Source organism: Jaculus jaculus, chromosome 7 (genome assembly GCF_020740685.1).
Source record: "Jaculus jaculus isolate mJacJac1 chromosome 7, mJacJac1.mat.Y.cur, whole genome shotgun sequence".
NCBI classification, from domain to species: Eukaryota; Metazoa; Chordata; class Mammalia; order Rodentia; family Dipodidae; genus Jaculus; species Jaculus jaculus.
This window is the reverse complement of record NC_059108.1, coordinates 63,445,089-63,517,177: the sequence shown is the minus strand read 5'-3', so window position 1 is coordinate 63,517,177 and position 72,089 is coordinate 63,445,089. Positions and strand designations below refer to the sequence as shown.

The 72,089-nt window shown below is 39.9% G+C and overlaps 2 non-coding genes and 1 pseudogene across 2 annotated transcripts; 1 reads left to right on the top strand and 2 right to left on the bottom strand.

Annotated features, from left to right (window-relative positions):
• Positions 1-10,540: 10,540 nt before the first annotated feature.
• On the bottom strand, positions 10,541-10,647 carry LOC123462518. Its single transcript, XR_006638332.1, has one exon. It is a non-coding gene; the product is annotated as a U6 spliceosomal RNA (small nuclear RNA).
• A 14,746-nt stretch (positions 10,648-25,393) lies between these two features.
• LOC101604191 lies at positions 25,394-41,101 on the top strand (annotated as a pseudogene).
• LOC123462673 lies at positions 28,957-29,120 on the bottom strand. The gene has a single exon (XR_006638454.1). It is a non-coding gene; the product is annotated as a U1 spliceosomal RNA (small nuclear RNA).
• Positions 41,102-72,089: the final 30,988 nt, after the last annotated feature.

The following is a 72,089-nucleotide window of genomic DNA, read 5'->3' as shown; positions in this document are numbered from 1 at the left end:
CATCTGGGTTGATTCCAGCTTTTAGCTATTACGAATTGAGCTGCTACAAACATGGTTGAGCAAATCTCTCTGGCTTTTGGTTTGAAGGTTTTAGGGTACATGCCCAGTAATGGTATAACTGGGTCTGTTGGTATTTCTATAGTCAGCTTTTTCAGGAGTCTCCACATTGCTTTCCAAAGTGGTTGTACCATCCTGCATTCCCACCAACAGTGAATGAGTGTCCCTGCTTCTCCACATCCACGCCAGCATTTATTTTCATTTGACCTTTTGATGTTGGCTATCCTTATTGGGGTAAGGTAGAATCTCATAGTTGTTTTAATTTGCATTTCTCTGATGATTAGGGATGATGAACATTTTCTTAAGTGTGTGTTTGCCATTTGTATCTCTTCCTCTCTGAATTGCCTGTTTAACTCTGTGCCCCATTTTGTGAGTGGGGTATTTGTCTTCTTATTGTTTAGACTTTTGTGTTCTTTGTAAATTCTAGAAATAAGGCCTATATCAGTTGGATAACCTGCAAATTTTTTCTCCCATTCTGTGGGTACTCTATTGGCTTTGCTTATTATATGCTTGTCTATAAAGAAACTCTTCAGCTTCATATGATCCCAATGGTTGAGTGACTGTTTAAGAACTTGAGCCACTGGGGTTTTATTCAGGAAGTCGTTTTCCATTCCTATATCATGGAAAGTACTTCCTAAATTTTCTTCCAGTAGTTTTCGAGTTTCTGGCCTTATGTTGAGGTCTTTGATCCATTTGGATTTGAGTGTTGTGCATGGTGAAATGTGTGGATCAAGTTTTAGTTTCCTGCATGTGGTTATCCAGTTTGTCCAGCACCATTTGTTGAAGATGCTATCTTTTTTCCAGTCTATATTGTTTGGGCCCTTGTCGAATATCAAGTAGCTATAGTTGCTTGGCCCAAAATCCGGGTCCTCAAGTCTATTCCATTGGTCTATACTCCTGTTTTTATGCCAGTACCATGCTGTTTTTATTACTATGGCTTTGTAGTATAACTTTATTTCGGGTATGGTGATGCCACCAGAGGTATTTCTTTTGCTGAGGATATGTTTGGATATGCGAGGCCTTCTGCCTTCCCATATGAAATTTGAGATCATTTTTTCTATGTCTGTGAAGAACACTGTAGGGATTTTAATTGGAATTGCATTAAATCTATATATTGCCTTTGGTAGGATTGTCATCTTCATAATGTTAATTCTGCCTATCCAGGAGCATTGGTGGTCTTTCCATCGTTTCACGTCCTCTTCAATTTCTTTTTTGAGAGTTTTTATATTTTCGTTGTATAGATCTTTTACTTCCTTGGTTAACGTTATTCCAAGGTATTTTATTTTTTTTTTGTTGCTATTGAAATTTGGGAGTATGTCCTTTATTTCTTTTTCTGTGTCTTTGTCATTTGCATACAGAAATGCTTCTGATTTTTTGCATTGATTTTGTACCCTGCTACTTTGTTATAGGAGTTAATCACCTTCAGGAGTTTTGGGATGGAGTCTCTCGGGTCTCTTACATATACAATGATGTCATCAGTGAATAGAGCTAACTTAACTTCTTCCATTCCAAATTGTATCCCTTTTATTTCCTTCTCCTGCCTTATTGCTTGGGCTAGGACTTCCAGAACTATATTGAAAAGCAGAGGTGAGTGAGGACATCCCTGTCTTGTTCCTGATCTCAATGGGAATTCCTCCAGTCTCTCTCCATTAAGTATTATTTGGGCCTTTGGAGCTTTGTATATTGCCTTTATTATATTAAGATGTGACCCGGCCATGCCGATTCTCTCCACTGTTTTGATCATGAAGTGATGTTGTATCTTGTCCAAGGCCTTTTCTGCATCTATTGAAATGATCATGTGATTTTTATGTTTAAGCTTGTTTATGTGGTGTATTACATTGACAGATTTTCGTATGTTGAACCACCCTTGTGTTCCTGGGATAAATCCCACTTGGTCAAGGTGGATAATGCTTTGGATGTGTTGTTGGATTCGGTTTGTGAGAATTTTGTTGAGGATCTTTGCGTCTATGTTCATTAGGGAAATAGGCCGATAGTTTTCTTTTCTTGTGGCATCTCTCCCTGGTTTTGGGATTAGGGTGATACTAGCTTCATAGAATTAGTTGGGTAGTTTTCCCTGTTCTTCCATTGTGTGGCACAGTTTTAGGAAGATTCGTTTGAGTTCTTCCATGAAGGTTTGATAACATTCGGCTGGGAATCCATCTGGTCCTGGACTCTTCTTTTTTGGGAGGTTTTTTATTACTTTTTCAATTTCCATGAGCGTGATGGGTTCATTGAGGTGGTTGATCTGCTCTGAGTTTAGCTTTGGTAGATGATATGCATCCAGGAATTTATCCATCTCCTCCACATTTTACAGGTTTGTGGAGTAGAGGTTTTTGAAATAAGTCCTGATGATTCTGCCGATTTCACTGATGTCTATTGTGATCTCTCCTTTTTCATTTTGAATTTTGTTAATTTGGACTCTCTCCTTTTTTTGCTTGATCAAATTGGCCAGAGGTTTGTCAATCTTGTTTATTTTTTCAAAGAACCAGCTCTTTGTTTTGTCAATTGCCTTAATTGTTTCCTTGGTTTCCAATTCATTAATTTCTGCTCTGATTTTAATTCTTTCTTTCCTTCTGGAGCTCTTGGGGTTGGATTTTTCTTGTTTTTCCAATGCCTTTAGGTGGATGGTTAGGCTATTGATTTGCGATCTTTCTGTCTTTTTTATGAAGGCATTGAGTGCTATGAATTTTCCCCTGAGGACTGCCTTCAATGTGTCCCACAAGTTTTGGTATGATGTGTTCTCTTTGTCATTCAATTCCAGGAATTTTGCAATTTCCTTTTTTATATCATCCACTATCCATTTATTGTTTAAGAGTGTGCTATTCAGTTTCCAGTTGCCATTGGGGCTCTTGTTGGCTTTTTTGTTGTTGATTTCTAGGAATATAGCATTATGATCTGATATCATGCAGGGAATTATGTCGATTTTCCTAAATATTTGGAGGCTATCTTTGTGACTCAGTATATGGTCTATTTTAGAGAATGTTCCATGGGCTGCTGAGAAGAATGTGTAGTCTGTGGATTTGGGATGGAAAGTTCTGTAGATGTCTGTTAGGTCTAAGCTGCCTGCCTTTGAGCTTGAAAGGGGACTGAGGTAGCAAGCCCTGAAGGTGCCTAGATTCTGGCTGGGTACACTGGGGTCTGTAAACAGTCTGTGCTCTTCCGCCTCAGGGGAGTGGGGGATGGGTGGCGATGTACAGGTAGGGGATGGCACCTGCGCTGTCGCTAGTGACTCAGTGTGGACTTATGTGGCTCTTGCTGTGGGACTGGGCCCGCTGCACGTGCAATTGTAGTGCAGAGGCAGATGACGTGGGTACGGAATCAGGACACAGCAGAAGCTGACCAGCGGCAAGTGATGTGAGCACAGCAGCAGGGGATCTGGCAGCCACCTATTCACGGCAGGGGTGGCCCCCACAGGCCTGCGAACCGAGCACCACATGGCTGGTCTTCTCGCAGGATCAGAGAACAAGGGCGAGGTAGGAGGTCTCAGCTTCAGTGTAGCAGGCTGGCAGGTGTGACTGGTGGGTGCCTGATCAGAGCACAGCCATGCGGGATGTGGGGAGGGTGCATGGGCGGGTGGGCGGAAGGGGGCGCGGGGTGCGATGGTGTGTATGGAGCAAGTGGGGCATGTGGAGGGGGTTGTCGGGGTGCACTGGGACACTGGGCAATCAGGGTGGGGTGTGCGGGAGGCAGCAGGGCTCAGGGGGCGCGGGGTGCGGTGCCCTGGAGGGGCGGGGGGCGTGGGGCACTAGATCAGTCAGGGGGCGAGAGGTGCGCTGTTGGTGCGGGGGGTTCACATGCAGGGGGGGGTGTGCTGGGCGCAGGGGGGTGCGGGGCACCCGGGGGGGGCGCGGGGGGGGCGCAGGGCACGTGGGGGGTCACGGGGTGCTCAGGGGGGCGCGGGGGAGCGTGCGGGAGGTGCAGGGGTCTAGGGGTGCAGGGCACGTGGGGGGTGCGCGGGTTGCGCGGGGGGCACAGGGTGCGCGTGGGGGGAGGGGGCACAGGGCACACCGGGGTGTGGGATGCCAAGGGACGCTGCGGGGTGCTCTGGACGCACGGGGGGGGCGGGGCTTGCGGGGGGGGGTCGCGGGGGTCGCGTGGGGTGTGCGGTACATGGAGGGGGGGCGGGGTACGCTGAGGCACACCGGGATGCAGGATGCATGGGGTGGGGCACAGGGGGTGCGGGGCATGCCTGGGCACGCAGCGGCGGGGGGACGAGGGGCGTGTGGTGTGGGGGCGCGGGGGGGCAGGGAGCACTTCAGAGTGCACGGGGCTCAGGGTGCGGATGCTCCGGGGCGCGTGGGGGTGGGGGCGCAGGGCACGCAGGGAGTGGGGGCGGCTAGGAGCGCGGGGCGCTCAGGTGGGCGCGGGGGGCGCAGGACGCTGCGGGACGCCGCGGGGTGCTCTGGACTTGCGGGGGGGATGGGGGCGGGTTGCGTGGGGGAGGGGGTCAAGGGGTTGCGGGTCGTGCAGGGGGCGTGGAGCACGCTGAGGTAAGATGGAGCGTGGGATGCTGCGGGACGCCACGGGGCACTCTGGATGCGTGGCGGGGGTGGGGCGCACGGGGGGGGGCTCGAGGAGCGCAGGGGTGGGGCGCGGGGCTCTCGGGGCACACGGGGGGCACCGGGCACACCTGGGCGCCCAGGCGCTGGATGCTGCGGGGCGCTTGGAGCGCGCCTGCCGTGTGTGGGTAAGGAGCGTTGGGCGCGCGGGTGGGGGAGGCAGGGGCGGGGCGCGCAGGGGGGCTCGAAGTGCGTGGGGGTGGGGCATGGGGGTCTTGGGGGGCGGGGGGTGCGGGGCACGCCTGGGCGCCCAGGTGCGGGTTGCTTTTGGCGTGCCTGCTGTGTGTGGATAGGGAGCGTGGGGTGTGCGGGGGGTGGGGCGGGCGGTGGGGCGGGCGTTGGGGGTCTTGAGGCGCGCAGGGGTGGGGCGCGGTGGTCTGGGTTGCTCCAGGGGCGCTGGGGCGCAGGGTAGGCCTGGGCGCCCGGGGCATGGGAAGCCTTGGTTCGCTCGGGCTGCGCCTCCGCGTGTGGATAGGGAGCATGGGGCGCGCTGGGGGTAGTGGCGCGCTGGGGGGATCGGGGGCGTGTGCAGGCGTGTGGCGCGGGGGTTGTGGGGCGCGTGGAGCCGGAGTGGCGCGTGGGGCTTGGTGCGCATGGGGCACCGGGCCGCTGGGTCGCCGTGCCGTGCCCGATGCGGCGATTCACGGCGGGCGGGGTTGCGGGGCGTGGGTCGCGGGGGTGTGTGCTTCCCTCTTTTACCCCAATCTGTGCCCTCCCTCTTCAAAAAGTTCCTAATTTCCCTTGAATACTTGCCTTTTTTTCCCCTTGTTGTTTGTAGTGCAGCTAGGTGGTCGCCATCTTGACCGGAAGTCCCTCCCTTCTTTTTATCCTCCCTAAGTCCCTTGCACCCTCTGTGTTCTGTCCCCTGATTTGCCTGCCAAGTAACCCTTCCTTTCCTTCCTCCACATTACAACTTTCTCCTAGCTTCATTAGAGTTAAATGTCAATACACCTGATGCTTACTATCACTTACACACAACTCAACTTAGGAACAGCATGTGAGAGAAAACATGTAGCATTTCTGTCTGAGCTTGTGTGATCTCACTTGGTATGTCTTTTTCCCAAGTGCATACAATTTTCCTGAAATTTCATTTTTCCTTACCACTAAGTACAATTGCATTGTGTATATGTACTGCATATCTGTTGATGGGAAGCTGGGCTGATTCCAATTTTTATACATTGTGAATAGAACAGCAACAAACATGGCTGAGTAGCAAAGACTTCAGGATATATGCCCAGGAGTGGTATAGCTTGATCAAGTGGTAGGTCTATTTTCAGCTTTTTCATGAGTCTCCATACAGATTTCCATAGTGGTTGTACAAATTTTGAATACCAAAAGCAGTTTATGAGGGTTCCTTTTTCTCCACATCTCTGCCAGAATTTGTCATTTGAGATTTTGATAGCATTCTGATTGAAGTGAGATGGAATGAAAAATTATTCTAATTTGCATTTGCCTGCTGGCTGAACAACTTTTTGTCTTTATCAAACATTTGAGAATTTTCTGTTCAATTCCATGTCCAAATTTCTGAACGGATTGCTTGATTTTTGTATTTTTTTATTAGCTATGGACATACTTAGTATGGAAACATCACATGTTGGTGCCATCATTTTCCTCATCCCTGCACCTTTTCTGAAGAGGCCCTCTTCATTGGGGTCACAAGTTATCCTTGTGGGGACTGGAGATTATGCATTGTGGGAGCAGCAGTCAGTTATTGTGGAGAGGCAATGCCTCTGGGCATAATGTTCCAACTTGTGGCTCTAACAATCTTTCCACTCCTCTTCTGCAAAATTCCCTGAGCCATGCTGGGTGTGTTTTAAGTCTACTTCAGTGATGGACTCTTAGGAGTCTCTGGATCTCTGCTTTGGTAGGTGTTGAGTGTCCTCAGTGTCTATCTCCTGATTATCAGGTTCACCACAAAAGCGGCGCTCTTGCTCATCTCCCCAGTTCCTTTGTGAGTTCAGCTGGGGCTAGGCTAAAGTGTGACCGGTAGTTTATCTCCTTGGGTCCCACTCCCGTCTGAAGAAAAGAAACAGATTCTCCAATGGAGAGTGAAGTCAGCATAGGTTAAATGGAATAAGCATTATTAATTTAGAGAAAAATTGATGGATAGTCCCACATTTATCCCAAGATTAGTGGGAGTTTCATATTGGAGAGCAAAATCATTGTCTGAATATGATTCTGACTTCTCAGTTCCAGATATGGGTTCCTTTCCACTGAGTAGATCTCTTAGCTAATCAGAAAGCTTTTGGTAACCCATTGAGGCTGTGTGCCACTATTACAATTGTGTGTGCATCACGTCAGGGTGTTTGCTTCTGAGTAGCTTAGACCCAGGGTTTCTCTGAAAGTTATTGGCCACTTTCCCCCAGTTTCTCATGTAGTGTCTTCCAGCACTAGATGGACTAACTGTCTGGGGTCTGGCTGTCTTCTGGATTCCAGCCAGGTACCTCCATGTTCCATACTGAAAACTTATGGTGTCTTCAGCAGTGGGGTCTTATAATTAACCTTAGGTTGGTAATCAAGTGCTTTGACAGAAGCCTGTCTTGTTTTGGGAACCTTCTAGGACCCTCTGATAAATAGCTCATTGGTGGTGGTAAGTGCAGTCTGGTACTGGAAGTTATAGGCCAAAGCCAAAGGGGGGGGAAAAAAAAAGAAAAGTTTAAGATTAGGCTTCACCTACCATCTTCAGGGCCCTTCTTTTCAGGTATTCCCCCCATACTCCTGCTGAGGGTTCAGTATTTTAGTCTCTCTTCAAGGATAAATGTTTCTATGGTACCAGTTCATTCTGGGTGCAGTGTTGTGTTTTTCCCCTCCCACCCTCCTCTCCCCTCAAAGTTTTCCCTCCCTATTGTCTAGACCTCAAGTTGCTTATCCAGGTATGTCAGCAAATTGGGCTGATCCAGGTTAGGAACTGCATATGAGTGAGACCATGCAACAATTGTATTTCTGTGATTGTATGCATTTGCTGAATATCATCTGCTTCAAGTCTGACCATTTTTCTACAAATTTCACTGTGTCATTTTTTTCTTACTGCTGAGTAAGAATTCCATTGTGTAGATGTATCACAGCTTGGTTAGCCATTCATTCAGTGATGGGCACCTGGGTTGAATGCAGTTCTTAGTGATTATGGATTGAGCAGCTATAACTATGGTTGAACAAATATCTCTGTCCTGAAGTATGGGGTATTTAGAGTAATGCCCAGTAAGGAAATAACTGGGTCTATTGGTAGCTTTATATTCATCCTTTTCAGGAATCTCCATGTTGATTTCCATAGTGGTTATACCAGTTTACAGTACCACTGACAGTGAATGAGGGCTCATATTTCTCCACATCCTCACCAATATTTGTGGGCATTTAATTTTTTAAAATTTATTTGTTCTTTTATTGACAACTACCATAATTGAAAAATATCCCATGGTAATTCTCTCTCTCTCCCCATTTTCCCCTTTAAAATTCCACTCTCCATCATATCCCCTCCTTCTCTCAAGCAGTCTCTTTTTTATTTTGACGTCATGATCTTTTCCTTCTATTATGATGGTCTTATGTAGATAGTGTCAGGCACTGTGAGGTCATGGATATGCAGGCCATTTTGTATCTGGAGGAGCTCATTTTAAGGAGTCCTACCCTTCCTTTGGCTCCTACATTCTTTCCACCACCTCTTCCTCAATAGACCCTGAACCTTGGAAGGTGTGATAGAGATATTTCAGTGTTGAGCACTCCTCCTCTATCACTTCTTCTCAGCACCATAGTACCTTCCTTCCGAGTCATCCCAAGGTCACTGACATCTGAAAAGAGAAGCTTCTCTAGCCAAAAGTGAGAGTAGCATTAAGGGTATGAACATTAAGCGAAGTTTTTACTGGGCAGTTTGGTGAGTATAGTATATACATTTAGCTAGACACCAGCAGATGTTACATCTCTAGGGCCCATGACTACCCCTGTTGAGGTTTTCCATATCAGGGATGTATTCCCTCCTATGGACCAGGCCTCCAGTCCACTTAGAGGGCAGTTGGTTTTTCCCATAATAGACGTGCCACTATTGCACCCTTTGGCTCATTTCACTTGGCTGGCCAAATATAAGGCTTGGAGTGTCCTCTGTTGATTATCTTCACTGGTGATTTTTCTCTTTCCCATTGAACTGCATGCAGTGTGGCTTTTTCCAGATTTTTGTCAGCTGGTCTACATGAAGGAGGTTTTCAGCTCAGCTCTAGCATGATTTCTCAGTGACCTTGCAGCCCAAGTATGTGGAGTCTTCAGCAATAGGGTCTTACTATCCATTTCTGGTGGGAAACCAAGGGCTTTGGTAATGGCCTGTAATGTTTGAGGGATATCAGGGTTCTCCCTGGCCAACAACTCACTGGAAGGTATCCCATCCCTGGCACTAAAAATTTCTTGTCTCAATCTATGGTTTCTGAGTATTCTATTATCCAAAATAGTAGGTATCCATGTGACTTACTTATATCCTCTTAGATTTTGATTAGCCCTTCTTCGACCATTACTTTACTCAATCTCTTCCCCTGACCTCACTTAGGCCTTTTCACCTCCATTTATCTCTTCTTCTACTTACATATATACAATACCATCCTATTAAGACCCCCACCCCTTGTATTCCCTTTATATCTCCTTTCTATGTTACTTGCCTTTGCTACTGAGTTTTATTCCTGCTCACATAGAAGTCCAATAATTTGTATAATACGAGAGAGAACATGTGATGCTTGGCTTTCTGGGCCTGGGTTACTTCACTAAGTATAATACTTTCCAGATCCTTCCATCTTCCTGCAAATTTCATATCTTCGATTTTCTTTACCACTGAGTAAATGTGCCACATTTTCATTATCCACTCATCAGTTGAAGGACATCTAGGCTGGTTCCATTTCCTAGCTACTGTGAATAGAGCAGCAAAAACATGGTTGAGCCAGTATCTCTAAGGCAGTGATCGAGTCCTTAGGATATATGCCTAGAAGTGGTATAGCTGGGTTATATGGTAGATCTACTTTTAGCTGTCTTAGGACCCTCCACACTGATTACCACAATTCCCACCAACAGTGTCGAAGTGTTCCTCTTTTTCTGCATCCTCACCAGCATTTATGGTCATTTATTTTCATGATGGTAGCCAATCTGACAGGAGTGAGAGTGCAATGTAGTTTTAATCTGCATTTCTCTGATGACTAGGGAACCTTTTTAAAAAAAAAGTTTATAAGCCATCTGCATTTCTTCTTTTGAGAATTCTCTATATAGTTCCATAGCCCCCCTTTTTTAATTGGGTTGTTTGATTTCTTATTATTTAATTTTGTGAATTCTTTGTATATTCTAAATATTAATTCTCTATCAGATGTAAACCTGGAAAAGATTTTCTCCCCTTCTATAGGTTTCTTCTTTGCTCTATTCACAGTGTCCTTTGCCATACAAAAGCTTGGTAATTTCATGAGGTCCCAGCGGTTGATCTGTGGTTTTATTTCCTGAGTAATTGGGCTTATATTCAGAAAGTCTTTGCCAATACCAATATATTGAAGGGTTTCCCCTACTTTTTCCTCTAGCAGTTTTAGAGTTTCAGGTCTGATATTAAGATATTTGATCCATTTGGACTTAATTCTTGTGCATGTAGAACGATAAGGATCTATTTTAATCCTTTTATAGATACATACCCAGTTTTCCCAGCACCATTTGCTGAAGAGACTATCTCTTCTCCAATAAGTATTTTCAGCATTTTTGTTGAATATCAGGTGACTGTAGCTACCTGGACTTCCATCTGGATCCTTTATTATGTTCCATTAATCTAAATGTTTGTTTTGGGGCCAATACCATGCTGTTTTTGTTACTACGGCTCTGTAACATTCGTTAAAATCAGGTATGGTGATACCACCAGCCTTATTTTTGTTGCTCAGAATTGTTTTAGATATACGAGAGTTTTTTGGTTTTTTTTTTTTTTGAAAAATATGGAACATTTCGCCAAGTTGCATGTCATCCTTGTGTTAAGGCCATGCTAAATCTTTCTGTATCATTCCCATTTTAGTGTATGTGCTGCTGAAGTGAGCACGACATTTGATTATTTTAAATGATTGCCTTCCTTACTGGAGTAATGTGAAATCTAGTAGTTGTTTTCTTTTCTTTTCTTTTCTTTTCTTTTCTTTTCTTTTCTTTTCTTTTTTTTTCTTTTCTTTTCTTTTCTTTTCTTTTCTTTTCTTTTCTTTTTAATTTGAGAGTGACAGACAGAGAGAGAAAGAGGCAGAGAGAGAGAGAGAGAGAGAGAGAGATTGAGAATGGGTGCGGCAGGGCTTCCAGCCACTGCAGACGAACTCCAGATGCGTGCGCCCCCTTGTGCATCTGGCTAACGTGGGTCCTGGGAAACCAAGCCTTGAACCAGGGTCTTTAGGCTTCACAGGCAAGCGCTTAACCAATAAGCCATCTCTCCAGCCCTAGTAGTTGTTTTAATTTGCATTTCCCTGATGGTTAGGGATGTTGAACTTTCTCTAAAGTGTGTGTTTGCCACTTGTATTTCATCCTCTGAGAACTTCTTATCCTCTTGCCCAGTTTTTTGAGTGGGTTGTTTAATTTTTTTTATTGTTTAGGTTTTTGAGTCCATTGTATATTCTAGATATTGTGACACTGTCAGTAGTTTAGATAGCAAAAATTTTCTCTCATTCTGTGGGTAATCTATTGGCTCTGCTGATGGTATGTTTGTCTGTGTAAAACCTTTTCAGCTTAATGAGATCCCATTGGCTGGGTGATTGTTTAAGTTCCTGAGCTACTGGGGTTTTGTTCAGGAAGTCCACCCTACTCTTATATTGTGGAGAGTACTATTTTTTTTCTTTCTGTAGAAGAAGAGTTACAGATCTTATAGTGGGGTCTTTAGTCCATTTTTATTTTATTTTTGTATACAGTGAGTTGTGTGCATCTAGTTTAATTTTTCTACATTTAGTTATTCAGTTTGTTCAGCACCACTTGTTGAAGATGCTGTCTTTTCTCCAGTCTACATCATTGGAGCATTTGTCAAAGATTAAGTAGCTGTAGTTACTTGACCTAAAGTCTGGGTTTTCAGTTCTGCTCCATTTACCTATATTCCTATTTTTATTCCAGTACCATTCTGTTTTTGTTTGTATGGCTTTGTAATATAGCTTTAGCTTGGTTATGCCTCCAGAAATGTTTCTTTTGCTGAAGATATGGTTGGATATTTGAGGCCTGCTATCATTTCATATGAATTTTGAGAACATTTTTTTCTATTTCTGTGAAAAATGATGCTGAATTGTTATTTTTATTGCATTATATATTGCTTTTGGTAGAATTGCCATTTTCATAATATCAATTCCACCTATACAGGAGCATGGAAGGTCTTTCCATCTTCTCAAGTCCTCCTTAATTTCTTTCTTGAGTGTTTTTGTGTTTTCATTACATAGGTCTTTCACATCATTGGTTACTGTTATTCCAGGGTATTTATTTATTTTTGTTGCTATTAAAAATGGTACTGTGTCACTAAGTTCTTTCTTTGTATATTTGTCCTTTGCATATAGAAAGGCTTCTGATTTTTGTGTGTTAATTTTGTACCCTACCCCTTTACTTAAGGAATCAATCATCTTTAGAAGTTTTGAGATAGACTCTTTTGGGTCACTTATATATTGGATCATGTCATTTGCATATAAGGTAATCTTGACTTCTTCCTTTTCAATTTGCATCCTTTTTATTTATTTCTTACTTGTGTCTTATTGCTTGGACTAGGACTTCTAGTGATATGTTGATTAGTAGTGGTCAGAGTGGGCACCTTTGTTTTGTTCCTGATTGCAATGGAAATTCCTTAGGACTTTCCCCATTAAATATTATTTGGGCTATAGGTGCTTTATATATAGCTTTTATTATGTTAAGATATAAACCATGCATGCCTATTCTTTCCAATGTTTTGATCATGAAGTGATGTATTTTTTGGAAGGTATCTTCTGCATCTATTGAAATAATCATGTGTTTTTTGTTTATTTAAAATATGTCTTTAAAAAAATTGTACTAAGTGTATACAGTCAAGTTGGTACCATTGCTAGCCTCTTCCCTGTCCTCCCCCCTCCACAGGCACCCTCCTTGTTGGGGTATGTATTATGCATTGTGGGATTAGCTTTCAGTTTTTAGTAGGAGGAAATGTCTCTGCTTATCATGACCCAACATGTGGCTCTGACATTCTTTCCACTCCCTCTTCTGCAAATTTCCCTCAGCCATATTGGGTTCATTTGAGGTCTGCTTCAATGATGAGATCTTGGGAGCCTCTGTGTCTCTGGATATCTGGTTTGGAAGGGGTTGATTGTTCTCTGTGTCTATCTCCTTCACCATTGTGCTGGTTCCTGGTTTTCCAAGAAAACAACATTCTTGCATATTTCCCCAATCATTCTGCTGGGGTCCTTTTGGGGTATGATGGGGTGGTACTTTCCTTTGGATCTTCATCTATTTGAGAAAGAGAAGCAGATTCTCCAATGGAGAGTAAAGTTAGCACCAAATAAATGTGATAACCATTATTTTTTAGAGAGAGTTTAATAGGTGTAGGCTCACATGTAGCCCATGATTGGTGGGAGCTTGATAATGGAGAGTAGGCTCAGTTTTGGATATGTTTCTGACTTGTTTCCCAGGTCCATCTATGGGTTCTGTTCCACTGAGCAGATCAGTTAGCCAAATCTAGAGCAGTTGGTTTCCCACCATGGCTGTGCGCCACCATTGCACTTGTGTGAGTATCATGTCAAGTTGTTTGCTGCTAAGTAGATTAGACCATGCATTGATTGGACAGATATTGGTCATTTTCCCCCAGTCACTCATGTAGCACCTTCCAACACTAGATGCACGATCTGGGGACTGACTCTCTTCCAGCCATGTCACTCCATGTTACATGCCAACAGCCTATGGTGTCTTTAGCAGTAGGATCTTAGCACTAACCTATGATGGGTCATCAAGCCCTCTGACAAAAATATGTCTTCTTTTGGGAAACCTTGTAGATATTTCTGATCAAAAGCTTATTGTGGATGATATTCATCTGCTGGTACTGGGAGCTACAGGTCAGTACTCACGAAGAGAAAGAAGAAAAAGAGAAGTTATATAAAAGAGATAGAGAGATGAGAGGGAAGAGGGATGGACAGAGAGATAGAGAGAAACAGGAAGACATAAAGGTCAGTTTTCATTGTACCCTCTCCAGGGCCTTGTGAATCAAGTGTTCCCTTTAAGGGCCTGGTGAAGGATCAACCATTTGGTCTGTCTTTTAGGATATAGAGTTTACCAGTATCATTGCCATTTGGGCCCAGTTCTTTGTCCCCCACCCTCTCCCTTGCCCTTCTTTCCCTTCCCACCCTCCCTATTGTCTGGTTCTCAAGATGTTTTCTAGGTATGTAGGCAACTTAGGTAGATTCAGGTTAGGACCTGTAGATGAGTGAGATTATCTTTCTGTGATTGGGTGAGTTCACTGAGAATGATCTGTTCCAGGCTCAACCATTCTTCTGCAAATTTCATTGTGTCGTTTTTCCTTACTGCTATGTAGAATTCCATTGTGTAGATATGTCACATCTTAGTTATCCTTTAACCTAATGAATGATATCTGGGTTGATTCCTGATCTTAGCTATTACAAATTGAGCAGCTATAAACATGGTTGAGCAAATCTCTCTGAAGTGAGGCATGGAGCTTTTAGGGTACATGCCCAGTAGGGAAATAACTGGGTATGTTGGTAACTCTACAGTCAGGTTTTTTTTTTTTTAATTATTTATTTATTTGAGAGCGACAGACACAGAGAGAAAGACAGATAGAGGGAGAGAGAGAGAATGGGCGCGCCAGGGCTTCCAGCCTCTGTAAACGAACTCCAGATGCATGCGCCCCCTTGTGCATCTGGCTAACGTGGGACCTGGGGAACTGAGCCTCGAACCGGGGTCCTTAGGCTTCACAGGCAAGCGCTTAACCGCTAAGCCATCTCTCCAGCCCTACAGTCAGGTTTTTTAGGAGTCTCCACATTGCTTTCCAAAGTGGTTATACCATCTTACATTCCCACCAACAGTGGATGAAGGTTCCTATTTCTCCACATCCTCATCAGCATTTCTTTTCATTTGACTCATTTTTTTTTCTTTTTTCTTTTCTTTTTTTTTTTTTTTTTGAGGTAGGGTTTCACTCTGGCTCAGGCTCACATGGAATTAACTATGCAGTCTCAGGGTGGCCTGGAACTAAAGGTCCTCCTACCTTTGCCTCTTGAGTGCTGGGATTAAAGGAGTGCACCACCATGCCTGGCTTTCATTTGACTTTTTGATGTTTGCTATCCATACTGGGGTAAAGTGGAATCTCATAGTTGTTTTATTTTGCATTTCTCTGATGATTAGGGATGATGGAAATTTCCTAGGTGTGTGTTTGCCATTTGTATTTCTTCCTCTGTGAACTGCCTGTCATGTTCCTTTCCCCATTTTGTGAGTGGGTTCTTTGACTTTTTATTGTTTAGGTTTCTGAGTTATTTGTAAATTCTAGAGATTAGGCCTCTGTCAGTTGGATATTCACTGATGTTTCCTCCCATTTTGTGGGTAATATATTGGCTCTGCTTATTGTATGTTTGTCTGTGAAGAAACATTTCAGCTTCATTGGTGAGTTATTGTTTAAGACCTTATGCTACTGGGGTTTTGTTCAGAAAGCCTTTTCCCATTCCTATATCATGGAATGTTCCTCTTATATTTTCTATCATTAGTAGCTGAGTTTCTGGTGTTATATTGAGGTCTTTGACCCAGTTGGACTTGGTTGTTGTGCATGGTGAGATGTGTGGATCAAGTTTCAATTTCTTGCATAAAGTTACCCAGTTTGTCCAGCATCATTTGTTGAAGATGCTATCTTTTCTCCAGCCTGTACTGTTAGGGCCTTTGTCAAATATGAAGTAGCTCTAGTTACTTGACACAAAGTCCATGTCCTTGATTCTATTCCATTGGTCTATACTCCTGTTTTTATGCCAGTACCATGCTGTTTTTATTATGCTTTGTAATATAGCTTTAGATCAGGTATAGTGATGCCTCCAGGGGAGTTTCTTTTGCTGAGGATGTGCTTGGATATATGAGACCTTCTACTTTTCCATATGAATTTTGAGATCACTTTTCTATCTCTGTGAAGAACAATGTTGGAAGTTTGATTAGAATTGTATTATATTTGTATATTGCCTTAGGAAAGATTGCCATTTTCACAATGTTAATTCTGCCTATCTAGGAGCGTGGGAGGCCTTTCCATTTTATGAAGTCCTCTTCAATTTCTTTTTTGAGTGTTTTTATGTTTTCATTGTATAGGTCTTCCTTGGTTAATGTTATTCCAAGGTTTTTTTTTTTTTTGTCATTGCTATTGAAAATGGCACAATATCACTTATTTCTTTCTCTGTATCTTTGTCATTTGCATATAGAAAGGCTACTGAGTTTTGTGCATTGATTGTGTATCCTGTTACTTTGCTTAAGGAGTTTATCCTTTTTTTGAGTTTGGAGATGGAGGCTCTTGCATCTCATATATATATAGAATCATGTCATCTGCAAATACGGCTAACTTACCTTCTTTTTGCCCAAATTGTATCCCTTTTATTTCTTTTTCCTGTTTTATTTCTTGAACTAGGACTTTCAATACTATATTGAAGAGCAGAGGTGAGAGTGGATGCCCTGTCTTGTTCCTGATCTCAACAGGACTTCCTTCAGTCTCTGTCCATTAAGTATTATTTGGGCTTTAGTAGCTTTGTATATAGCCTTTATTGTGTTAAGATATAAACAAACCATGCCAATTCTTTCCAATGTTTTAATCATGAAGTGATGTTGTACTTTGTCAAAGACCTTTTTTGCATCTATCAAAATGATCATGTGGTTTTTGTGTTGAACCTTGTTTATGTGGTGCATTATATTGATTTCTGTATGTTGAACCAACCCCTGCAATCCCACAATAAATCCCACTTGATTAAGGTGGATAGTGGATTTGATGTGTTGTTGGATTTGGTTTGTGAGGATTTTGTTCAGGCTCTTTGTGTCCAGGTTCATAAGGGAAATATGCCTGTAGTTTTCTTTTCTTGGGGCCTCCCTGCCTGGTTTTTGAATTAGGGTAATACTAGTGTCATAGAAGGAGTTGGAGAGCTTTCCCTGCTCTCCAATTTTGTGGCCTAGATTGATAAAGATTGGTTTCAGTTCTTCCATGAAGGTTTGATAGAATTTAGCTGAGAAGACATCTGATCGTGGACTCTTCTTTTGGGGAGGTTGTTTATTACCTTTTTAATCTTGATGGGTGTGATAGGTTTGTTTAGGAGATTAATTTGCTCTGAGTTTAGTTTTGGTAGGTGGTATGTATCTAGGAATTCATCTATTTCTTCCAGCTTATTTAATTTTGTGTAATAGAGGTTTTGGAAATATGTCTTGATGATTCCTACAATTTCATTTATATCTGCTGTGATCTCTCCTTTTTTCATTTCTAATTTTGTTAATTTGAAGCATTTCCTTTTTTGTGTGATTAAATTGGCTGGGAGTTTGTCAATTTTGTTTATTTTTTCAAAGAATTGACTCTTTGTTTCATCAACTTTCTTAGTTTCCAATTCATTAATTTCTGCTCTGATCTAAATTATTTCTTTCCACGTGGAGCCTTTTGGTTTGGATTCTTCTTGGTTTTTTAGTGCCTTTAGGTGGATGGTTAGGTTATTGAGTTGGGATCGCTCTGTCTATGTTATGAAGGCATTTAGTGATATGAATTTTCACCTGAGGACTGCCTTTATTGTGTCCCATAAGTTTTGGTACAATGAGTTCTCATTGTCATTCATGTCTAGAAATTTTGCAATTTCATTTTTTATTTTGCCTACTACCCATTTATTGTGTATAGTGTACTGTTCAGTTTCCAGGAGTTCATGGGATTCTTGGTTGGTGTTTTCTTGTTAATTTTTAGCAATATGTCATTGTGATCTGATAAAACATAGGGGATTATGTTAATCTTCCTAAATATATAGAGGCAGGCTTTCTGACCCAGTATATGATCTATTTTAGGGAAGGTTTCATGGGCTGCTGAAAACAATATGTAGTCTGTGGATTTGGGGTGGAATGTTCTATAGATGTCTGTTAGATCTAAATGTTCTGTGTTTTTGTTGAGCTTTCCCACTTCCGTGTTGAGTTTCTGTTTGGATGATCTATCTATTGTTATAATGGTGTATTGACATGCCCAACTATGATGGTGTTGGTAGTTATTTCTGTTTTATTGTCAAGTAGGTTTTGCTTTATGAATTGTGGTGCACCTGCATTTGATGCATAAAGATGATGATTGTGATATCCTCTTGATGGATTGTTCCCTTGATTAGTAGGAAGTGGCCTTATTTGTCTTTTTTAATTATTTTTGGTTTGCAGTCTATTTTATCCAATATTAGTATAGCTAAGTCTACTTGTTTTTAATTCCCATTTACTTGACTTATCATTTTCCACCTTTTCACCCTGAGGAGGTATTTGTCTTTAGTGGTGATGTGGGTTTCTTGAAGACAACAGATTGAAGGATCTAATTTTCTGATCCACCCTGTTAGCTTGTGTCTCTTGATGGGTGAATTAAGGGCATTGATATTTAGGGTAATGACTGTGAGGTTTGATTTGTTCCTTATGTTGATTTATGAGGTTTGGTATTTTTTTCATGGACTTTGAAGTTTTTTGTGTTTTCTCTGAGGTTGGTTATTGTGATTTGCTTCTTGTAGGTACTTGACGTTGATTATTTGATTCTTCTGTGTGGAGAGTTTCCTGTAGGTTTGGTTTTGTGTTCATAGTGTTGTAAATCTGAGTTTTGTCATGGAAAGTTTTTCTTTCACAATCTATTATGAGGGATACTTTTGCTGGGTAGAGTAGTTTGGGTTGGAAGCCATCAGTTCTTAGAGTTGACAGTGTTTCATTCCAGGCCCTTCTGGATTTCTGGGTTTCCATTGAGAAGTCTGGAGTAATTCTGATGGGGTTATCTTTAAATGTGACATGTTGTTTTTCCCTAGCTGCTTTTAGGACTTTCTCTTTGCTATCAATGCTTAGAGTCTTAATGACAATATGTCTTGGAGAGTTTTTCTTTTGGTCTAATTTGTTTGGAGTTCTATTAGCTTTTTGTATCTTGATGGGCCTTTCTTTTGAGAGAGTGGGAAATTTTTCTTCAATAAATTGCTATATAAGTGCTCTGTGCCTTTGGTCTGAATTTCTTTCCCTTCTGGTATTCCCATGATCCAAATACTAGGATGTTTAAGGGTATCCCACATTTCCCTCATGGTCTGTTCATAGAAATACTTGAACTTATTGAAACTTTTGCACTCTCAAACTGTTTTTTCTGTTTTGTCTTCTAGATCTGAGTTTCTATCCTCCACATGGCTGAGTTTTATTTTTTATTAATTAGTTTTGTATTCAGCAAACACAGTTTATTTGGTACCATTATTAGGCTCATCCATGACCTACCCCCTCCCCCTGGCCTCTCCTTGTTGAGGTATATGGGTCATGCATTCTGGAGTTAGCCCACAGTTATGGGTAGGATAAATGTCTCTGCATATCAGGACCCAACATGTGGCTCTGACATTCTTTCCACCCCCTCTTCCACAAAATTTCCCTGAGTCATCTGAGTTTATTCTTTTTTAAAAAAATTTTATTTATTTGTTTAAGAGCAACAGACCCACAGAGAAAGAGGCAGAGAGAGAGAGAAAGAGAGAGAAAGAGAGAGAAAGAGAGAGAATGGGCACACCAGGGCCTCCCTGGAACTACTGGCCCTGCCACTGCAAACAAACTCCAGATGTGTGTGTCCCCTTGTGCATCTGGCTAATGTGGGTCCTGGGGAATTGAGCCTTGAACCAGGGTCCTTAGGCTTCACAGGTAAGTGCTTAACTGCTTATCCATCTCTCCAGCCCCTGAGTTTATTCTTGAGAGCTTCTAAAGAGTTTTGGACTTATTCAATTAGTTTTGTATTTTCTACTACTTTCCTATGTGTGGTTTCTATCCCTCTGTCAAATTCCCTTTTCATATCATTTTCTGATTTTCTTTTCTTTCTTTCTTTCTTTTTGTTTTGTTTTGTTTGTTTTTCAAGGTAGGTTCTTGTTCTGGCTCAGGCTGACCTGGAGTTCACTATGTAGTCTCAAGGTGGCCTCGAACTCTCAGTGATCCTTCAACCTCTGCCTCCTGAGTGCTGGGATTAAAGGCATGTGCCACCATGCCTGGTTATTTTCTAATTTTCTTGATGCTTCTTGGTATTCATCCTTCCACTTTTTTACGTCTTCATTTAGCATAGCCAGCTAGTGTTTTAAGTCCTTTTTTTTTTTTTTTTTCACTCTCCTTCATATCCTCTATCTGTCTTTGGACCCTTTCTCCTTTCCTATCTATTAGGTCTTGTGTAGTGATGTCAGTATCCACATGATTATCAGTCCTTTCTTGCTATTCTCCAAGATCTGCCAGTAGCTTTGTCAGTGTTGCATTGCTCATAACTTCATTGGAGGTTTTGATCCTAATGTCTCTTCTATGTTTTGATTAGAGATACCCCTTGTAGGACTGCATGATCTTATTGGATTTACTTGCATTTGATTTTTTATGTTATTTCTTTGCCTTGTGGTCTGCTCATCACCATGTGGAGGCAGGGAGAATGGGAGTATGCTCACTATTGGTGGGGTAATTGGTGACACTTCATTGGAGTGGGGACGGGTGTGGGGGCAGGGTAGAGCAGATCCAAAGTCTTATTGGGGCAGGTTGCAGGTGGGTAGCATAGTGTGGAGCAGAGAGTGTTCAAAATCACGCTTGGGCAGGGTGAGGTGAAGCACAGCACAGAGGTCTGAAGTCACACTTGGGCAGGGCAGAGAGGAAAGGAAAGGGTCTGATGTCTTTGGGGGGAAGAGCAGAGCACAGAAGGTCTGAAGTCATGGAGGCATGGGGCATATCAGAGAGTGCCTGAAGTTGGGGGGGCAGGGCAGAGTAGAGAGGGCCCAAAGTTATGCAGGGGTGTGGAAGGGCGTGCTGAGGGTCAGAAGTCACATGGGGGTGGGAGTGGAGCAGAGTAGAGAGGGTCCAAGAATCCACAGGCGGGCAGGCAGGGGTATCTGGGTAAACTGGGCAATCGTCTGTGTCGGCAGCATAGGTGGAACTACTGGTCTGGGTCCCCTTGCTTGCAGTTAGTGAAGGAGTATACTGACCCTGGGACTTTGGCTAGGATGGCTGCTTCATGGAATGGGGAACTGGTGGGTTACCCGAGAGCAGGGGAATCAGCCAATTCCCCCTTTTGCTCCTCCAGACCCTCCCACTGGCGATCTATTAGAGATGGCTCTCCCCTAAAAGACCAAATGACCACTTAATGGCTTGCCTTTCCTTCCCCAGAAGTTGCTGCAAGATTAGGCAGACGCCATCTTGACTGGAAATCCTGATAATGTGTTTTTCGTGGTTAAGTTTATCATTGTGGTGTATTACATTGGCTATTTTCCATATTTTGAACCACCCTGCATTCCTGGTTTGAAGCTTAGTTGATCAAGGTGGATACTGCTTTTGCTGTGTTGTTTAATTCAGTTTATGGGGATTTTATTCCGGATCTTTGTGTCCCAGTTCATCAGGGACATAGTCCTGTAGTTTTATTTTCTTGTTGAAGCTCTCTCTGGTTTTGGCATTAGGGTGCTGCCATTTTCATAAAAGAAGTTGGGTAGTAGTCCCTGTTCTATGATTACATATAGCAGTTTGAGAAAAATTGGTTTTAATTCTTCCATGAAGATTTGATAGATTTTGGCTCAGAAGCCATCTGGTCCTCAACTCTTCTTTTGGGGGAGGTTTTTTTTTTTTACTAATATTTCAATCTCTATGGGTGTGATAGGTTAGTTTTGGAGATTAATCGGCTCTTAGTTTAGTTTTGGTAGGTAGTATGTATCTAGGAATTCATCTATTTCTTCCAGCTTATTCAATTTTGTGGAGTATAGGTTTAGAAAGTATGTCTTGATAATTCCTCCAATTTCATTTATATCTGCTATGATCTCCCCCTTTTTCATTTCTAATTTTGATAACTTGAAGCATCTCTTTTATCTGCTTGATCAAGTTGTCTAGGGGTTTATAATTCTTGTTTATTTTTCCCAGAACCAGCTCTTTGTTTCACCAATGTTCTTAATTGTTTTCTTAGTTTCCAATTCACTAATTTCTTCTGTGATCTTGATTATTTCTTTCCTTCTGGAGCTTTTTGGGTTGGATTCTTCTTGTTTTTTTCCAATGCCTTTAGATGGATAGTTAGTTTATTTATTTGGGATCTCTCTGTTTTTGTTATTAATGCATTTAGTGCCATGTATTTTCCCCCAAGGACTGCCTTCATTGTGTCCTAGAAGTTTTGGTAAGTTGTGTTCTCATTGTCATTCATTTTCATTGTGGAACTAGGCTAGCTTTTTGGGGCTCCTTTCATTCAATGTTTTGTGTTATTCCTTTCACACTGTGGTCTGCCCATCACAGTGTGGGAATCTTATTTAATTCAGGAGGAGGCTGTTGTTTACCTTTGAAGTCTTTTCAGCGATTGTTCCCTTTTATGTTTGACTAGATTAGGCTTTTGATGACATGGGGCCCTGGCTGCTTAGGTGGGAGGAGTCAACATGGTTCTGGAGCTTTGGGGTTGGATTCTTTTCATTTTTTCAATGCCATTAGGTGGATGATTAAATTACTAGTTTCGGATCTTCTGTCTTTGCTATGAATTCATGTAGTGCTATGCATTTTTCCCTATGGACTGCCTTCATTTTTGCCCATAAGTTTTGGTAAATTGTGTTTTCATTGTCATTCAATTCCAGTAATTTTACAATTTCCCTTTTGATTTCTTCCACAACCCATTTATTGTTTAAAAGTGTTGTTCAGTCTCTAGGACCTGATGGAGTTCCTAGAGTGTCTGTTGTTAATTTGCCTTACAGAATTGTGCTGTGATATCATGGAGGAAATTATGTCAATTTTACTGAATATATGGAGGCAGGCTTTAAGACCCAATATATGATCTATTTTGGAGAATATTCCATGGACTGTTGACAGGAATGTATAATCTGAAGCTTTTGGGTAGAATGTTTTATTGATGTCCATTATGTCTATCTAATTGTTCTGTGGTGTTGTTCAGCTTTCTTACTTCTCTGGTCATTTTCTGTTTGAATTAACTGTCTATTGATGATAGTGGAGTGTTGAAGACCCTTACTATGGTGGTGTTGATGTTTCTTTTTTGTTGTCAAGTAGGTTTTGTTTTATAAATTGTTGTGCACCTATGCTTGGTGCATATAGATTGTTGATTGTGATACCCTTTTGTGGGATTGTTCCCTTGATGAGTAAGAAGTGTCCTTCTTTATCCTTTTTGATTACATTTGGTTTTAAGTCTATTTTAACCAATGTTAGTATAGCAATACCTGCTTGTTTCTTGTTTCTGTTTGCTTGGAATGTCATTTTCCATCCTTTCACCCTGAAGAGGTGTCTGTCTTTAGTGGTGAGTTGTGTTTCTTGAAGACAGCAAATTGAAGAGTCAATTTTCTCTGATCCACCTTGTTAACTTGTATCTTTTGGGGTGAATTAAAGCCATTAATGATTATGGCAATAACTGTGAGGTATGACTTAATCCTTGCCGTGTTGGGGTGCTTTGTAGGGTTTGGTGTTTTCTTGGACTTTGTAATTTTGGGCCTTCTCTAGTTTTGGTATTGTGGTCTGCTTATTTTAGGCTCTTCAGTTGGTTGCTTGACTTTTCTGTGTGGAAAATTCCCCAAAGTATTCTCTATTGATTTGGCTTTGGTTTCATATCACTGTAGAGCTGACTTTTAGCATAGAAATTTTTTCTTTCACCATTTATTATGAGGCATATATTCACTGGGTAAGGTAGTTTGGGCTGGAAGCCATGGATTTTTAGACTTTGAAGTGTTTCCTTTCAGGCTTTCTGTCTTTCTGTGTTTCCATTGAGAAATTTAAGGGACTTCTGATGGGGTTGCCTTTATATGTAATGTGTTATTTCTCTCTTGCTGCTTTTAAGACTCTCTTGTTTTCATTGTTTAGAGTCTTATTAATGATATGTCTTGGAGAATTTCTTCTTTAGTCCAGTATGTTTGATGTTCTGTTAGCTTCTTGTGTCTTGATGGGACTCTCTTTTGAGAGGGTGGGACAGTTTTCTTTGACAATTTTGTTGAATAAGTTCTCCATGCCTTTTGTCTGCATTTCTTTCCTTCCTGGTATACCCATGATTTGAATGTTGGGATGTTTTAGGGTACCCCACAATTCCTTCAAATTCTGCTCACTAGCATTTTTGAAATTATTAAAGTTTTTGTACTCACAAACTTCTTTTTCTGTCTTTTCTTCCATCTCCTAAATTTTGTCCTTTACATGACTAACTCTATTCTTGAGTGCTTCTAGAGAGATTTGGATTAGTTCAATTTGGTTTGTATTTTCTATTGCCTTTTTCTGTGTAGTATCCATCCATTTGTCAAGTTTCCATTTCAGGCCATTTAAAAAAAATTTCTTAATGCTTCTTGGAATTCATTGCATTTACTTATGTCTTCATTGATCTTAACTAGCTAATAATTGAGGTCCACTGTTTTTGGCTCACCTTCAGATCACTTAACTCTCTTTTGAGGTTTTTCTAAGTTGTTTTTTTTTTTTCTTTTTCTTTTTCTATTGTGTCCAGCCTAGTGAGGACAGTTGTGTGGATTTCATTTATGTAATTGTCAGGTTTTTCTTGATTTTCTCCTAGTTCTGCCATTTGCTTAGTCAGGGTCACATATCTTGTATTTCATCTTGGGGTTCTATTCCTTTTGTCTCTTCTGTTTTTTATTACGTTTTTGTTGTTGTTGTTGTTTTGAGAGAGAAACTGGGCACTCCAGGGCCTTTTCAATTACTGTGAATGAATTGCAGGTGTGTGTGTATGTGTGCCCTTGTGTACATGTGCAACATTGCACACTTACATCTGGATATGTGAGACCCAGAGATTGAAATATGCATTCTTCCTCACAGGCCTTAACCACTGAGTAATCTCTCTATCTCTCTTCTGTGTTTTGTTTGGGGACTTCCATTGTGGAACTAGGCAACCTCGTTGGTGTTCTTTCCATTTGATGTTTCATGTTGTTTCTTTTGAGCTGTGGTCTGCCCATCACAGTGTAGGAATCTTACTTAATTCAGGAGGAAGCTGGAGTTTACCTTTGTAGTGTCTTCAGTGATTGTTCCCTTTTATATTTGACTAGAATAGGCTGTTGATGAGTTTGCATTCTGCGATGTGCAGGTTGTGAAGGATGTAAGTGAAGCAGTCACCCTGGGCTGGTGCTTACTAACAAAGTTGGGGTTGGGGTGCTAATTGGGCAGGGTGAGGAGAACTTACTTGTTCCTCCATGGCAGAGATCACCTTGTTTTTTTATACTCCCCTTCTGGGGCTAATGCAATGCCCCAAGTAGTCACTGGGAGTGGGGCTTGTCATTGGAGAGATGGCAGGGGTTGCTAGATTCCACAGAGGAGACTGGATCAGGGAGTTTGCTGGCACAGGGGAGACAGGGATAGTGGCTAAGGAGCACACTCAAGGGTGCCTGTAGTCAACACAGGGTGTGGAGGGACAGGGGGATGCAGCCTGAAGGCCAGTCCACTAAGGATGCAAGGTGGAGAAGCATGGCATAAGTCTGGAGCACAAGGGGTCAGTGGGCTTAGTCTGAGGAGGTTGTGAGAGCCAGGTATGGGCTGGACACAGTAGAGGGGACTTCTGGGGAACAGAAGAAGTATGCATAGGTCACCACAGTCTTAGTGGAGGGGGGCTCTAGGAGGCAGGGTAGTATAAGTGGATACAGACAGCAGTACATGATAGCAACAGACTGATGAAGTGGAGTGACCTCCAGGAGAAAGGGGATGGTATGGGGGCTCATCAGCTTGGGAGGGAGATACTGTGTTCATCCCTGGTGGGCAGGAGGAAGGAGCTGGTGTGGGCCCTGGTCAGTGGGAGGAAGGAAGGGAAAGCCTTTGGACCCCACTCTGCAAGTAGCACAGGAGAACACATGGTCAAGTATGAAGTGGCTAGGATGTGTGGTTGAGGGTTCTGGGAATCTAATGGGATAACTGAGAGTGTGGGAATCAGCAGATTCCTGACTGTGCCCCTCTGTATCCTCCCACTGGGGGTCTGCTAGAACTTACTTACACTGGAGCCCCAGAGATCTTGCCTGATATTTTAGTGGAAGCTGAAGCACGGTTAGATGGGCACCATCTTAACCAAAAGCCTAAATAAAATCGACTTTTTAAAATTATTATTACTTAGAATTTTGAGTTCTTTGTGTAAATTATAGACATCACACTTCTGTTAGATGTATAACTGCAAAGATTTTCTCCCATTCTGTAGGTTGTTTACTCTGTTGGTGACTTGCTTATCTGTACAATAGAGCTTTTAGTTTGATGAGAGCCCCATGGTTGAGTGTCTAATTCCCTGGGTTACAGGGGTATAAAGTTCTTCCCTAAGACTCTATGTTGGAGCATTCTCCCTGTTATTTCCTTCTAGTTGTTTTAGAGTTGCAGGTATTAAATTGAGGTCATTGATCTATTTGGAGCTTATTATGCATAAGATAAGAGGATCAAATTTCATTCTTCTACATGTGGCTATCCAGTTTCATCAGCACCATTTGTTTAAATTACTATTTTTTTTCAGTGTTTTTGGCCCCTTTTTCAAAGATCAGGAGACTGTAATTATTTGAACTTAGACCTGTATCTTCTATTCTGTTCCATTGATTTATGTGTCTATTTCTGTGCCAATACCATGCTATTTTTTATTACTATGACATTGTAATATAAAATCAGATAGAGTGATGTCACCTGAAGTATTTCTTTGATAATGGTATGTTTGGCTATCTGAGGTCTTTTGTGGTTCCATATAAATTTTGAGACTATTTTTGCCATCACTGTGAAGCATGTTGCTAGAAATTTTATGGAATTGCACTGAATTTGTATATTGCTTTTGGTAGGTTGGCCATTTTCACAATAATAATTCTTCTAATCCAGGAGCATGGAAGGTCTTTCTAGGTTCTTGTGTCCTCAGTTTCTTTCTTCAATGTTTTCATGTGTTCATTGTGTAGGCTGTTTAATTCCTTTGTTAGTGATATTCTAATATATTTGATTTTTTGTGGCTGTTTTAAATGGGACAGTATCCCTGGTTTCTTTACCCATATGTTTGTCTTTTGCATATAGAAAGGTTACTGAGTTTTGTGTATTGATTTTGTATACTGACACTTTGTTGAAATAATTTATCCCCTTTAGAAATTTTGTTGGTGGAGTCTTTCTGGTCACTTATGTATAGAATCATGTCATCTGCAAGTTGAGCTAATTTAACTTATTCATTTACAATTTGCATCCTTAAATTTTTTTTACATAGATTATATTCTATCCTCTCCCCCCTAATCCCTGTTCCCTGAGCACCTTCCTCATTAGGGTTGCTAGTGATTTGTGTTCACTGTGGGGTAATAAGGGTCTCTGTCATTCTTTGGGGGGCTGTAGCCCAAAGATATTTTTGTTTGTTTATTTGTTTTGTTTTCCAAGGTAGGGTTTCACTCTGGTCCAGGCTGACCTGGAATTAACTCTGCAGTCTCAGGGTGGCCTTGAACTCATGGCGATCCTCCTACCTCTGCCTCCCGAGTGCTGGGATTAAAGGCATGCACTACCACACCTGGCTCTACCCAAAGATATTTTTACCTACTCTGTGGCTCTTATAATCCTCCTGCCTCTCTTCTGCAACAATTCTGGAGCATTGGTAGGTCTGTTAGCAGTTTGGTTTAGTGTGGAGTTCTCTGTAGTCTTGGTATTTCTGCTTTGATGTTTTTTGATTCATCACCATGTTTGATGTCATTTTCCTGGAGCTGGTTGTCAGGCTAGCATTGGGAGCAATACTTGTTGCTTCCACTGAAATTTCTCTTGGACCCAAGTAAATGCAGTAAGGGTGGTGGCACTCTTCATAATGAGAAGTTGGCTCTCTTTTTTGTTGTATTGATTGATCTTGGATCTCCCCATTATTTTCTGCCATTTGTAAAATTGAACAGATTCTCCAACCTAGAGTAAGAGCAACCTTTGACTAAGGTGGATATGTGAGAGACATTTTGATGTGTATGCCCACTCTATATCCATAGAGCAACAGAAGTTTCTGAGTTTCCTGTCCATGAGATTCTGATTTGGTTCTATCATGGGAAAACTTTTCCCTAGTGTCATGTGAATACATCTTATCCCTCAGATATGGCACTGATGGCAGACTGAAGGATGATTACACCAAAATCAGTTTTGGTGAACCAATGAATTTATTGGGGTTACTTCCAGAGCAGGATGAGGCTTTGCTTACAGGAGCAATAGATGACTCAAGGGCAGCCACACCAAGAGAAGTCTCATCCAATTCTGGCTGCCAACCTTCCTATATCTGCTTCAACTCAAAGGCAGCCCACCTCAGCATAGGTGAAGAATTATGGAAACTGCATCTCTGAGCATACTTCAGGAGTCAATTTCAGGCAGCTGTATAGAAGAGTATCTCTTCAAAGCAGTTGCTTCTCCTTTATTAGCCTTAGGGCAAGGTTCTAGTCTTATTTCCTGAATCTCTGAAACTTCCTTCATTTTCTTCCCTTAGGAAGGAATGTTTCAGCTTCTAATATAACCTTTGGCAGTGGTTGTGTCAATTTTAAGTTTCAGGTCTCCCTAACTTGGCTTTCTGAACCAGACTTTCTCTCTTCAGGAGAGAATATTTCCACTCAAAGGAATCTGCTACACAACAGTGCACCCCTTCCTCTGGGTCTTATATTCTTGATACCCACTTTCATAATGTTCCCTGAGCCTTGGAAGAGGTGAGATAGATATTCATCTATGGCAAATCATTTGGCCACCATGCCATAGCAATAGTCATTTAGTCTTGGGAGCTTGATCAATTGAGTCTATTAGCAACCACTGCCAACTGTAAGAAGTTCTCCTCTACAATCAAAGCAGAGAGAAGCAGTAACAGTACTCTGTTAGTGCAAGCATAAATATTTAGCAGGATTATTACAACCATTGAACAAAACAATATTACTGGCTTCCCCACTAGGGCTTATGCTCATCTCAGCCACAGGCTTTTGACAGGTTTACTATACCAGCTATGAATTCCCTCCAGTGGAGAGGAACTTGAAGCCAACCAAAAAAGTTGTTGTCTGTACCACAACAGTTTTGCCACTATCGTGCAGGCAGGCACATCTTGCCTGGCATTTTGGTATTGTATCACACAGTGTCCAGAGCTGAATAGTACTGTTGATGACCATTCTTTCCCAGAAGGATATATAGCACCTTTCAGCTCTATGAAAGCTAGCCAGCAGGGAGTAAGCTTCCAGCACAGTCCAAGCCTCATTTCTCCACATCCAAAAATTACAACTGAAGGGTTGATGGACTTTCTTCATGAAAGACTGATGAACTATCTTTTCTTCTGGAGGAGGGGAGAGCGCGAACACAGTCCCCCACTAACACAAATTATGCCGTCGAGTTTCCAGTATTTGGGGAAATCGCAGGGTTCAGCACTTCTGGAGTACAATGGATAAGCCTCGCCCTGGGAAAACCACCTTCATGATTATGGTATCTCCCCCACCAGGTAAGTATGATGAACTATCTTTGATTCAGAAAGCTCTGAGGATCTGAAAACAATGTGAGACATTCCATCTTGCAGAAAATCACTGAGGCAATACCTCTGACTCATCGTAAAAGATATAACAAACCAAATGTTGCTATTATTTGTCTACCCCCACCCCCGCACCTGACTCCTGTCTATTTCCTTAAATAGTGCCCTCATAAACTGAGCCACTTACCCTACTGGGTGCTTCAGCCTCTATCCCATGGGAATGTTGCAGCACCTCGCTGTGCTTCAATAAATGTCTCTGTCTGTTGAGATCAAGTCTGGTTTGCTTTTCTCTTTCACTTTACTTATATTTCTGATGCTATGACCTGAAGAGGCTTCGCGACTCACTTCCCTCCCTCTCCCACCAGTGTTTCACTCCCTTGGGAGCACAGATGCCCCCTCCCCCAACCCCTGTGCTACTATTCTGGGATAAAGAACTGCTGGTCGTGACCTGATAGTTAGGTCTTTGCAACCTCTGCCCACATGAGTGGTACAAATCCTGTTCAACCCCACAGTTCAGGGGATTTTATTAGTGTTCTGTGTAAGCCCGGCTTTATATCTGGAGGCTTCTTCCTTTTCTTCTTTTCATCCTAACTGGTTAGCAGCACGTTTGTGGAGACTGAGAAATTTTGACCAGAGCTACACTCTACTCTGGTGAATATCCAAAATCCTTCTCTGAGCTCAGCCAAGTGTCTGACGCTTTTTGGGTACTCCACCAGGTCACACTTCCTTCTTTCCCTCCCTTCTGCCCCCAGACTTTTTAACTCCAGATGAGAGGCCTTCGCTGACTGACTGGCTTCCATCTACATCCTCATAAAATTCCAGCCTTCTGGACAAGGTACAAACTCCCAGTCTGCAGCAGAGGTGCCCCTTCTCAGACCCCAGAAACTCCAGGAGTTTCTCATTCTTTATCTCTGTCCATGGATGACTGGAGCCTCTGGGAGTGTCCCACATTTATCTTGTTCCACCAGATACTCCAATTCTTGGGTCACTCCTCAACCTTCCCTAAGCCTTGGAGGCATCCCTGGTGGTGGGACCAGCCACTCCATTTAGTCCTTGTCCTACAAAATGGGTTCTAAATTATCTGTTCCAAAAGATACTCCATTGACATGTTTCAGAACTAAGTTAAAGGAACTCAGACTGAGCTCCTACCCACCAAATTACTCCAACTTTATGTTCAAATTTGGCCACAATATTCTCTGGACAATGGCTGCCACTCATCAGACTTTTGATATTTTTGATTTAAACATGCTCACTGATCTCAATAATTTTCTTCTATGATATGGAGAGTTGTCCAAGGCTTCCTACATCCACTGCTCCATCCCCTACCTGTTTAACCCTAGCTCCACTCACCAAGTTCTCCTGTGCCATAAAAAAACCTTTTGAAATGCCCATACCAGGATCCACTCTCAATAAATCCCAGTTGACAAACTCCCTCCCCATCAAACTCCCCCTTCCCCATTTAATTCCCAAACACTGTCTTCTACTTTTGATATGTCTTCCACTCATTTTCTTCCTCAGCCAAGCTTACATAGGTTCCTCTTTTCTCCACTCTCCCCTATGCCTTAATCAAGCTCACAAGCTAGTTCTGTTACATCCACTTAAGTCCCCTACTCTCAATTCTGTATGAGCCTCAGCCTCATTAAACAGAACTCTCTCTCATCTCTCAGTCTTTAAACATCTACCAGTCATAAACAGTGGTCACATAAATTGTTCTTTGTGGCGCCAGATAGTCTATATGTATATAGGCTTCCACTGGTTTCCTTGTTTATGCCTCTTGAGTTCTACTTTCAAGATTTCTAACATGCCCTCTAAAAATATAATCTGCCTGTGATCAGTCACATGGTGCTTTCTGGATATGTAAAACCTCACCATGTATATATCGCCCCACTAACTGGACTAACAGATACACTTTGGGCCTTCTATATCCTGCTATATCTCTTATACCTTCTGATTCTCCTACTCCAATTCTCATAAATGCTAGCATAAAGCCTATAAGAGACATAATTGTTCTCCCCTTGCTCACAATATTATGTATCTTTAGAGGTGTGGCCACAGGAACAGCTAGACTCAGAGTATCTATACATGAAAAAACTTTCCTATCATGCCAGCTGTTAAAAAGCCTAAAAGAAATATAAGATCAGACCACTCTACCCAAGATCATCTTGATTCCCTGGCCCCCATAAAACTTCAAAATCACAAAAGACATGACCTCTTAACCACTGCCAATGGGTCAATCAACTATAGGACCAGGCAAACAAAGTGTCAACAGTGACATACAAATGCCTCAGGATGGGGTTTTGGGTCACTTCCATCTAGGATACTCCCCATACTTATGACCTTCCTCCTAATAATAATGATCCTATGACATTTTCACCTTGTCTTCTAAATTTTTTACAGAGATTTCTTCTGGAATGCAATCATTCACTCCACTACCTACCCAGAATGCTCACTGCAGATGTCCCAGACAGGATCAAAGCCCTCAATCTGGCTTATACTCCTACTCTCTCTGGACCCTTAGAAATAGACCCTTTGTTATTGTCCCACTTGTCAGCAGGAAGCAGTTGGATTCTATACCCTCATGCCCCTTTCCGATTTCTTTTTATTTTCCAGAGTCAGAATATGAAAGGTTGATGGACTTTCTTCATGAAAGATTGATGAACTTTCTTTAACTCAGAAAGCTCTGAGGAACTCAAACAATTTAGGAGATTCTACCCTGCAGAAAACCACTAAGATAGTTCCTCTGACTCATTGTAAAAGATCCAACAAACCCAATATTGCTGTTATTCAGTTACTTGTCTACTCCCATCAGACTGCACCTGATTCCTGTTTATTTCTCTAAATAGCACCCTGATAAGCTGAGCCCCTTCCTCTGCTGAGGGCTTTAGCCTCCATCTGATCAGAAAGCTATGGCCCTTTGCTCTACTCCAATAAATAGTCTCTGTCTGTTGAGATCAAGTGAGGTTTGCTTTTGTTTTTCACTTTCTTTACAAAAACATGCCATATCTTCAGTGATAGTGTCTTACCATTTAGTTCTGGAAATCAACCAACAATAAGGCCTTTTTATTTATTTTGGGAGTTTCATGAGTTTCCCTGGCCAACAACTTAGGGAGGTAGCCCATCTGTGGCACTGTAATCTTTAATCAACAACCTCACGGCTTCTAGAAATGCAATTTCCTATTTTCTGTGATATCTTCTTTTTAATTGCTTAACTGTTATCTTTCCTGTCTTTTCAGATACCTTTATTAACATGCAAGACACCCAGAGGGGAGCACTATGACATATTTAAAGCCTTATATAATATGTATTTTATTTTATTTATTTGAAAGAGAGAGAGAGAGAGAGAAGGAGGAGGAGGAGGAGGAAGAGGAGGAGGAAGAGGAGGAGGAGGAGGAAGAGGAAAGGCAAAGGCAGATAGCAATAGAGAGTGAATGGGCTTACTAGGGCCTTCAGCCATTGAAAACAGACTCCAGACATATGCACCACCTTGTGCATTTCGCTTACGTGGGTCTTGAAGAATCAAACATGGGTCCTTTGGCTTTGCAGGCACCTTAACCACTAAGCAATTTCTCCACCCTAACTTATATAATATCAGTATAAAACCTTTTAACAGATGATAGGCAGGATCTCTGAAGACCCATCATCATACATTCCAAGCAGCACTAGTTGGCCATACATCAGGTGGTTTCAAGAGTCAGTAGGTAAGCAGATACTAAAGGAGAACATTAGCATGGTCCAAAACATCATGAAGATTCCATTGCTTGTATCACCTGCTTCCTCAAAAGGATCTGTAGAAGAGTTCTTAGAGGATATGAATGAGAGGGTGTAAGTGAAGAGAACTAAGCTTGTACCAGGAGTGGGCAATTATGCCCCCAAAGTGAGTCACATCTCCTTCTGTTCTGCAAGTGTGGAAATGGCTCATCTAGCCATAAGTTATCACAGAAGCAAGGTGTAGCTGAAGGAGAAACAACTGGTAAGACTTTAGCTTCCCAAAGGGATGGAGAAATCCAACCCAAAAAGCAGGCACCACAGCTGGCTAGAGAGCAGTCTCATTCCCCCTTGGCCCTGAGTTGTGCCAATTAACTTGATTGGGCACCATTGAGCCCATGGGGCAAGGGTGGAGAGATGCAAGGCAGCTCCCTAGGAGTACCACAGGGTAAGAAAGTGGAATGAGCCATGGAAAATGTCCATGGATTATGGGAGGCTAGATAGGGTAGTGCCTCCCATTCTTGATGCTGCTCACTAGCACCGTATTTGGCTTTCTGTAACTTTTATCCTTAGGAACTTCAGCTCTACAAAAATCTTGTCATATCTGTCTTATAGTGATCCTACCAGACCCCTTTGTCTGTTTGGCCTTTCTCTCATCTTTTCTTGATTGCTGTAGTACTTTACAAACTTGATTTATTATATGTACGTCCTTTTTTTAACTCTCACTATCTGATTCTTCTCATGGCTACAGACTTTTTTGTATCCCATGAAGGGCTCTTTAACATTGGTCTAACTTGTACTTTGCTCACCTTTGACTGAGTCAGTAAAGCAGCACCTCTATCTCACCTTCTTTTACCCAATTTATTTTCTAAATCAGAGGTTAACGCTGAACACTTTAGCTACATGTCTCTTTCCCTTTGCAATTTCTCCTTTACACAACCAATTTCTCTCTGTTTAGCTATCTCTGACTCAGCTGTATACCTTATAACACATAGCAATGGCCAGGCTACCTCTGTGGAAGCTTGCTGTTATTCTAGTCCCTTATGTGCCACACTCAGGGACCTTACCACAGCCTCCATCCTTTAGCAGTTTTCAAGGAATCCTCATAGTCCCGCATTGAAGCTTACATGCCATTTTATACAACATACATAAAAATGGCCACCCTGAGATTCCTCCCAGAAACAGTTGCTCCTGGTGGCTTAGTCTTGGTTATACACCATACCACTACTACCGAAGGCACATCACTACACACATATAGGGAGGGATGGCCATGTCAGATTTCCACCTCAGATGGTCCACCCTCATCCTCAGGGCATGCCTTGCTAAACATAGGCAGGACCATGCAACCACTATTCCCAATCTTCCCAAACTCATCTTTGGTTATATGATATGAAAGGTTAATAAAGTCCTAGCTTCTCTGAGACAAACTGACCTTATAGCAGAGGCTTGGGAATGAAGGATAAATTCCTTGGTAATAACATTTTCTCAGACCTTGGAGCTCAATAGTAACAAACTCCTGTTTAATGAAAAGGCCACTGTTAACTATCTCATGAGCAAGTGAAATGGCCTTGTTCCTCTCCTGTTTTCCCTGACTCACATACTTGCTTATGTTCTTCTTGTCCCTCATTTTGTGTAAAAGTCTGCTCAGCTGTAAATATTGCTTCTGCAGCCTCAGTCCCGAGAAGAGGTTTGCAGTCACTGCACTGCTTGACCCTGTCCCCCACACTCAGGGCTTCAGCCTCCACCATGCAGGATGGCTATGACCCTTCACTGTGCTTCAATAAACAGTCTCTGACTATTGAATCAAGTCTGTTGTACTTTCTCCTTCACTTTCCTTGCATTTCTGGTGCCGTGACTCAGATTGGATCCCTTAGGGGCTTTCAGGCCTCATGCTCTCCCTGCCCCCTTCTCTTTCATTCTTTCTCTCTACCTCCCTGCCCATGTTTCACTCCTTTGGAAGCTCAGACACTCCCTGTGCTCACTATTCTGTACTAAATAGCCACCAGTTGTGACCTGAGACCTCTGGTCTTTCCAGCTCTATAGCTGGTGGCTTCTGCCTTTTCTTCTTCTCACCCTCTCCTCCCACCAGAGTTTTGAACTCCAGATGAGAGCTCATTCACCATCTAACTGACTTCCATTCACATCCTTATCAAAGTTTAGCCTTCAGAACAAGGTAATCACTCTCATTCTGTTGGTGGAGGCACCCTATCTCAGACCTTAGAGATTTGAGGAGTTTCTCACTCTCTCTTCTGTCCATGGATGATCAGAGGCCCCAGGAACCTCCCACATTTTGTTCCACTGGACACCCAAACATTACAAATGTGAAGATGTTCCCTCCTAATTCTTAGGACTCTCCTCATTGTCCTCCCTAAGCCTTGGAGGCATCCCTGGTGGTGGAACCAGCCATTCCACTTCATCCCTATCTTCCAAAATGATCTCTAAACTATATGTCCAAAAGACACACCACTGGCACATCTCAAAACTAATTTATTGGAACTCAGACTATCTGATCTCCTGACTATCAAATCACTCTGACTCTTTATTCAAACTTGGTCCCAATATTCTCTATATAATGGCCACCTCTGGTCTGAGTTTGGTACTTTCAATTTTAACATTCTCACTCATCACAATAATTTTCTCCAATGACATGGCAAATGGTCCAAGGTTCCCTCCTCCACTTCTTCCTAAAACTCTATCTCTCACACACAGTTCTGTCAAATGGCCATAAATTGCAAGGGTCTCTTCCTCTCACACCAAATTTGAGCCATCCCACTAAATCAAACACAAACCCTGCCTCTAAAAAGAAACTCCTGTCTTCTCTTGGTCTCATATCTAATTTTTCTCTTCTTGCTAAAATTTAAAATAAATATACAACTTCTAGGTTTTTTTTTCTTTCTTTTCCTCTTTCCCATTCTTTTCATTACAAGCCACCAAAGAGAAATGTACAACAGAGGAGGGGCAATCACAGTACACAGAAACTTAACCCTTAAATGACTAGAAAAACCAGTGCTTGCCATGCAGCTAGGTAACATAAAGAAAAAAATCCAAGGGATGTACTGTAACCCTAGTCCCCTTACATATGGCTAATGGCCAAAAAAGAAAAAGTGCCATGTCTCCTCATGTTTCATGTTCTTTGTCACACCTGATGCTTGCTAACTATATCATGTCATATGTTCTTTGTTTCATGTAGTCTTTAAGTGTGAATAAATACCTGGCCATCAATTATTCCAGTCCTTATAGTCATTAAGTGTTCTGATGCTTATGAATATATTTTATGATGTCAAGTTGCTAAGACAAAGTTTATGATATATTCCTCACCTTAAATTCTAAATTTTTCTGCTAAAGATGTTTCTTTACAAATTTCCAATAATAGAATGGTTAACTTTGGGATACTGGATTACTTGCATCTCTGTTAATTGGTAATAAGATAAGTGAATTAGATGAATTTTCTTTTAATTATTCAATAAAATGATTAAAGTTTTGTAAAAGATGAGATGGGGTTATTGAAAGGTAATATAGACAGAAATTTTTAATAATAGATATATAGAATGTTATTAAGAAAGATGTTTAAGTGGTCAATACAAGTAAAAAAAAAGATGTGAGAATGTAAAAAGTAAGATTAAAATCAAAACTATGGTCTTCAGGCAGGACTAAAGGGTAACAAGACATCAGGCAGCTTAGATATTCCTGGTTACACTTTCTCCTTATAATCTCTGATCATTTCCAGGAATTATTAGCTTACAGGGAGACTGATCAAGGGAAATGTTCTACCTATTTGGGAAACTGAATCTTAAGGTAAAGTTTCACTTATTAATGTTTAATTTGCCAAGATGTTCTCATACTAAAATCATTAATATTTTTAAAATAGCTCTTATTTTGCTTAAGCTGAAAACATTGGCTATTCAACATTGTTTTCTTTTTAAAATCCGATTTATCAAAGGTTGTATTAGAGCTCATCTATTCTAGTTCAACAATGACTAGATTCTGTCCTTTTACGTACTGTCAAATAATTACATAACTCTCATTTCTGGTATCTCAAGTTCATTGCTCATAAGTAAATTAACTCTTAAAACATATTCTCAACTTCAGGGCACCTTCTCATGCTCAAATAATGGTGTTCATCTAAAATAAATGATGTTAAGGTCTGTAGTCATGATTCCAACCTTCCCTAGGTAACTGGTACCCCACAGGGACCTAAACTAATCAAAGATGTTTTCAAATACAGATGCCAAGACTTTATGCTGTCTTGCTTGTCTTTTCCTGGATATTTCTAAATTAAATTGATTGGTTTAGATTTGTTCATAAAAATATTATTTTCAAGACTGATAACATGTTCTGCTTATACTTAGAACTATTGGGTATTTAAAAATAAGATCTGCCTACTTCCTAAAAGTTGTTTCTCTGTATTTCTCTTACCTTAATTGTTTATATAATTCAAACTTAATTCTCTATACTAGGATGAAAAATTTATTTATAGTACCATGCCTCATATTAAGGTAGAAAAAGTTGGAGGCCCCTGGCCCAAAGTTATGTCCTATATTATAATAGACTTTTATGTTAGTTATTTCTCATACTAAAGAGTCTTTTGTACTGACACTGTAGTTTTTGTACTGTTTAGCTATACTAAAAATCATCTTGTGTTTCATCTTAACTCCATAACACAGCTACAGATATCTCTCGGCTAATTAATAACCTTTTTTTAGGCTTTGGAAAAGGTTCCCCTGGACTCATGCTGTTGTAAAAATAGACTGATTCACTACTCTGTCTCTATTGCCGGTTATGTCAGTCTTAGTTTTCCATATAAATATCAAGGTTAACAACATAAATATATTTTAACTAGTTTTGTTTTTAGAATTTAAACTCTAGTAAGTGTTACATAAAAATCAAAACTACAAAATTGATGTAAACAACCTTCTGTATCACTGCAATTTCACCAATTGACCTGAGAGCATCCTATAACACATTAACTTCATCTATCTGGGGCCCTTTTGATTGTTCTCCAAGGCCTAAAGGTCAACAGGCATAGAAACCCTTGCCCAATTTTTTCTATCATCCCACCTCAACTTGAAAAAGTCAGACTCAAACTCATCACCCATCTTCTAAAACCTTGAGAACTCTCTCTCTCTTTTAAAAGACAAACTTGGAGATCATTTAAATAGAAGTCTAATTTACTTTGTCCCTGGTAACATTAAAAGGGTTGTAAAAAGTTGTTTAATTTTGGATTGAGATAACTAAGTTATATGCAAATATTAAGCTTATATGTTCTCCATATGATGGAGCCTTTACTTTGTTACATAGGATACCTGTTTACAACAATATGTTTCTTAAGTGTTATACTTTTACATGTTTTCCTGTTGTGTAAAACTTAGTTATTTGCTATGAACTTATTCTAATAGATAAAACAGGGCCTAATTATAAAAAATATATTTTATTGCATTATATAATCAATATAATTATGTAAAACATAATTTCACTGTGCTAATAAAATAACAACTGATAATAACAAAATATCAATTTAACTAATTTTAACCTTTCAGCCTAATACACTTTCATTAGTTCTTCTAAAGCTAAGCCATTTTGATCTCTGAACCTAGTATGTAAGATCTGTAAGCCCTCTATATTAAGGATGTACAAAAAAATCTTTAAGCCTAAACTTCAAAAGCAGCTAACTTCTTAATCTCTATCATGTTTAAATTTAAAATAGTGTAAGATATTTCAAATTTTGCTTCAATATTAATCTCTTATACTTCCTACCTTACCTAACAAATCTTTATATTTCCACAAATTTCAATTAACTCCCCATCCAAGTTAATAATCCCTTCTTCCTTACCTATCACCTATGTTTTTAATTTTCAGACATAGTTATAATATTTGTGTCACCTGTAAATGTATGTATGTCACATACAAAAACTTCATACACATATAATGACTAGATGATAATGGCTAATAGATTCGATGTGATCTAGGAATTTCTTTCCTAATGGTTCTGATAAGTATCATTCTCCTAAAAAGCTGCCTGGTTCATAAGATCCACATGGGATAATAGCCTGTTATGTGCAAAAGTACAAAATGAAGTTTGACAAATGGGGAACCAAAAGCCAAGACTCCCAGAAGCCACACCTAGGTGACTAAAATTCCTTGGTAATAACATTTTCCCAGACCTTGGGCCTGAAAAAGAAACAAACACCTATTCAATGAAAGGCCACTGTTAACTGTTTCATGAGCAAGGAAAATGGTCTTGCTCCTATCTTGTTTTCTTCCACTGACATCCTTGCTTTTGTCCTTCTTGCCCCTCGTTTTGTATAAAAGTCTGCTCAGCTGTAAACATGCAGCCTCAAGCTGGAGAAGGGGTTGGCAGGCACTTCATTGCTTGACCTTGTCCCCTGCTCAGGGCTTGAACCTCCAGCCAGTCTCTGTTGAATCAAGTCTGGTGTGCTTTCTCCTTCATTTTCCTTATTTGGCCCCCATGCTAGGCACCCAGTGCCATGGGAAAACTTTATCCTGAGGTGATGTGAATGCATGTCTTCTCCCCCAGATAGGGCACAGATAACAGACAAAAGGACAATTATACAAAACAAGTTTTGGTCAATCAATGAGTTATTGGAGTTACTTAAAGAGCAGGGTAAGGGGTTCGGTGCAGGAGCAGTAGATGACTCAAATGCAGCTTCTCCATGAGAAGCCTCTTCCCATCGTGGATGCCAAACTCCTCTTGACTGCTTCAACTCAAAGGCAAGTACATCAGGAGAAATCCCAACCTCTCACAGAAGTTCCATCTCTGGAGCACAGTGCACACTTGCAGGCAGCTCCTTGGAGAGTCTCTCTCTCTCCCAAAGTAGTTGTTTTTCCTTGATAATAGCATTCCAGTGGGGTTTTGCAACCCTTTCCAGGACCTGTTGACTTTCCAAGTCTCTAGAACTTCCTTTCTACCTGCCCACTACTCAGGAAGGAATGTATATCTATGTATGTATATAAATGAGATATACAAGGTTTTATATATATATATATATAATTACTCCCCAAGGTGTATATATGTATGGCATATATATATACACACACACATATATACACCTTGGGGAGTAATTGTGTCTCCCAGACTTGACTTCCTGAGTCAGCGGATCCTTTCTCTCTTCAGGACAGAATGTTTCCATTCAGAGTAGTCTGCTACACAACAGTTCCCAGTACCAGTTAAGAGTTTTCTCCCACTGTGTGGGCCTCAGGTACAATCAAAGTTGCAGTTGGGTCCACATACTGGGCTTGTGCTCACATTGCTCACACCACAGAGGCTAGTGAGAGACTGGCGACACCCTGAGGGAGCCAGGTGTCTGTCCCCACGCTCCCTCTGCACAAGCGAGCATCGGGTGCCTTCCCGAGGGCAGTGGTGGTGAGTGACCGGAAACCCCTCGCGAACCATACGCTGGGGCAGTGGCGTAAGCAGTGACATTAGCTAGCCGCAGAGAGCTGGCTGGTGGAGCCCTGGAGAGGAACACTCAGGAGAACCCGCTGCTTATCTTTTAGTTTGCCTGCTGATGCCGACACACAGTTGCTGCTATTTTAACTCCACTACAAGTCATTAAGACCAGGGTATAGTCTTTGACACTAGGTCTCTGAACGATGTATTATCCTTGGGTTCATTAATGGAGTTTGTATGGTAAGACCAGTATCTGTGATTCTTAAATTAATCTTGGAAAAGGAGGGACCAAAGTCACTTTTTTTTTTTTTGAGGTAGGGTCTCATTCTAGCTCAGGCTGACCTGGAATTCACTATGTAATCTCAGGACGGCATTGAACTCACAGTGATCCTCCTACCTCTGCCTCCCAAACTCTACGCCTGGCTCCAAAATCAGTTTTTACGGGCTTTGGTCCAATTTTTTTTGGAGTTGCACCATGAAGGGCTGTGTCTTTGCATGTTATCCCAAAGCCAAAGGACAATTTAATGATATTTTTGCTACTAATAGCAACATTGTGCACATTTTCTCAGCCAGCTCTGCAGCTTTCATCACAAATACCTCAATGATCCCTATTTGGAATGTTAAAACAAGAATGCAGCTAGAACGGAAGGTGAGAGGATGCCCGGGGCAGATGAACACACTCCAGGGTGCCGGCATGTGTACCAGACAGAAGGTGTCCGTGGCTTCTGCTGAGGGCTGACTGCCTCTTATGCTGGAATCTCAAAAACCATCATCTGTTTTGATATTTATGAAAGTTTGAAAAAGTGTCTGAAAGAAGCTCCATTAGCATTATCCATTATCACCCAGTAGCTCCCATAGCACTTTCCCGCACCATGATTGTTTGCCAGAAGAGGACTAACTTTCCTCTCGGTTCCCATATTGTCTTATGGTGTCCTGAAACAGCAACCTGTGGTCTTCAGCAATAAGGTCTTACCTTTTAGCTCTGGAGGATAACCAAGTGCTTTGGCAATGATCTGAATTGCTTTGGTGACATGGATCTCTGGCCAACTGCTTGCTGTGGCAGAGAGGGGTGGGCAGTTCTGGTCTTGGAATTCACCAGCCAGTGCCAATGTTTTAGGATTAAGCTTTCTTAACCTTCTACTAGGCTTGTTGGTCTTGACCATTCACCTCCATTAATTGAGGCTTATGTCTTATATACCAGTACCCAGGAGGAAGTTTCTTACTGTACTAACTCCCTCTAGCTTTAGTTGTGTATGACTCCCTAACCCATCATCCCTTCCACCACACCTCACAACCCTTCCACCCCGTATATTCTTTTCCTTTGTGAGTTTTTCAGGTATTCTGTCCTCTCTCCCACTTTTTCCAGCTCCATTATTTCCCTGTTGGTTTTCTACTTGGATGATTATGCTATTGATATGAGTGGGGTATTAAATTCCCCTAATATGATGATATTGGATATTTATTTCTGGTTTGTTTTGTAAGAGATTATAAATATGGTGCACATGTGTTTGGTGCACATAAGTTTATGATTGTGATATCCTCTTGTCGAATTTTTCCCTTGATAACTAAGTAGTGGTCTTTTTATCTCTTTTGATTACTTTTGATTTGAGTATTACTCGCACTTTCTCATTTCTCATTTCTGTTTGGTTGGAAATTTATTTCCATTCTCTCTGACGTGGTGCTTATTTTTAATATTTAGGCGTGTTCCTTGTAGACAGTGGATGGATGGATCAGTTTTTCTGATTCAACTAGTTAAAACTGTGTCTCTTGATTATCAGGGTGTGTACACTGATGTTTAGTTATAACAGTGGGGTTTAAGTTAATCCATATCATTTTGAAGGCATGGTGGGGTTTGGAGATTATTTGAGCTTTTTGTATTTTCATGTCTGTTCTAGTTTTGATTATTGATTTTTCACTTATTGTAGCTTCTTAAAGTTGGTTGTTCATCTTTTCTGTGTGAAGTATTCCTTGCAGTATAGTCTGTGTAACTTTGCTAATACATTCATAAAGCTGGCTTTATCATAAAAATTTCCCTTTTATCTTTTTTTTTATGAGGGATGATTTTGCTGGGTAGAGTAATTTGGGTTGGCAGTCATAGTCCTTTAAACTTTGGAGCACTCCATTCCAAGCTGTTCTGGCTTTTAGAGTTTCCATAGGAAAAACAGAGGTATTTCTAATAGGCTTATCTTTGTATATAATGACTTGTTTTTCTCTTGATGCTTTTACCACTGTTTCTTTGTTTTCATTGTTTAGAGTTGTAACTATAATGTTTCATCGGTAGTTTCTGTTTTGCTCCTGTCTTTTTGATGTTCTGTTTGCTTCTTGTTTCTGGATGGGTCTTTATTTTGCAAGGCTGGGAAAGTTCTTAAATTTTTTTGTTTGTTTGTTAATTTTTATTCATTTATTTGAGAGTGACAGACAGAGAGAGAAAGAGAGAGACAGAGAGACAGACAGAGAGAGAGAGAGAGAGAGAGAGAGAGAATGAGAATGGGTACGCCAGGGCTTCCAACCACTGCAAACAAACTCCAGACGCGTGCGCCCCCTTGTGCATCTGGCTAACGTGGGTCTTGGGGAATCAAACCTCGAACCGGGGTCCTTAGGCTTCACAGGCAAGCTCTTAACTGCTAAGCCATCTCTCCAGCCAGGGAAAGTTTTACTCAATAATTTTGGTGAAGAGGTTCTCTATGCCTTTAGCATCTATTTCTTCCATTTCTTGTATGCACATGATCTGTATATTTAGCCTTTGTAGGGTGTACCACTATTCCTTCATATTCTGTATGTACTTTTTTGAACTTATCATAGTTTTTGTAATCCATGTCAATTTTCTCTATCTTGTATGTGATTTCTGAAATTTTCTCCTCTACATGACCTATTCTGTTGGTAAGCTATTCAGGGAGCCTTTTAAAAGGGCTATTTTATTTTTGATCTTTATTTTACCTTTCTCCAGTATTTCCATCTTGTATTTCATCAGTATTTCTATCAAGTATTTCAAATCTTGGTTTAAATTTTGCTATTTTTTAAATTTCGTTACTGCATTTGATTATGCCCTCATTAAAATTATTCCACTGACTGTTCAGTTCATCTATTTGTTGGTTCACCTTATATCATTTATCTATTAATATCTTTGTGATTCAATTGTTTGGAGGCAAGTAAGGAGAACTTAAGTTGCTGTTGTTGGTTCTCTTCCATTTCATTGATGATTTTTAATTTTTGTTGCTTTTTGTCTATTTCATCTATCCAACAGTTCATGGCCTCACTTAGTTTGATCAATATGCTTATTATGCTTTCATTTTGGGATCTATGTCTGGATTCTATCTTTTCACTTGAGGCTTCCATTGTGGGACTAGCCATTCTTGGTGGGGATCTCTTAGCTAGCTCTCTTGCATTATTTTTTGCATTGAGGTTTGCCCATTTCAAGGAAGTTGTTTTGTTAAGGATGTAGCAATTAGTGGATCTTGTAAGATATGTGATGAATATTCTATCCAGGTTTGATCCACACGGGAGTGGGATATCATTATATCTGCAGGATTTGGCTTAATGCCTTTGGTGGTTTGATTCAGGTGTACGCCATAAACCTAGGTGTTCTGAACACTACGTTCCCAGCTGATGGAGATTTGGGAATTAATGTCTCCTGGAGGGAGTGTATTGTTGAGGGTGGCCTTATGGGTGTTATAGCCAGTTTAACCTTGCCAGTTTTTGGCACACTCCCCTGTTGCTGTTGTCCATCTGATGTGGGCCAGGTGTTATCTGCTCATGCCATCATTTTCCCCTGCCATCGTGGAGCTTCCTCTCAATTCTGTAAGCCAAAGTAAACTTTTTTTTTAACCAACAAACTGCCCTTGGCCAGGTGTTTTCTGTAAAGAGAACCTGACTATCACAATGTCCTTGGTTCTGGGGGGGATTTCATTGTGTGTGATGTCTAATAAGCAGTTCTGAGTGAGACCTTAGGAAGCCTGGCCTAGTCCATGTTCAGGCAGGGTCCTGTTCTTCCCATGTTGCTCACTTGCTGGCCCTTGGTGGTGAGATTGGCTGCAGTTTCTGGTGGCAGGTTCATGGCAGAGGCAAGATCTCACTATTGTGTCTGGACCTTGATAACAGTAGATGAGGGGCCAACTGGGTCACATGGTTGTATGGATGGTCTGGGCTCAGTTATGGTCCTCAGATTGCCAATTGTTCACAGTGCCTGGTCACTCCAAGTGTGCAAGTCACTCAGATTTTTGCCTGTAATCCCACTCTGACCACAACAAGTATACAGAAGGCACCAGTGCTTTGCCATGGTCCACTCCTTGTGTGGGTGTCAGGCAGAGTTCCTGGTTTTACACACTCCAGTTGTATAGCAAGATCAGGCATGAGCCAGGCTGCATAGTCTACCTGACATTGGCCAGGAGCTGATGTCTAATCTCTGCCCATGCCATGTGTTTCTCTGCCATTGTGGAGCCCTTCAGCCCGTAAAACAAAATAAACCCTTTCCTCCCACAAGCTGTTTTTGATTAGGTGTCTGTGTCAGCAACATTAAAGCAACTACAACACTGTAGTATTAAAGTCTCCTACTAATATTCTATTGAGATTTATATCAGGCTTATTGCCTAGGACATTGTGCTTTTTAAAGTTAGGTGCTTCTGTGTTGGATATACCTTTGTGATTATAATATCCTCTTGTTGAAGTGTTCATTTAATGAATGTGAAGGTTCCTTATTTCTTATGATTACTTTTGGATTAAATTCTATTTTATGAGATATTAGTACAGCCACTGCTGTTTGATTTTTTATATAAGTTGTAGTGTAACCTTTCTCTCCCAGTCTCCATTTCCCTGAGGGTCCTTCTCAGTAGGGTCTCAATTTGTCATATATTGTTGGGAGCTATGAACCAAACCTTGGCCATGTTAACAGAAACCGCCATATAGCAAGTTAAGTTTCTACTTCCTTACCTAATATTCAACTACCAGAAACAATGGAATCGTACACCTGGCTGAACACTCCCCCATCCTGATGGTAGCTGATAAAGAAACAAAGGCATTGCGGTTTCACCAGTAACTCTATGATCTCTGTCCTAACCACGTCTCCTTCCCTCTACAACTTCTTGCCCTGACCACGTCCCCTTCCCCATACAACACTATATAAACCTACATGGAAAAAATAAAATCTTGAGGCCTTGACAAACACCTAGCATGGTCTCCTTCTTGTGTCTGTTTGCCTTTTCCCACTCAGGTTAACTTCTCCTCAGTTCCTTGTTCAACTCCCCACTGGCCGGGGCAATATATTTTTCCTTTCTTTTACCTTAAGGTAGTGTCTACTGCGGTGGTTTTAATTTGCTGTCCTTCCTAAACTCATATTTTCTGAATGCCTGATCCCCAGTGGATGGAAACTTGGAATTGGATTCTTACTGGAGGAGATGTGTTGTTGCAGGTGGCCTTATGGTTGTAGCCAGTTTCCCCTTGCCAGAATGGCTCATTCTCATGATGCAGTGTTCCACTTTCTATGGCAGAGGCCAATACAGTCTCTGCTCATGCCACATTTTCCCCCTTCATCTTGGAGTTTCTCCTCAAGGCTATAAGCCAAAATAAACCCCTTTCTCCCACAAGCTGCTTTGGGTTGGATGATTTTTGCCAGTAACGAGAAGGTAAATGCAATGCTAACTTTAATTGTAAGGTGGGTTTCTCGTAGAGACCAAATGGATGGATCAAGCTTTTTGATCCAGCCTGATAACCTGTATCTTTTGACTGAGAAGTTGAGTCCATTAATTTTCAGAGTTATAATTGTGAGGTGTGAGTTAATCTCTGTTGAGTTGAGGGCTTTGTGATGTTTTTTGGTCTTTATTTTATTTTATTTCTCTTCTAGTTATGATAATTTCTTTTTCTTTCTTTATATGTATGTTTGTTCATCTCTCCAGTGTGAATGATTCCTTGTGGTAGTCTCTGCTGGGCTAGCTTAGTGCTCATGCATTCATAAAGCTGATTTATATGATGAAAAGTTTTTCTTTCAGCTTCTATTATGAGGGATACTTTTGCTGATTTTAGTAGTTTGGTTGGTAGCCATGGTCTCTTAGTTTTTTAGATACTCTATTCCAAGCCCTTGGCTTTTAGGTTTTCCATTGATAAGACAGGGGTAATTCTTATGGTCTTAACTTTGTATGTAATAAAATGTTTTTCTCTTTTTGCTTTTAGTACTCTTTCCTCATTTTCTGTGTTTCGTGTTTTGATTATAATGTGATATGAGGAATCTTCTTCCTGGTCCTGTCTATTTAGTGGTCCTGCATCTTCTATACCCAGTTGTTTTTGTTTTTTTAAGGTTGTGAAAATTTCCTTTGATAATCTTATTGAAAATATTTTGCATGCATTGGCCACTAGCACCTGTTGGGGAGAACTGGAGGAAATGAGGAAGCATGCATGGGTGGAGCAAATCATCCCATAGGCAGGGGAAATTATCAGCATTAGCCCCAGCCACTACCAGCCATCATCCAGCACCTGAGAGTTGAAATGCAACCAAACTGAGAAACATGGTAATGGGGTGGATCCTGAACCCAAGCCCAGGAAACATGCTGCCCAGGCAAATGCCAGCCTGCTCCTGGGGAAGGACTGAATTTCCTTCCTGCAGGGAAGCATGCAGCTTTGGCTCCAAGAGTTTTCCCACCTGCCACATCCCCTGCCACTCTTCCTAGCAGCTGGGGGGTCCAGAGAACTCTGGTTATGTGGTTGCTGGAAACTTGTTGTTCCTCCAACTTCATTGCTGGGGACCCTTGTGAGTTGCTAGTTACTTACAGACTTTCACATTTTGGGAGAAGAGTATATTGTGTTTTTTTCCCTTTATTTCCACCTAGTTTCTTTGGCACAGTTCTTATTCTGCCATCTTAAGTGAAAGCCAAACTTTGGTTATTCAGCAAAGGTTTGATAGAATTAAGCAGTTGTAGCAGACAGCTTCAGGTTCCCTGAGATGAACTTCCAGACACAGTTGAGGAAGAAATATATTTATTAAAGCTTACAAATCCAGGAGAAGTTCAATAATGGCAGAAGAAGCTGGTACACCTTCACAGGTCCAAGCAGAGAGAGAGAAGCACAAGCCAAAAGCCACACAGCACAGCGCACTTCAGGAACTCCAGCTAGGCACACTTTGCATATCTTTAGATTGACATCTCAAACCAAGCCTTAAGGTCTTCCCAGTGACACCTCCTCCAGCCAGGTGGCTAAAGATGCAAAGTACAAAGTAATAAGACACCAAATATATTGGGGGCCATCTATTCAAACTACTACAGCAGTTAATCCATCTGGACCTGGACTTTTGTTGTTGTTGTTGAGAAACTTTTAATTACATTTTTAGTCTCATTTGATGTTATAGCTCTATGCAGCCTTCCAGTGAATGGTTGTTAACCTGAGATCTGTCTATTTTTATAATATAGGCATTTAACACTTTATAATTCCCTCTTAGGGCAGCCTTTATTGAGTCCCATAAGTTTCGGTATGCTATGCTTTCATTATCACTCAGTTCTAGAAATTTATTCATTTCCTTTTTTATTTCTTCAACAGCCCATTCATTATTTTTTAGTGAGTTATTCAATCTCTGGGAGTTGGTATCTTTTCTGTTATTTCTTTTGTTGCTGATTTCTAACTTTGTTTCATTGTAGTCAGATAGATGCAAGGAGTTATGTCACTTTTCCTTAATATGTGGATACATGTCCTAATATGTCATCTATTTTAGAGAAGGTTCCATGAGCTAATGAGGGTACTATGTATTCTATGGAATTAGGGTAGGATGTTCTGTAAATGTCTGTTATGTATAATTGATATATGATGTTATTTAGCTCTGTTATTTCTCCCTTTATTTTCTGCTTGGGTGATTTATCTATTGGTGAGAGTGGGGTATTAAAATTCTCCTATCATTATTATTTTGGAATTTATTTCTGGTGTATTGTCTAGTAGATTCTGCTTTATCAAATTTGGTTTACCTGTGTTTGGTGCATGCAAATTTATGATTATAATACCCTTTGCTGAATTGTTCTCTTAATAATTAAGGAGTGGCCTTATTTATCTCTTTGAATGGATGGATCCATTTTTCTGTTCTGGCCTGATAAACTGTGTCTTTTATTGAGTACATTAAGCTTCAAAATTATAACTGTGAGTTAATCCCTGTCAAGTTGAAGACTTTGTGGAGTTGGTGTTTCCTTGATATGTTTTCATGTCTTCTCTAGTTTAATTATTTTTTCCCTCCTGTAGCTTCTTGAGTATGTTTGTTTATCTCTTCAGTGTAAAGTATTTTCTGTAGGATTGGTTTAGTGCTCATCCATTCATGAAACTGGCTTTCATCATGGAAATTTCTTCTTTTACCTTTGATTATGAGGGATAATTTTTCTGAGTATAGTAGTTTGGGTTGGCAGTCATGGTCTTTTAAATTTTGAAATATTCCTTTCCCAGCACTTCTGGCTTTTAGAGTTTCCATTGAAGAATCAGAGCGACAGGGGTACTTTTTTTTTTAAATGTAATGACCTGTTTTTCTCTTTTACCTTTTAGTACTCTCTGTTTTAAATATTCAGAGTTTAACCTATAATGTAATATGGGTAATTTCTTCTCTGATCCTGCCTATTTGGTGTCTGTGCACCTTCTGTGCCTGGATTGGTCTCGGTTTTATAGTTAAATTTTTCTTCAATATTTTATTTACTTATTTATTTATTTTTTATCTTTTGGTTTTTCGAGGTAGGGTCTAACTCTAGTTCAGGCTTGCCTGAAATTCACTATGTAGACTCAGGGTGGCCTCAGACTCACGGCAATCCTCTGACCTCTGCCTCTGGAGTGCTGGGATTAAAGGTGTGCACCACCATGCCCGGCCTCTTCAATATTGTTTGAAGTTATTCTCTATGCTTTGGCTTGTGTTTCTTTCCTTTCTTGTATAGGCATGATACAGGTATTTGGTCTTTTTTAAGGTGCCCAGGATTTCCCTCATATTCTGTTCACACTTTTTTTTGAACTTGTCATCATTTTTGGACTCCTAGTGTATTTTCACTGTCTCTCTCTCTCTCTTTATTTTTTCTTTGAACTGTCCATTGAGCACTTTTCCTGTTAATACTTTATTTTCATTTATTTATTTGAAAAAGTATACCATGACTCTAGCCACTCTAGATGCATCTGGCTTTTCATGGATCCTGGGGAATCAAACCTACGTCCTTTGGCTTTGCAGGCATCACCTTAACCACTAAGCCATCTTTTTAGTTCTATTGAGTTGTTTTTGTTTCTTTTCTTCCATTTCATTCAGCCATCCTTTGAGTTCTTTTTGTTAATTTTCTTCCATTTCATCCAGCCATTTGTTCATGGCCTCATTAAGTTTGTTTAATTGCTTATCATAATTTCACTTTTTGATTTTATGTCTGTAGTTTCCTCTAAGTTATAATTGGAGGCTTCTGTTATAGGAATGGGCATCTCTTGGCTTTGTGTTTTGTGATACTTATTTAGTTGGGGTTTGCCTGTCATTAGACAGTCCTCTGGTCTTTTGAAGAATGCAGCAATAGTAGCTCCTGTGGAGCCTGTGTTATGTAGCATGGTTAGGTGGAAATGGGATGGTGTCTCTGCTGGTTTAGGTTGGGTACACTTGAGTCTGAGCAGGATCCTCTTCTGTGGGCAGCCTCTAAACCAATCTAGATAAGATCCTGGGAGGCCTGTGATGCTCACTGCCTGGGACTTTGGAGTAAGCTCGGCATTGGGACACTTTTGTGGGGCTGTGGTTTGTTTTGGTATGCACACAGAAGGGTGATTTTCACTTGTAGAGTTGTTCCATAATCTCTGTAATTGTGTGGTCAAGTTGGATACATGTGTGAGGAAGTTTACTTGGGCTTGAATACTCAACACAACTTACTGCATGGTGCTTTGGAGTGGGATCAACCTTGGGATCCTCTTTGGGCTGTGGTGACTGAATGCAGAGCATGGCAGGAAGGGCTACTTGTATTGTTTCTACCTAAGTAATCCTATTCTTTAAATCTCCTTCACTGCACAAAATAACTTGACGAAGATGTTCCTTATATAGGAATTATCATTTAAAGGCCTTCTCTATTTTAATGTTGTGAACAAATATTTATTATTGACAACTTCCATGATTGTATAACATATCCCATGGTAATAGCCACCCTCCCCCCACTTTCCCCTTTGACACTCCACTCTCCACCATACCCCCCCTCGCACCAGTCTGTATTTTATTTTGATGTCATGAACTTTTCTTTCTATTATGATGGTCTTGTATAGGTACTGTAAGGTCATAGATAACCAAGCCATTTTGTGTCTGGAAGAGCACATTGTAAGGAGTCCTAAAATATTTTATTTATTTGCTTATGGGGGGTGGAGAATGGGCACACTAGGGCCTCTAGCCACTGCAAAAATCTCCAGATGTATGTGACATCTTGTTTATTTTGTTTACAAGGGTACTGGGGAATTGAACCTGGGTCCTTAGGCTTTGCCAGCAAGAGTCTTAACCATTGAGACATGCCTCTAAACTATGAACAATTTTATAAAGAAGCAATATTATTGTATTTGTTTTTCACATACTGTAACTGCGATCTGTGGGGATTAAACAACTTTCTTGGCCCAATGTGTTTGAGAATTGTTTGAAGAAGAGCTAACATCCATCTCAACTTTACTACAAACTTTTGTTTTCACTAACATTGCACAGTTCTAGCTTACTGGATCTTGTTCTGCCCTGGTAACACCCCCTCACCTTTATCCTCCAGCATCAGTCATTTCTACATTATTACAATGATGATATAAGTACAGAGATGATTTTATAAATGTAAGCACACTTTTGAAGGACATATTATTCTGAAACTTGCTTTCCAATATAGAGGCAGTAGAAAATATTTTCTACTGACTTTCTTATACTCTTATATACATGGAGAGTTTGCTATTTCCTAAATTTAAAGAGATCTTTCCAAATGTAACATTTTCTTCCCATTAAAAACAAAAGAGTCTCTCAGCCAACAAATGAGCAGATGATTTCCCCAACAGGTCCTTCAGTTTACAGGTGCTTGAAAATGAATGAAGATCAAAAGCATCTTTGTAGACTACTTTCTCCTCTAGGGGACATTGAGCATGTTACAAATAAGTATACTTTTAAAAATTAAGAAGACAAGTTATATTTTAAATATGCTGAAAACACATTTTCCCAAACATCATGACATTTTGTGTTAATCAATCATATGGGACTGAATACATTTTCCTATGTCTAACCCATGTTGTTAGTACATATAGGCTTTTGTAGTGCAGAACAACTTGATTTAACCAGAAAGATCATTACCATGAGACACATTTGTATGTTGCAGGAAGCTCCACAAAGAAAGTGCCTGTGTCCTTGCAGATAAGGATGTCTCTATTTAGACAAACAAGAAGGAAAACAAGCCTGACAATGGATGTTGGCTTCAAAAAATAAATAATCTGATTTTCAAATAACATCTCAAATATACATTGGGAATAGTTTTTAATTCTGTCAAACAGAGGGAATCTGTCTTACTGTGAACTATTTCAAATGACAAGTGCCAAATGTAGAGTTTAGATTTGTAGTTGAGTCATGATAACTTTTGGAACCACTTTTTTTCCCTTTTTTTTTTTTTTTTGGTTTTTCAAGGCAGGGTCTCACTCTAGCTCAGGCTTACCTGGAATTCACTATGCATTCTCAGGTGGCCTCAAACTCATGGTGGTCCTCCTACCTCTGCCTCCTGAGTGCTGGGATTAAAAGCATGCACCACCACACCCAGCTCAACAACCACTTATTTTTGTAGGATGTAGGATGAAGGATATATTTTCTTCCTTCTTTAATGACATAGCTTTAATGACATAGACTAGTCCTAGAAAAAGCTATGTAGGTACTCTCTAAACTTCTATTTGGTATTCTTCTCTGGGAAGTGTATATGTTCTTTACTTATGGTGCTGGTGTATTGCTTTATTGCATGATCCTATGGATGCTGGCCCCAAGACCCTGTGTTTAACCACCACCTCTGCCATCTCCATTTCCCACACTTCTGGAACATCACTTTCACCTTGGTTTTTGTTAATGCTCACCAGACCAAGTTCCATTTTCCCAGGGTGACTGAGGCTAATGTGATAAACTAATGACTGAGATTGGGTGAGTAAAACATTAGCATTTAAATAGGGGCCTTCATAAGGAGTTGCACTTAGCAGAGAAAGGCCTTTAGAGGGAAGGAGTGCAGAGAAGATGATTGGACTTGGTCAGAGATAATTTTGTCACATGGGATCTTAGGGTATACACAGGGTTGGCCAAGATTTGCAGCCTTTCTGTTAGTTAGGATTTCAAATGTTTATGGCAAGATCCCAATAGCTTTCACAAGACTTTGACACAAGTACTTTGACCCAAGAACATTTCCTCCTGATCTTTGACAGGCTCCATTTTTCCCCTTTAGAGCAGGTACTGTTCTTAAAATGGCTGAAAAGGGAACATCTTCTCCAGTTAGGATGAAAACATGGTTAAACATGTGGCAAATAGACATTTTATAAAAGGTTCTAAATCTTGTGCTTTCTATAATCATTTACATTGAATCACAGTGAATATAGCCCCTCCCCCATCCCACATATGCATGCAGATGGCCCTGTAGAAATTTGCTTCTGAGCAAAGTGGGTTCAATGCAGCTCATCAGGCCTGTATATGAGTTCAGTTTTCTGTATTAAGTGGGTGCAATGTATGTATTCTGGGGCAGGGCTCAAAAAATAAATCCTAATATTGCCGGCTTGCCCTTGAAAATATAGAAAAAAACAGGTGCCATTAAATTAAGTGAACACTACAATAGCTGCTTCAGGACTGAGATACAAATCTGTATAGAATTCCTGTATAAAAATGTAAAGTGAACAAAATATTATATTTCTGTACATTTCTTTATACCGAGCTTAGCGAAGAAGTCATTTCCTTGTAGGAGATCATAGAAGAATGGAATGAAACACTTGTTTAAGCAGATGGGGATGGTAGATAAACAGGACGCTCTGCTGGTCTGAATAGCATTACCCTGGGCCTGTATTATTAAGCAAATCCTCAAGGGCAGATAAGCGGGACATTGGCAGACTCCTGGTCATAGGCCTACCTCATACCCCCAGGGACTTCCTTTAACTGATTTATGGTTTAACTCCCATCCTGATTTTTTTTCTTCTCTATAAACATCATGTGGTTATTTCCAATAAAAGCTGACACTCCAAAGAGTTCTGGGTTGCATCCTGAGATCCTGACTCTGGGATGAAGACCTGCCATATCAGCTTTCTTCTTTTTCTTTCTTTTTACCTTGTAAAACTTTGCCTCACATTCCATGAATTGATGGTCTTATTGTGAGACGCCAGACCCCATAACAAAAGCAGCATGGGCTTAAGGCTTGTGGACTATTATCCTTTGCTCAATGTTCAATGTATCTTTGGACTAAAGATGACAGAAAAGACATCTGTTCCAAAACTGTCTCACTGAATGGAAATTTTGATTGACTTATTGCTTTTCAGACTTTTCCTGCACTGTTCTCAGATTCTAAATTTGAAGGACCTTAATGGAATCTCTAAGCCTTCCTGAAGGAATAATTCAGGACATGTCAATGACAAATGCTGGTCTTAAGTTATAGTAACTTTGAAAAAGTTTACATTACAAAGCAATCCCCCAAATCTTTTGCTTTCTTTGACTGCTTAAAATAGTTGTGTGGAAATGTGTCATCTGACACGTGGTATTTGTTTATAACTGAGCACAGAATCTGAGTGCTGGGCAATGTTATTTATCATTGGGATTTCTAGGATCTCCAGAAAATGAAAGGAGTCAGTAAAAGTTTATCAAAATTTGATAGCAGCTTCTAGGAAAATATCCAGATGAAACCAGAGCCAATTACTATGTATGGCTTATGCCTGCACTTCCCTATTCCATAGTCTCCAAATTCTGAGGATATTTAAATCTTTCATCAAGAACAAAGATTTGTAGCATAATGACCTGATTTGGATACAAGAAGAAATAAACCTGACAGCTGGGATCAAAAGATGTATTAATCTTCTAACTTCACATGGGCCTTTGTTTCCTGCTTAGTTTTCTATGCAGTAGGGGAAAAAAAGTTAGTGACTATGTATTTCAATTCAGATTTCATTTCTTGGGAGAAGAATGGTAGGGAAGAGGGGAGTAGGTATGAGAGTTGAAAGAAAGGATTTTCATTTTCAAGAGGCAGAGCAATTGACAGGAGAGCAGAGAGATGGAGCTCAGCTGGTCCATCCCACAGTCTGTCTAGGCTTGGGGAGGAGATAGGTGGACAGAAAGGACATTCAGCAGAGGGAGCATTGTAGGTACTTGGAGATTGTCTTTGATCAGCCAGGCATAATTCAGTGAGTCATTTCACAATGTGAACTCAGGTACTGAGTAGCTAATTATTCCACTTTTCAGTTTCAGGTTTGACCCTGGAACACTCTTGACCCCAGGTGAAGACAGAGCTGACTGTGTAATCCAGCAAGGATGGGTTCTTATCCAAATGATATAAAATAACCCTGGCCTCTGGAAAAATGACTTTCTCAATTAGGCACCTGTGTTTCATATGGAAAAAGAGCTTTGGGGTCACTTCTTCATTTCTGCCTTTGTGCAGTGTAAAAACACTTTATAAACTATAATTGTTCGAGGCAATCCCAACAGCTCTGATTGCTATTCTATAATAGAAGAATAATAAGTTTAAAAAAATCTCAATTTTTGGAAAATGAAGCAAGGACTGCCTGCTGTAAAGAATATTGATATAATGGTCACACAGAATCCTATAAAGTTGGTCTTGAAACATACACTAATTTTGAAGAATAGTGCTTTATTAACATATGTCTTTGCTCAAGCTGTACAACAAACAGATTTGAAGCTCCTATGAGGAAACTAAGAAGTCTATGTGTCTTTGTCAGTCTCTGAGGTTGCCACATGTGTTAGTGACAGTTTCAGTACTTTGGCTTTAGGACATGGAATTCTAAATAAATTCATCTCCCAAAGAACTGAGCAATAAAAATTACTCTTCTGTGTTTTTAGTTAACTACTTTTAGGTCCTACAGAGATAAAAGTCACATCTACCATGTGTGAATGTGTTGAGCATTTTCAGAGAGCTGTATTAATGGACAAGGGCCCACTTTATTTTTTAATTTTTAATTTTTTTTGGTTTATTTTTATTTGTTTATTTGAGAGCGACAGACGGGAAAAGAGGCAGAGAGAGAGAGAGAGAAAGAGAGAGAGAGAGAGAGAGAGAGAATGGGTACGCCAGGGCTTCCAGCCACTGCTGATGAATTCCAGATGCGTGTGCGCCCTTGTGCATCTGGCTAACGTGGGTCCTGGGGAATCAAGACTCGAACCGGGGTCCTTAGGCTTCACAGGCAAGTACTTAACTGCCAAACCATCTCTCCAGCCCTAGGACCCACTTTAAAGGTCATAAAGTATTTCTTTCACTCAGGTGATGAATATAAGCTTGGAACATCCTTGACTCTGTTGTGTTATTTGCTGAGGTGGTGGTCATGTTTATCAGGGACAACCTGTCTTGGCTCATTAGATTAAATAAGAGGTGAAACATTGAATTTGCCCCATATTAGGATCTTAGAGATAAGTCATGAAATCTTCTCTAATGAGTCTTAGAAATGATCTTCTTTGACATTAGAAACTATATTTACCACTAGTTATAACAAGTATTCAGAATGAACCTGGCTTGAACTCAGTGGAACTATTATAGTTTTCTCAAAGGCTAATTCTTTTTGGCAAAAATAGAAAATTATTTAATTTATTGTATGATAGAAATAGAAAATTACACCCACAGGGCTAGCATCTGCTTTCTGCCACATAATGGTAAGAAGCACTTAGAATGCATAGGGAAAATTGTATATGCACATTGATAAACCATGGAAATAGAATAAAGCAAAATGACATTGGGTAAAGGCAACATCATACAATGAGCCTTACATAAAAATAGTCTATATAAAGATTGGACAGCATCTAACAGGTGGGATGCATTTCCAGTAGAAAACATGATTTGGGGCTGGAAAGATGTCTTAGATATTAACGTGCATGTCAATGAACCTAAGGACCCAGGTTTGATTCTCCAGGTCCCATGTAAGCCAGATGTACATTGTGGCACATGCATCTGGAGTTTGTTTGCAGTGGCTAGAGGCCCTGGTGTACCCATTCTCTAATACAAATCCATAGTAATAAAAACAGTATGGTACTGGCATAAAAACAGGAGTATAGACCAATGGAATAGATTTGAGGACCCAGAATTTGGGTCAAGCAACTATAGCTCTTTGATATTCAACAAAGGCCTGAACAATATAGGCTGAAAAAAGATAGCATCTTCAACAAATGGTGCTGGACAAACTGGATAACCATATGCAGGAAACTGAAACTTGATCCACATATTTCATCATGCACTACACTCAAATCCAAATGGATCAAAGACCTCAATATGAGACCGGAAACTTGAATACTACTGGAAGAAATTTAGAAGAACTTTCCATGATATAGGAATGGAAAATGACTTCCTGAACAAAACCCCAGTAGCTCACGATCTTAAACAGTCACTCAACCAATGTGATCACATGAAGCTGAAGAGTTTCTTTACAGAGAAGCATACAATAAGCAAAGCCAATAGATTACCCACAGAATGAGAGAAAATATTTGTGGGTTATCCAACTAATAGAGGCCTAACCTCTAGAATCTACAAAGAACTCAAAAATCTAAACAGAAAGAAGTCAAACACTTCACTCACAAAATGGGGCCAAAAGCTGAACAGACAGGTCACAGAGGAAGAAATACAAAGGGCAAACACACACTTAAGAAAATGTTCATCATCCCTAATCATCAGAAATTGCAAATTAAAACAACTATGAGATTCCACCTTACCCCAATAAGGATAGCAAACATCAAAAAATCAAATGAAAATAAATGCTGGCAAGGATGTGGAGAAGCAGGAACACTCATCCACTGTTGGTGGGAATGTAGGATGGTACAACCACTTTGGAAAGCAATATGGAGGCTCCTGAAAAAGCTGACTATAGAGATACCAACAGACCCAGTTATTCCCTTACTGGGCATCTACTCTAAAACCTTCAAACCACAGGCCAGAGAGATTTACTCAACCATGTCTGTAGTGGCTCAATTTGTAATAGCGAAGAGCTGGAATCAACCCAGATGTCCATCACTAGAAGAATGGATAAGTAAGATGTGGTATATCTACACAATGGAATTCTATACAGCAGTAAGAAAAAATGACACAATGAAATTTGAGGAAAAATGGTTGAACCTGGAACAGATCATTCTCAGTGAACTTACCCAATCACAGAAAAAACATCGCCACATAGTCTCACTCATCTACAGCACCTAACTTGAATCTACCCAAGATACTTTACATACCCAACAAGTATTGACTAGACTCTAGGATAGATGGGAAGGGCATAGAAGGGGTGGGAAACACAAATCTAGATCCAAACGGCAATGGTACCATAAAATTCTGCACCCTAAAAGGCAGACCAAATGGCTGAACCTTCACCTGGCCCTTACAGGGAACATCTGAACCTCAAGGCACTGAAGAGGGTAGGATCAAGGCTAACCTTAATCTTCTACATCTTCCCTCCCTCCATCTCCCTCTCCCTCTGTCTCAATCTCTCTTCTCTATAACTCTTATATATTAGTTATCTTTTTCCTCATTTTCATAGTGGGCACTGACCTGTAACTTCTAGTACCAGCATGGGACTATCATCCACAATGAGCTTTTGATCAGAGAGACCTACCAGGTTTCCTAAAAGACACACAGATTTCTGTCTGATTACGTGATGAACCACCAAAGGTTAGTGGTAAGACCCTACTGCTGAAGACACCATATGCAGTTGACACATAAAATGGAATGACATGGCTGGAAGTTAGAAGAGAGTCAGTTCCCAGACAGTCAGCATGTCTAGTGCCAGAAGGTTCTACATGGGCAACTGGGGAAAAATGACCAATATCTGTCCAAGCAACTCATGGTCTAACCTACTTAGCAGCAAATAACCTGTTGTGATGCCCACACAAGTGCAATAGTGGCACACAGCCTTGGTGTGGAACCAACTGCTCTTGATTTGGCTAACTGATCCCCTCAGTGGTACAGGACCCATAGCTGGAGCTAGGAAACAAGTCAGAACCATATCCAAACATTAGCCCACTCTCCAATATCAAGCTACCATCAATTATGGGCTACAAGAGGGCCTACACCTATTAAATTCTCTATAAAAAAATCAAGGGTTATCTCATTTGTCCTGGTGCTAACTTACTCTTCATTGGAGAATCTGCTTTTCTTTTTCAGATAGATGTAGATCCTAAGGAGAGAACCACCCCATCATACCTCAAAAGGGCCCCTGTTGAAACTAAGAAAATTTGGCAAAACAAGCAAGGGTGCTGTTTTCCTGATGAACCAGATACCAACATAAGGGGGAAGGAGACCAACATAGAGAAAAATCAACTCCTACCAAATCAGAGAGCCAGAGCCTCAGAGGCCCCCAACACCTCATCACTGAAGCAGACCAAAAACGAACCCAACATTGCTCAGGGTAATTTGGTGGAAGAGGGGGCGGAAAGAATGTCAGAACCACATGTTGGGTCATGATATGCAGAGACATTTATCGTACCAATAACTGTGGGCTAACTCCACAATGCACGACCCATATACCTCAACAAGGAGGGGCCAATAGGGAGGGGGTAGGTAACAGATGAGCCTAATAATGGTACCAAACTGACAGTATTTGCTGAATACAAAACTAATTAATAAGAAAAGAAAAAAAAAAGTAAAAATAAAATCTTAAAAAAACAATAATTTGTATATTTGTCGAAGTATTTTCTATTTGTTCTATTATTTCACAGTTTAGCTTTCTGTCTGCTAAGTTTTTTTTTTCCTTCTAGTGAAAATAGCCATCATGGAACCCAGATTTAAGGAGTTTGCTTATTTTCCTACATCTATTTTTGTTAGAAGCAAAGGTGGCATGGAGGTAAGACTGTGGGAATGTATACACTGAAAAGTAATAGCATTCAATGATAAGTAGAGGAGGCTGGGACTCAGAATCCACCAGCCTGCAGCCATTTAGCAAGGGCCCAACATCCTGCGTATCTAATACTTCTGAGTTTCCTTCCATAAAACTTAGTACAGGACTGCAGAGATGGCTTAGTGCTTAAAGGCACTTGATTGCAAACCTTAGCATACTGATGCATCATTTTTACAATGTGATCACAAGGAATCATGAAAAAGTAAAATGATTTTCAATAAGCTTGGGCTCTTAAAGAAGCAAATGTATATCTATATGCAATTCCCTATTTTTTAATGAGACCAGATAAATTTGTTACCAATATTTCTCAAATATAGCACTGAAATAAACTTCAGTTTAGCTCTGCATGATCATAGAGTCTGAAGAATTGGAACTAAGCTGATAGATAATCAAGGTTATAAGCTGGAAAGCAAAAGTAATTAGGTTGATTGATTTAGGTATTTTTCCTGCCCATATCTACTTCTATTTTTACAATAGCAGATTTCTTATAAAAAGTTAAGGCATGCACAGAGAATGAGAGAAAAATAGTTTCTTGTGTATTGTAGTATGTAGTGTAACATATTTAATCCAAAAATAAATATGATTTTTCCTAGCTGGTTAAGTGATTTCCAACTTGGGTCATCTTTTTTGAATGGAGCATTTTACTCTGGTGTCTCATTTTAAAACAAGGATGGCAACACAGAAAGAAATCAAAGCTATAAAAACAAAACAACCTCTCACTGTCATAAGTATTTTAAAAGCTACTGTTGTATATGATTTGCTGTTGAAAACAGTTCTTTAGTGTGGGAGAAAACATCAGTCAAATATATCTATGAATAAGGTGCATAATTGTGGTAGCACATTGACTATTGCAGATGTCATATTTTTTGTGAGCATATCTCCAAAGAGTTCTAAGGGACTCTGTTGCTATCAATATACTTTGCTAGATCAGGACAAAATGCATTGGTGACATGGGTCAAGGAGTACTGGGTATGCATTGCAACACTGCAGAAAGAAAGCAGTTTTTCTTACCTTCATCACAAAGTTGTCTTGGGCAAAATTACCAAAAAAATATTAAATCCCAACCAAGTCAAATAAATAAACATCACAACTTTCCCAATAGTGGGATGCTTTGTTTACTTATAATTACAGTGCAGGTCATAATTTTCAAAATGAAAGCTTCCACTGCTCTGAACCTAAGTCTTTCTGGAATGGTGGATCGGATCAATAATGTAATCTATTTCCACATTTTTATTTAGTGGAATTTCTTTTTTTTCCCAAGGTAGGGTCTCACTCTGGCTCAGGCTGACTTGGAATTAACTATATAGTCTGAGGGTGGCCTGAACTCACGATGATCCTCCTACCTCTACCTCCTGAGTGCTGGGATTAAAGGCCTGCACCCTGCTAGTGGAAATGTAGGTCATGGATGAGCCTAAACAATGGTACCAAACTGCCTGTATTTGCTGAAAAGAAAACTAATAAATTAAATTAAAAAAAATTATAAGTAAATACACAAGTGTAGCCAAACTACTAGTTTAAACTCTGATATGTAGAATGGGAAATCTATTATCTTCTGTTTGAAATTTGAATTTCTATTATATAATTTCTAGTTATATAATTGGTATGTATCTTCTGCCAATGGAGTTGCTAAGCAGCCATGTTCCCAGCAGTGCTAAAGCAGACCAAAGTTTAACATATTTATTGAAACATGATTCATTTTTGTGTAGCATATAAGCACTAGTATTAAATGTATCAGACAACTGAATTAATGTCACTAAAAATGAAACTAAAATTTCAAAATAACTTCTGGTTGCATAGTAATGTAAAGGTTTTGATTATTTTAAAAGTTGAGAAATCTTTTTAAAATTAATTACTGCATTTATTTATTTGCAAGCAGAGGGAGATAGAGAGAAGAAAGACAGAGAGAATGAGAATGGGCACAGCAGGGCCTCCAGCCACTGCAAACAAATTCCAGACACATGTGCTCCCTTGTGCCTCTGGCTTATGTGGGTACTGGGGAATAAAACCTGGGTCCATAGGTTTCCCAGGCAAGTGCCTTTACCTGCTAAGCCATCTATCCAGCCCAGGTTTTGATTTTAATTATAATTATTAATTATTAAATATTATTAATTATTAGTATAATTATTATTCAATGCCAAAAATAACTGAAGCAATAATACAATGCAATAAATGAATGCTATTATTTATGTTGAACTTCATGCAGTTTTTCATTGATTACCACCACAACCCAGTGAGACAGAGATTAACTGAATGATTTTATTTGCAGAGAGAGAGAGAGAGAGAGAGAGAGAGAGAGAGAGAGAGAGACAGAGAGAGAGAGAGACAGAGAAAAGAGAAGAGAACAGGAGAGGAGAGGACAAGAAGAGATATTGAGAAAGAATGGGTGCACCAGGGCCTCTAGCCACTGCAAACCAACTTCACATGTATGTATCCTGTTGTGCATTTGGCTTTATGTAGGTACTGGGAAATAGAACCCAGGTTGCTAGGCATTGGAGGTAAGTGCATTAGCTGCTGAGCCATCTCATCAGGCCTTGAGTGATTTTATAGGTGTAGAAACTGAGTCCTAGAGATAGATTATATAGTGAGCAAGAGACTATCTAGAATAGAATTTGAGAGACCAACATGGCTTTCATATCTTTTCATGTTCTCTTGAATTAAATGTTTAGAAATGTTACACAGGTATATTTGAGTCTAGAGTACTGCATATACATCATAATAAAAACCTTTACTTTCTATTAGTAAGTACAAATATACCAAATATATTGGAATATATGCTGTTTGATACTCATTTGCCTAAAAGACTGATAGGAGAAAGAGGAAGTGGATGTAAGGAAACTGTGTACATGAGCCTATGTGTAGTGTTAGTCTTAAAAATACAGAGATATGAGGGATTTCTTAAATTTGTTTTTATAAAAATTTATGGTGTGGAATTATAGCACTAGTTTCACTGAACAAAATAAATTAGGAGCTGGAGCGATAGCTCAGTGGTTAAAGGCAGTTGCTTGAAAGAATAAATTCCTATTGAATATACATATATATGCATATTCATACATATATATAAATTCCTATTGATTATATATATATATATATATATATATATATATATACATATATATTATAGAAATCATTTGCAATTTGAAGGATTGAGAGTAAGTGGCTAAAATAATTTTGGGATATCTTTTTTTTGTTTATTTATATTTATTTGAGAGCAACAGACAGAGAGAAAGAGGGAGAGTGAGAGAGAGAGAGAGAGAGAATGGGCATGCTAGGGCCTCCAGCAACCGCAAACGATCTCTAGATGCATGTGCCACCTTGTGCACCTGGTTTATATGGGTCCTGGGGAATTGAGCCTCGAACCAGGGACCTTAGGCTTCACAGGAAAGCACTTAACCACTAAGCCATCTCTCATCTTTCCAGCCCTAATTTTGGGATATCTTGCACAACATTGAGGGAGTCTTGCAGAAGAAATGGAAAACCATGCTTGGCAACTTTAAATAATTAAGTTTATTTTACCAAGTTTTTTTTTTTTTTGCCTATGTATGTAAAAATGCCTAAAATCTTCATCATAATGGAAGAACACAAGGATATAAAATGAGGTTTTATTCTATTAACAAGCTCAGTTTATTGATAGTTGCTATCTGGAATAGTAGTATATTGAAAAGACTTCTGAGGCTATCTATGTCTGTACTCAGAAGAAGGCTGAGAGCTCTGGTAAAATACCATGTATTATTACTTTGCTTCACTATTTCCTACACTAATTATCATGGATGCATTAGGTATGAAGAAGAGAGATGTTTCATTATATAGGGCAATCCATTCACTCTGTTTGCCAAGGTCTGAGGGGTTTCCAAGATATGGGAATTTCAGTGCTAAAACTTACAGAATCCTGGAAAGTTGATCACCATATTAGAAATATTTTGAAATAGATATAGACTCATAAGAAGTTGCAAAACAAAGTACAGAGTTCTTTTCCCTACCTTTCAATGGTGACATATCATATAGGCATAGTGTAATACCCTTCTTGTTTCAATATTAGTGTCAAATATCTGTACAAACATTAAGCAAAAGTGAGTAGGATAAATGAATATGTGGATACATTAATACTTATGTCAATAGAGATGTACCCATCTATATTTTGCATTATTTTCATAAATAAGTAGGGTCAACTATATCTAAGTTTAAATATCTATGCAAAGATTACATGAGAAAACACTTGCTTTTGACCCAGAAAAAATGAGAAAAGTATTTAATCCTCCTTTAAATTGGCCTGTAGATGAAAGAAGTTGGGGTTTTAATATCAACATGTAATTGTGACCTTTGAGAAACAGATTCTAGCTGGGCGTGGTGGTGCACGCCTTTAATCCCAGCACTTGGAAGGCAGAGGTAGGAGGATTGCTGTGAGTTTGAGGCCACCCTGAGACTCCATAGTGAATTCCAGGTCAGCCTGGACCAGAGTGAGACCCTACCTCAAAAAACTAAGCAAAAAAAAAAAAAGATTCTACACTAGAGACATTTTGAACAGTGGTTGAAATTTTAGTTCAAAAGTTTAAACATAGGGCTTTTCAAATTTGAAGCAGTTGTAAACAAATTCTAATAGATTTAAATGTTTATTTTTATGTTTTAGAGAGAAGCAAGTAGCTGTGACTGTGCTGGTTAATCATCGAGGTTCAGGGTAGGATGGACAAGCAAGACAGACTTTTCTTATCTGGGTGTGCAGGAACAGGGTAGAAAGTGATCTGGAAGGCTTTTTTTGCAGAGTGCAGATATATGTTTGCTTTTACTCTGTAGAAAATGATCAGTTTAGAAATTATCCATGTGACAGTAACATGAGTCAATGGTTCAAATTTAAGACAAAGCAGAATTTTGTCTTTTCTATCATGCCCCCCCCCTAAAATCCAGCAGACTAAACCAAAATGATTTAAGAAAACTAGTAATTTTTCTCTTAGTATTTTAGTTTGAGCTTCTTTATTTTCAACGTCTTCCTAGCTGGAATTTAAAACCAAAGTTACCAAAGAGCTTGAAATGTGTTCTCCCTTGCTTTTGACCACATGTCCACCTTTTATCTCCACTATGATTCATTGCCCCCCCTTACCTTTTCCCTTTATTATTATTATTAGTATTAATTTTTCCTTTATGTCTTTTTACTTTCCCATAGTTGTAGCAGGGAGGAGACATGTAAGTCACTTTCACTCTATCTATTTCTTGATCAAACTTCTCTTTGAAATCTGTGAAATTGGATACCTAATGACCTGCAAGAAATTACTGGGAACTGTATTTCATTATTATATTGCTTAACATACTCTTTTAAACTGATTAAAGGAAAAGAGGTCTCCCATTAATAAACTCCAAGTTGTTTGTGTGTTTTTGACAATCAGGTTAAGATAGTTTTTCTTCTTGAAATTCTGTTCATGCCTCATCTTTCCATATTATATGTTTGAAGTGAAAGCAGTGGAAACAGATGAGGGGATATCAGTCCCTTCCCCCAGTCAGATTTTACCTGCTGCACATCTTGTTTCAGAGAAGGAAGCCCCAGCACCTCACCAAAACTGAGCCAGCTCTCTAGTGAAGGAGCAGACTTACACTAAAGGGTAAACCATGAGCCTGCTCATACTGCACATGCACTATTCTGATCAAGGTTTATTAAGAGTAAAGCCAAGCAGACATGTTGAAGCTAAACAAACATTTGTGGCTGGTGTGTTCACTTCTGACTCTGTTCTCTGTTCTGTATAGGTGTGCTTCAGAAATTCAGGCAGTGGTGATTTTTTTAGCCTAGAGTTTTTCTCTTCCAGGATCCTGCTGGCATAACTGCCCTTAATGATTGATGGCACTACACACCCTGCACCTGGGGGGTGGCTTGCCTGTAGGGAGGTTCTGGATCAGGGGCCCACACAAGCAGCTATTATCCTTCTACATTCCTGGAGGAGTTAGGATTCCCAACTTCCTTTGTAAAATGAAAGGCTAGAGTTGATTTACAGTGTAGATTAAAAAAATGGGAGGAAGTGCAGGTTAGCTGTTACTTATAGCTAAAAGAGATTTATGAGATTACATAGTAACTGAACCTACACTTCAAGCTGTAGTCATTATGCTCTACATAGTTCCATACCTCATTAGAGAAAAAAGAATCTGTAGAGTAAAGAACACTAAGAACTTCTGTTAAAAATGTTTCTGGTCTTGGTGCAGATGTGATCTGTAATCAAAAGAACACTCTGCATTTTTATAGCATCTTTCTACAGCAGGTTTTACTAGAGACTATAAATCCTACTCTACCTGAGACTAGTGGAAAATACTTTTTATGTTTGAGACACTGAAGCTCAGAGAATTCCATACTTTGCGGTAAATACAAGAAGAAAATGGCTGAGGGAAGAACACCTGGAAATTTTATTTCTCATTTTTACCTCTCAAATATTCAGTGAATGATGATAGAAAGAGGGAGGGCAGGGGACCTTAGTGGCTTCATTTTTATTAGTATGCTACTCCATGGCATGCTATTCCTTATTTTCAATTCCATTTCAAAGCCCTCTCACCCCTCAGCAGTGATAGATTCTGCAAGTCTTGAGACAAATTAAGAGACAGAAGGGTACTTGTGGATGCAGTGAGCTGTTTTGAGTGTGCATTTTGAAAACTGAAATTCTGTTGTTGCTGGAGCAAAGTCTGTAAAAGCTCAATCATATTTTTGTTCTGTGAGGGGAAGGACTCATAAATCCAGAGGTTTATAGCTCAAAAGTGGACAAATTCAGGAGTCTTGTCTATATACGAACACCATCTTGAACACTAAACCTCACTATTTCAAGTATGGTTCCTGGGTACTTGTTAGAAATGCAGACTGCAGACCTATTCATCTTAAATCCCCATGTCTTTGAGTGGATCCTGGGGATTTGTATACATATTAAAATTTCATTTTCATTGTGCTAGCACAGAGTATGGACTGAGACCAAAGTACCATTGGTAGGATTCCTCCTCCTCAGAAGAGTTTGCTAAAGCCTAGAGACTGATGTAGGGATAGTCATCTGTTCCATTTGCATGCAGTAGGAATTTTCATCAAAACACATGAACGCTTGCTTTGTCTTCTAGTGCTATGTATGTTTGTGTGCTGGGACTAGAACCCAGAACTTGCCATACTAGGCAGACACTGTGTCTTCAGCCCAGTGCTGGCTCTCCTAGGCCACATGAACTTCTTTGACTCCATTCCATTGAACAAAGACACAAAGCTAGTAGTAATTTTCTTTTCTTTTCTTTTCTTTTCTTTTTTTTTTTTTTTTTTTTTTGAGTTTGGGTCTCGCTCTAGCCCACGTTGACCTGGAATTCACTATGGAGTCTCAGGGTGGCCTCAAACTCACAGTGATCCTCCTGCCTCTGCCTCCCGAGTGCTGGGATTAAAGGCGTGTGCCACCACGCCCAGCTAGCAGTAATTTTCTTGAGCATAGTAGTATTGGGTCTCATGAGAATGAGTGTTTTAAATGATCATTAGTAAATACATGAGAAAATATGAAGTTTAAATAAAATACAGTATTATTGGTTGAAATATAGTCTGGCTTCTGATATTATGCCCACTAAAATTGTAAACATTAATTTATAAGGAATAATTTGTTTCAGAAGTGATTAAAATTTTTGGTTTGTTGCATACTTATTTACCACCTCCTCACTTCCAGCATGAAATTATTCACATTTTAAACTAGTAAGTGAAAATTAAGTACCCTAACCCTACCCTTGGAACTTTATACAGTTCTACTCAATTTCAGAGTAAGGAATGTATGTGATGGGGTGATCTAATTTTACACAATATTTTGTAAGCTTTCTTTATCTGAAAACAAAGACCAATTTGTTAGTTGGGCAATGTTAATTATAAACTGTACTGAGCTAACACATATGTTTTTGTAGGATGAGGAAACACAAAAAGTTTCTTTGGAGATTAGATTCATTTAAAGAGATAAGTAAAAGACAATGTTTTCACTTATAAACAAGTTGTATAAAGAACAATAAAGATGTTGAATTCTGCAGGTGAACTTCAGGCTAGCAAGCACAGGGCCATGGTATTGTGTTCTGTGTTCTTTAACTCTCAAGTTGCAGTCTTTTTCAAATGAGGAAGGTTTCAAATTTTGTGAGTGAGACTATTATTAATACATATTACAAAATCCCATGAAGGAAAGTTTGGTAGGGCCAAAGCTCAGTTGCTACAAGTACCCTCCAGTGACAGCTGAGCAGGAGCCATGGGGGTTGGCTGCTGGAGGTCAAGTTGTCCCTCCAATTGCTTAAACACATGTGGGAAGCATACTTGGCAATGATAAATTCTATTAAGTATTATGCTCTCTAATAAAAATAATAGGTATATTTGTGAGTGGAGGGGTTGTTGGGATTGGAGAAGGAAGAAAAATTTCTTATTAGCATGAAGTCCTTTATCATAAATGATCCTCTTTGATTCACCGAGGATTTTTTATATGAGAAGTGTCAAATATGCTCACAAGTTTCTTCAGTGGTATAGTTAGTCTGTGTATGCATACAGGCTTGAAATATCATAGGTATCTTATAAAATTTTAACTAATTTAGCAAAATATATTCATTTATATAAAGAGGAAGGACAGTTGTCAAAGATGTGGGGAAAACCTGTTTAAATTCAATAAAGAGAATTATTGTCCATGATAAGATTTTTGCTTGGCTACAATTATGACTCAGTCATTCCTTCTCTTTTGGAAAAGGTGACAATACTAAAATCATTTGGGTCTGCCACATCACAGTTGCTACCCTATCCAAGGAACTGTTCCAAGCACTTTATAGTATGCAGCCCTCACAGGAACCTTGGTCCCATTGTACCATTATGCTCATCTTAGAGCTGAGGAAACTCAATCCTGGAGACATCCAACTTTTCTGAGGGAAAAAACTCATAAGTGACAGAGTCAGAACTCAAAGCACAGCTTGCTGGGAACCAATGGCCTTGCTCCAAATTTCTGGCTTGTCTGTGCATGTGCATGTAGATTAAGAATGATTATACTCCCCCATTCTTTTTACTGTATTCTCTCCACAAGTAACCTGTACTCCCGCTACAGTTCTTATGTTTTCCACGGTCCCATATATTACAGAAAGTCCACTTCTGGGATCCTCACATCTCTCTTCTTTTATTATTTCTACTCTAGTCTTCTTTCATTTTCCCACATCAAAATGACAAAGAGAGGATATATTTGGAAACATTTAAGAAAGCTAGAAGTAAATCAAGCATGAAGTATTATGATTATGTCTGAAGCAACTTTCTACATCTGCTCAATGAAACAACTCTTCTCTTTCCAATCAAGACACTCAGAAACATTCCTTCTGGAAATTACAGACAGCAGAAAAGCTGTGCATTAGTAATATGAGTTGCTGAGTCAGTTAAGACTATCTAACCAGTTCTGTGCAGATGTACACCTTAAATTAGTAAACAAAAGCCTCCAGTTTCAGGGTCATGGAGAAATTCTAGAGGAGGGTGTGTATGATATGGTAACATTCACAAGGTATTCTATGACATGGGATTAAATAGATTTCTTTTGCCAAGACAAATGATCAGACTGAGTATGACAACATATAGACTGGCTAAAATGAATTGAATGAGAAAATAAAAAAGCTATCCAAAAAGTTCTGTTTCAAGAGGAAGTTTTAGAAAAATGAGTTGTAAAAACTAAGGTTTTTTTCTGTTCATATAATCATACAAAAAGTCATTTGGAAATAATATGGGAGTTATAAATGACTGAAGATTAACTAAGTGCTCACAGTAAGTGGCTGTGAAATCTCAAATTGGATGCAATTTCTGATTTACCTTCTTAAAACTTAATGCTCACATGGCTTCCTCATGAGTCCTGCCAAGTGAATCATCATATATATTTTCTCAGATTTCTACTCTAGCCCCTAAGCACAACCTGATATCATTTATGGAGCTTAAATTTTTGGTTCTACACACATGATGATTTATGGACTGTGCAGCAATAAAAGACTTCAGTGAGCATGGACAGCACTATGTGTCTGTATGGTTCTGCCCCCTCTCCCAGAAACACCTGAACTGTGCTATTTTTCCTTTTGTTTCAGCTGACAGATGATAGGAAAGTCTAGACCATTGAGACATTCCAAATGGCAACCAGGACACAGCAAAATGATACATTTTGATAAATTTCTAATTAACTTGTAATAAATTTTGTGTGCATGGTGTGTGTGTGTGTGTGTGTGTGTGTGTGTGAATATATGTGAAGGCCAGAGGGCAGCTTTGAATATTGTTTCTTAGGTACTGTCTAACTATTCTGAAACAAAGTCTTTTACTGACCCTGAACTTGCCTAATTAGGCTAGATTGTCTGACCTGCAAGCTCTAGGGATCCACTTGTCTGTTTCCCCAGTGCTGGAATTACAAGTAGCACCACCATACTTGGCTTTTAAAATGTGGGTTTTAGGGATCCAACTCAGGTCATCATGCTTGCCAGGCAAGCATTTTACTCACTGAGCTGTGTCACTGAAGGCCTAAGGGAAGCAGCATGCTTAAGGCAGTTTTCCTGCCTGCTGTTCACACTGGTTCAAATTTATTTCAGAGGGCACCAAGTCTCCTACATTTCTGGGTTGTTACCAGGGAGGCTAAGAGATGGGCTCCTCTAACAAGAGGCTGAGAATACAGTTGTGGTAATGGAGGGAGATCATGTAGGGCTCAGCTCATCCAGGGCTTGTTAGTGACCTCAGATAGCAGCTGCTGATACTGACTATCCCAGATGAGAATGGTGGTGGTGGTGGTGAGAAAAGATCAAAATCCACAGAAACAATCCTAAACAGAATTTAAATTACCCAAATGCAGTTCATATAGAAATATGAAGTAGCAGTTAGATAGTCATGGGGAATACTTCTAGGGGAATGTAGGCTGCATCCTGAATGCCAGGAGAGAGGAGATCTGTAGCTCAAGGCAGAGGGTCACTTCTTTGCAGTTAGCAATGCATGCACCTTGATTTATGACTAAGGTCCTTCAGGACAGCCTTGGTTCTTTCTCATTGTGTAGCTGTGGTCACCTAGTATAGAATTCATGAAAATTGCAGGTACTCTTCTTTAAGCACTTATTAAATGGAAGATTAATGCTTGCTTGTGAGTGCTTGGACTTTGCAGAGAATATAACTTTCCTTAAGACAACATACCCATATTGCTTTTGAGATGGCATAGCATCAGAGGCAGACAATTTTGTGTTTGCATACTGGCTCTGTTGCTCACTTGCAATGTGACTTTGCAAGCTTCTTTTTATCACTGGTAAAACATGCTAATAGTACTGATTGGTTGCTTTAGAGTGGGTGATATATACTCTATGGACAATTACTGTTAGCTGTTATTACTATCAATATTGCATATTCTTCATCCTGTAGATACTTTCAAAGGACAGATTAGACATTGTGAGATTAATGGTTTATTTTACAGTGATTCTTATAGGTATTTATACACTTGATTTTTAAACATTTTATTGACAAATTCCACACATATAGACCCTATACCTTGACCATAATCCTCTCCCACTACCCTCCCTTTTTCCCCTCTTAAGTCCCTCCTCCACTGGATCCCTTCTTTCCAACTAGTCTCTTCTATGTTGATGTCATCACATTTCCCCTCCTATTATGAAGGCTTTGTATAGGTACTATCAGCCACTGTTAGGTCATAAATTCCATGGCCACTTTGTGAGATATTAGAGACCACTTCATAGGAAAGTGAAATTGCAAAGGTCACTGGGTTCATACATCCTGTATAATTATTTTTAAAGCTGTTTCAAGTTTCAGTGTTATAAAAAATAAGAAATTCTAATGAATAAAGTGGTTTATTTATAGAAAGGATCTTCTATATAGAAGATTACTATGCTGTACTTATAACTTATTCAAGTTAAGTCAAAAAATAGACAATTGGCTTTAGTATTCATTCTATGAATAGTAACATTAATTTCAATAAGAACTTCCTACTTTCTTCTTTCCCTGTGTGGTGGTTTGAATTAAAATAACCCCTCTTCCTCCACTACATGCTCAAATGTTTGAACCGTTGGTCCTTAGCAAAGTGGTGCTATTTGGGAAGGTTGTGGAACTGTTAGGAGGGGGAACCTTGCTGGAGGGTTTGGATCACCGGTAGGTCTTGAGGTTTTATATCCTTGTCTCATTCCCTGCTTTACTCTCTATCTCATTTCTCTCCTTCTGACTCTGGCAAGATGGTATGCTAGTCCCCCACTCTGGCCTGTCACACCTTCCCCTCCATGAAATGTCCCCTCAGAACGGCAAGCTGAATTAAGTTCTTTTCTTCCCATTAATTGTGTTTGGTCATTTATTTTTTTCCAAGCCTAGAGAAAGTAGCTGAAACACTCTGTTATTATTGTCCTCAATCAACACATAGAAACATTACTTCTTTATTCATGCTGTTGGTGGATTTTTGTAGGCGTCTCTTTGATATACACATGGTAAAAGTTCCTTCTTACCATAAGTAGTTTTAATTATCACTTACTAAGTAAAAATGTTACACAGTAACTATTCCAAGCCAAAGTAAATGCACTAGCCTCTCACATTTACTACAGTGTTGTGGAATTTCAGTCTCATTCAACAACCATGTGAAATAGAAAAATAAGTTTATTACTATTTTGTTTCACTGTCCACAGTTAATTTTGAGGTACATAATTATTTAATTTTTTCTTTAATTAACATTTGTGAACTTTTCAGAAGCTCTGGCTTCTTACTGCAATGTGAACATTTATAGAAAGCATTTCTAAATTCCTTTGAAAGTGAAAATTTGAGCATAGGAGAAACAAGAAAAAAAAAAGAAAACATTACAACTTATATTTGTTAGTGGATTTACAATTAAGGCATTAGCTTTTAC